This window comes from Triticum aestivum, chromosome 7B (genome assembly GCF_018294505.1).
Source record: "Triticum aestivum cultivar Chinese Spring chromosome 7B, IWGSC CS RefSeq v2.1, whole genome shotgun sequence".
Taxonomy (NCBI): domain Eukaryota; kingdom Viridiplantae; phylum Streptophyta; class Magnoliopsida; order Poales; family Poaceae; genus Triticum; species Triticum aestivum.
The window spans coordinates 677,697,004-677,769,092 of record NC_057813.1 but is presented as its reverse complement, the minus strand read 5'-3'; the positions used below and the strand labels follow the sequence as shown (position 1 = coordinate 677,769,092).

General features: G+C 46.5%; 1 pseudogene; it reads right to left on the bottom strand.

Annotated features, from left to right (window-relative positions):
* Nucleotides 1-55,516: 55,516 nt before the first annotated feature.
* LOC123162827 (uncharacterized) lies at nt 55,517-56,203 on the bottom strand (annotated as a pseudogene).
* Nucleotides 56,204-72,089: the final 15,886 nt, after the last annotated feature.

Sequence of the window (72,089 nt, the reverse complement as noted above, 5' to 3'; positions counted from 1 at the left end):
ATAACACATAATAGGTGACTATAGACTTGCAAGATAGGATCAAGAACATACATATATTCATGAAAACATAATAGGTTTAGATCTGAAATCATGGCACTCGGGCCCTAGTGACAAGCATTAAGCATAGCAAGGCCATAGAAACATCCATTTCAGAACATAGTGGATACTAGGGATCAAACCCTAACAAACACTAGTAGAAAAGCACCTAATAGTCCCGGTTCGTAAGGGCCTTTAGTCCTGGTTCATGAACCGGGACTAATGGGTCGTTACTAATACCTCCACCCATTAGTCCCGGTTCAAACACGAACCGGGACCAATGTTCCTCCACGTGGCCCTATGCGCCGAGCCCAGTCAGGGGGGCTTTGGTAAATCTCATCCAACCCATCACCGTCCAGCAAGCCTACGATGGAATTACTCACGCACGACTATGAGCATCATGAGGTGATGGAGGATGGTTGATGATGACGACGGCGATGAATCCCCCTCTCCGGAGCCCCAAACGGACTCTAGATCAGCCCTTCCGAGAGAGATTAGGGCTTGGCGGCGGCTCCGTATCGTAAAACGCGATGAAACTTTCTCTCTGATTTTTTTCTCCGCGAAACGGAATATATGGAGTTGGAGTTGAGGTTGTGGAGCGTCAGGGGGCCCACGAGACAGGGGGGCGCGCCCAGGGGGTGGGCGCGCCCCCACCCTTGTGGACAGGGTGTGGCCCCCTGGTCTTGATTCTTTCACCAGTATTTTTTTTATTTTCCAAAACTTATCTCCGTGGATTTTCAGGTCATTCCAAGAACTTTTGTTTTCTACACATAAAACAACATCATGGCAGTTCTGCTGAAAACAGCGTTAGTCCGGGTTATTTTCATTCAAATCATGCAAGTTAGAGTCCAAAACAAGCGCAAAAGTGTTTGGAAAAGTAGATACGTTGGAGACGTATCACCTTACACAAGGTATGTGTAATACATCTAGATGTGGGTCATATTAGATCAACTATGTTTGCAATCCTAATCCCTGGAATAACCCAATCCGAAAATACCTAAAATCACTAGTAATCTCATGATGCAACAAGATCATGTACATGGACGAAAATAAGATATGCTATACTGCAAATCCAAGAGATAAGTACTACAATAGAATGCCACAAATATTATTATAAAAATATTTCATGGTAAGACAACTTATAACTTTGTACTTCAAATATGGTCGTACAATGATCGCTACTGTACATTTTTAAAGATTATTCTGATTACCTAAAATTAATATACCAAAGACCTTCCACTACTTTAGATATCACCACACGAGTTAATTACTGTAGTTTTCTATACATTTGGATACATCTAATACTGTTAAGACTGATCGATGTACCGAAATTCAGGGCCGTGATCCCCCGAGAAATCTGGATAAAGATCAACGTTCATGCCGCCTTCATGACATCAACAAATGAAGCCGCCTGGGATTTGAATGTTACTGGCCATTTATAGTTCATTTATAAAGGTTACAACAAACTTTTTTCATGATATACTACAACAACCTCGCGCTTGGATGACATGAGTATGGACTTTTATGATTTTCAGGGTCGTTCGATCCTTGAGTATGATTTCCTGAATTTGGAATTTGAATATTTCATACTTCTTCGCTTTGCATCAAAACTTGTAACAACATCGGTGTTTGAGAAATATTTTCTCCCTTCACCTCAAATCAATTATCTCAAACACCACACCAAACAAGATATTGATTAACTAATGGACTAACCTAATTATATGATTTTCATTCAAAATACATTATGGTAACATAAGACAAGAGTGCACCCACACCAAAACAAAACACAAGACAAGAGTGAACAGATTACATGATTAGTAGAAGGAAACAACATGGTGATAAACAACACCACAGTAATCCCAATACATGGCAGCGACACATGAGAACAACAATGAAAATACATTGCAACTTAAATGATATATAGATTCAGATTGCCTCTGGATTATGATGGCACACGACTATGGGATCTCGGTGCATATTGTGCACGGCCGAGGCTAAACACTAGGAGAATCGGGGAAATACCACGGCTTGGTGAAATTATCATCAGTCCCTTCTGTTGGAGCACTAGGAGTGACGGGAACGACGAACAATTTGGGTTTCTTGAGGAGCTTAAGCAGCTTTCCGCATGCGGCACGATCTCCATCCGTCGGATCGGCTGCTGTGGCTGTGGAGCAGGTGCGTGGACGTGCGCCGGCTGTAGGCCGAGACGTGGTCATGCCAGAAGCGGCATGTGCAGGAAATGATATGCTGGCACTAGTGGGGTGTCTCCGGCGGGCGCTTCCAAGGGGAAGTTAAAGTAAACTTCCAGCTTGGGCGGCAGTGGAGGCGGTGCTGTGGGATCCAATGGCCGTTGTTTAACGGTTAATTGAGTATGCAGTACATAATTGCATAGATGTCTCTAATTTTTGCTAGACTTTCTAGAATATTGTTCTTTCACCTTTTGTGCTTTTAGTACATAATAGATACCTCATCTTGTTGGCTGTGAATTTATTGAAATGCTTCATCATTATACTGCCTGTTTCATATGACTTAAGTATGAATAGAAATTTAGGACTTAGTTGGTGGACCAACCATCCTAAGATTGAGACTCTACCTTGGATACATTAAGCATGTCCATGTTATATTAGTCTTAACATGCTTTAGTTTGTTTTTGCACAGGTTGAAGTGGGTACAAAGTAACACATTTTTTTATTTGAGTATTTGCAGGAGCTGCTGCAGGTGGGGCTGGAGGAGGAGGATCAACCTCTAGTAAGCTCCCTCTCTCTGTACTTTCTTGTGATAGACTCTCATGCTTTCTTGCAAGTGTGTAAGTCTATTATTATTATTATTATTATTATTATTATTATTATTATTATTATTATTATTATTATTATTATTATTATTGTTGTTGTTGTTGTTGTTGTTGTTGTTGTTATTATTATTATTATTATTATTATGATGGATAGATTCAGATTGCGTCTTGATTATGATGGCACATGACTATGGGATCTCAGTGCATATTGCGTACGACTGAGGTTAAACAATAGGAGCACCAGGGAAATACCACGGCTTGGTGAAATTGTCAGCAGTTCCTTCTGTTGGAGCACTAGATGTGACGGGAACGATGAATTGTTTGGGTTTCTTGAACACCGGGTGGAGAGAGGAAGCCCCCAGTGGTTCCCTTTTTGAAAGTATTTGGGAAGCGTAGAACCCTTTGTCTCGGGCCGCATTGTATATATTGGGAAAAAGCCTTGGTACAAAAGTTATAGAGAGAGATCGAGAGAGATCGACCAAACAGGTCGTTACAGAGAGATACGGGAGAAGAAGAGATAGAATTGAGGTACAAGTTAAACAGCTTCTCCTATCCCTATACAATTACTCTAACACTCCCCCTCAATCTAAACCTCAAGAAGTTTTGCCAAGGATGAGATTGTGTATGAACTCATCTAATCTTCTCTCAGTAAGAGGTTTAGTAAACCCATCCGCAAGTTGATCCCATGTGGGGATAAACCGAATTTCAAGCAGATTTCGAGCTACTCTCTCTCTGACAAAATGAAAATCAACTTCAATATGTTTCGTCCGTGCATGAAAAACATGATTTGCTGAGAGATAAGTTGCACCAATATTGTCACACCATAGTCTTGCAGCCTGTGGAGCTTTAATTCCAAATTCATAAAGTAATGTTTGTATCCACATCACTTCAGCTGTAGCATTTGCCAAAGATTTATATTCAGCCTCTATACTTGACCTTGAGACAGTAGCTTGCTTTCTTGCGCTCCATGACACAAGATTTGATCCCAGAAACACAACAAAATCACCAATAGATCTCCTATCATCAGCACACCCTGCCCAGTCTGCATCAGATTATGCAGTAACAAGCAAGGAAGAAGACTTGACAATCTGAAGTCCAAGCCCTTGAGTATACTGGAGATACCTTAAAATTCTTTTAACTGCTGTCCAAAGAGTAGTTCTAGGAGCATGCAAATATTGACATACCTTGTTTACTGAATAAGAGATATCAGGACGTGTAAGTGTCAGATACTGTAAAGCACCTACAATGCTCCTGTAATTTGTTCCATCCTCTGAGCCAAGAACTTCTCCACTGTCAACTGTAAGTTTTTCTAAGGTAGAGATTGGTGTGCTCAAAGGTTTGCAATTCTCCAATCCCACCCTCTTTAGAACATCAGCTGTATATTTCTCTTGTGAAAGAAGTATGCCATCTTTAATTTGCTTTACCTCCATGCCAAGAAAATAGTGAAGATCACCTAGATCCTTGAGAGCAAATTCAAGTTTTAAATCCTTAAGAAAACAAGCAATGGCCTATTGACATGAACTAGCAACAATTATATCATCAACATAAACAAGCACAAAAATAATGATATTGCCTTTGCTATAAAAGAACAAGGATGTATCTGCCTTGGATGATGTAAACCCAAGATGTTGTAGCTGCATGCTCAACCTAGAATACCATGCTCTTGGAGCCTGCTTTAGACCATATGCGGCTTTATCCAACTTACATACATAGTGTGGTGTGCTGTGATTTTTATAACCTGGTGGTTGCCGCATGAACACTTCTTCCTCAAGAACACCATGAAGAAACGCGTTCTGAACATCTAGCTGTCTTAAGCTCCAACCTCTGGAAATAGCAATGCACAAAACAAGATGAATAGTAGTTGCTTTAACAACAGGGCTAAAGGTATCATCATAATTAATTCCAAACCTTTGCTTGAAACCCTTTGCAACCAACCTTGACTTGTACCTATCTATACTTCCATCAGATTTTCTTTTAATCTTGTATACCCACTTACAATCAATCACATTAGCACCATGTTGCGGTGGTACTAGATGCCAAGTCTGATTTTTTATAAGTGCATTATATTCATTGTCAATTGCTTCCTTCCAATCCTTGTTAGCGAGAGCATCATGCAGATTAATAGGTTCACCGGTAGTGGCAAGGAAAGCACGCTTAGTTGGATTATACTTTATTGTACCATCACTGTATTGTTTTTCCTTGACAATACCTGATCGAGACCTTGTGTGTCGACGAAGAGGTGAAGAAGGCGCATAAGATCCTGTTGTTGCAACATTGCCCGCAGAAGATCCAGGCTGATGAGGCTCCTGATCCGAGGAAGATTGGGGTTGCTCCACATCCGACGCGCAACCATGATTGACTGGCGAGTCGGAAGCAACCGGCGGGTCCTGCGTTGGCGCGACGCTGTCAGCTATTGGGCCCCCTGGAGACGTGGCAGCCGCGAACTCGCTACCCCCCGCGCCTCACCCGATGGGCGTCGTAGGGCGTGCGAGCGCCGGTTGGCGTGACGCGCCTGGACTGGTGGGGTCTGCCTGGTCTGTGGAGCTGTCGGCCACTAGGGTGCGCAGCAGCAGCGAATCAGTGTGGGATCTTGCACCGCCCAGCGCTGCAGTCTGCCGCGGATCCGTCTGGGATTGCGCGTTGTCAGCCGAATCAGCACTGGAGGCCGTGCCTGTTTTGTATGTGGTGCACATAAAATGATGACTGGAATCTGCACAAAAGGCATTAGAAACACAATTTTCTTCAGATTTTTTCACATGATCAAGATCAGTTAATTCAGCCCCGTGATCAGGAAGTGTAGCATAGTCTACTAGAAGTGCTATTTCTGCACGAAGCAAAGCTCCCGCATTGGGATGAAGTGTGGAAAAAGGAAATAGTGTCTCATCAAAGATAACATCACGAGAGATATAAATGTGTCTAATAGATATTTCAAGACACTTGTATCCTTTATGAAGGTTACTGTACCCAATAAAGACACATTGTGTGGAGCCAAACTCAAGCTTGTGACGATTGTATGGACGTAAATTGGGATAAGAAGCACACTCAATTTTTTTGAGGTAATTGTAATCTGGCTTTTGATGATACAAGCGTTCTAAAGGAGTGGAGTTGATAATAACCTTACTGGGAAGGCCATTGATCAGATATGTAGCTGTGATAAAAGCCTCGTTCCAATACTTTAGGGGCATGGATGCATGAGCTAAAAGAGAGAGACCAACTTCAATGATATGACAGTGTTTGCGCTCACCAGAGCCATTCTGCTGATGAGCATGAGGGCAAGACACATAGTGGGTAATCCCAATGCTACGAAAAAAGGAGTTAAGTTTCTCATACTCCCCTCCCCAGTCACTTTGGACTGATAAATTTTTTCTGTCGAAGTGTCTCTCAAACAAGTTTCTGAAATTCTTGGAAGATGGAAAAGACTTCAGATTTATACTTAAGCAAATAAATCCATGTAAACTTGCTGTAATCATCAATGAAACTAACATAGTATTTTCTCTGCCAAAAGAATCTCTAGCATGAGACACACTAGTGGACTTAGGATAAGGAAGCTGATGGCTCTTGGCACATTGACAGGCTTCACAAACAGACTCACTATTTGAACTATGTGACAAAGGAAGATTGTCTTTATTGCCTACTTGCCTAACTATGACTGATGAGGGATGTCCTAATCTTTGATGCCACCGTGCCAAAGAGGGCATGATGACGGAGTAGACGTGACGATGCTTGAGGCTAAGTGCTCCCGATGAGATGGGATAGATTCCTCCAATGCATCTAACGTGGTAGAGAAGTGCCCTCGTTGCCCGATCCTCGATGAAAAAAATAACGAGGGTGAGTTTCAAAGAAGACATTGTTATCGTGGCTAAATGAGACATAGAGGCAAGATTTTTGTCAGCTTGTGGAACATGGAGAAAATCCCTAAGAACTAGATCATGTTGATGATTAGGGGAATTAAGTGAAGCTTGAGCAATATGACAAATATCCATACCTCTGCCGCTAGCGGTGTGGATCTGGTCGCTGCTGTGATAAGTCTCGCGAAGGGCAAGTTGCTCTAGCTCATTGGTGACATGGTCCGTAGCACCAGAGTCGACGTACCAGACGCCATCTCCTCCTTGCTCGCGTATAGCGGCTGCAACCAAACGAGCACCCGGGACAAAATTTTCATCAAACCGATGATAGCAATCAATGACCTCATGACCGGCCTTCTTGCAGAATTGACAATGAGGGCGGCCACGTGATGAAGAGTTGCGGCGGCCATTGTTGGAGTTGAAGACGCCACCCCCGTTGTTGGTGCCGTAGCCGCCACCCTCGTTGTTGTTGCCGTAGCCACCACCAGAGCGGGCACCATCGCTCGAAGAAGCGGCACGTCCGTGGCCACCACCACGGTTGGCGCCTTGGTGCCCACGGCCATGGCTGCGACCCCGTGAAGGGGAGTATGCAGAAGATTGCCGTAGATCGCCGCCATGGAGGAGGGTGAGGCGTGCACCAAAGCTGAGCAGCTGGCTATGCAGCTCCGGAACCATGAGGGGTTCCACCCATGCAGCAAGAGCAGAGATGACTGAATTGTAATCCATGTCGAGGCCAGCAATGATCTTGGAGACGATCTCCGGATTGGAGAGCGCTGCAGCGGTGCATGCAACTTCATCGGTGAGGCTCTTGATTTTGCCAAGGTACTCTGCCATGGCCATGTTACCTTTTTAATTTTAGGTTGGAGAGCTCGATGCGGGTGTTGATTGCCTGTGCTTGGCTCTGAGCAGCGAACATGTTGTTGATGGAGCGCCACACCTCGGCCGGCTTCTGGAGCGTGGCGACCTATGAAAGGATCTCGCGGGAAAAGGAACCCATCAAGTACCCTTGAAGTTGTTGCTGCTATGCATACCAGAGAGTTCGTGCAAAGTTGATGAATTGCTCTTCTTTGCTGTCCTTGGTGATGGTGAGAGTGGTCGGCGGTGGCGGGCTCTTCTCGTCGAGGTAGTGCTCCATCTGAGCACCCTTGATCTGTGGCAGCACGATGACCTTCCATAGCAGTGAGTTCCCCCTTGTCAGCTTCTCCCGTGGTGGCGATCCATGGAAGGTATGGGTGGCTGTAGATGAGGAGGCAAAGGTGGAGGAGGAGGTGGTGGTGATCGCGCCCATGGTGCTGGGCGACATGGCGGCGGAGGTGGTAGACATGATCTCTGTCGCAAAGGTAGCTAGATGCGATCTCTTTGAATCTAATGAGGAGGAGGCTCTATTACCATGTGAAAGTATTTGGGAATCGTAGAACCCTTTGTCTCGGGCGGCATTGTATATATTGGGCAAAAGCCTTGGTACACAAGTTACAGAGAGAAATCAGAGAGATAGACCAAACAGGTCGTTACAGAGAGATACGGGAGAATAAGAGATAGAATTGAGGCACCGGTGGGGTGTCTCCAGCGGGCGCTTCAAAGGGGAAGGAAAAGTAAACTACCAGTTTGGGCGGCAGTGGAGGCGGTGCTGTGGGGTCCGGTGGCAATGTAACAACCTTAAAGAGTGGTGCGTGTGCGTCGTGACTGCGGCTACGGTGCCTCGTTGCAGCAATCACCTCCATTACCAGTTTGGCCAGCGGAGGGTAGGGGAAGTTGAGCTTTGCCTTTGTGCCCTTCATCTCCCTAGCCGCGAGGTCGTAGGCGCACGCGGCGATCTCAGGGGACTGGTACGTCCCCAGCCACAACAATGTCTTTGTCACCGGGTGCTTCATAACTGCGGCGAACTTGCCATCCCCCTTCTTTCTCACCCGAGTTAACCTGCTGTTCTCACCCGCTGCTGCGGCTGCCATGGCCTATACCACAGTCGAACGGAGGTGGATGCGCTTTGAGGTGGATGCCTGATGTGTGCAAGAAGATGGGGTTTAACAGCGGGTCTTGCGCAGCCCAGCCTCCGGCATCAAGCCGTGCGTCGCGTACATACATTTCAGCCTCACTGGAATCACGCCGCCCCACCATGAACAGAGAGTGGTTATTAACACTGACAAAAAAGATATATCATGGCGTGCACGTATAGAACCGCCTTACAACTTGCATTGTTCCTTTTCACTTTTGTTTGGTTGTGTTTCTCCTAGCTTATACTGTTATACACGCACTGCTTTCCAGCTCCGCCGTTTCTATTATCAGGAGACTAGTTTCTTGCTGATTAACACGATCACCACCCAAAAGCAAAGGTTATTAACACGACAAAAGATATATGCCATGGCGTGTACGTGAAGGGATCAAGTACACTACTAGTCTAGTACAGCTTGCATTGCTGATTTTAGTGATTTCGCGCGCGTCCTTGGCCGAAAAGCGCCGGATACGGGCACGTTACACGTCAGCCTAGCTTATCATCTGATGCACCATGTGGGATGAGACCTAGATTACGTGTGATTAGCTGGTGTGAACCACACTTTTCTGCTGCTTATACATATATTTGTGTGAAGTTTGTCTTTTCCTAAACGAAGGTTGTCTTTTCTTCTAATGCATTTCTTTCCGACGTGGTTAAGCATCATTGTTAAGTTAATACGACGAAACATGGAACAGTGGCGTTTAGCGGGAGCCAAAGCTATAGAGACCCCATTCGGTGATTTAGATGCGAGATAAATATTTTTACCCCTTTTGTTTTTCTCTTTTTCCTTTAGTCCCGTGTTGCTCTTATCTTAGTCTTTGATCTTTTGTTCAACTCTTATAACCTGTCTGCTCTCTGCTAAATCTATTGAAGCCAGCCAAGCTGGACCTTTAAAAAAATCATTGTTAAGTTAGGATTTAACGGTTAAAGGAATTTTCAAAATAAATTGAATTATTTTTTCTGATAAAAACACATCTCAAGTCAGATTTTTAGATTAATATTCTGTATTTCTATTTTTATCATCCCCATAAACTTATCTCCAAAATATATGTCTTGTAGCATTGTAGACCTTTTCAGGAAAAATATCTTTAGGGTATCTTCAATGCTATCCCCTAAAACAGAAATGGTATCCATCCACGACATTAATAAAGGAGCCGGCCATCCATCCCTATCCATCAAACGTCCGGACACATTCTAAACGATATTTGAACAAACCAGCCCATCACTTAAACCAGACCAATTTCAAGACATTTTTAACATATTTCATTTCACAGAAGTGTACATGACATTTTTAACATAAAATGTTAACCTAGTCCAAATCTTCGCCAATTGTGGAAGCGTCCATTTTCCATGTCCTGTCTTCCTCAGGTCCGACATCTTTGCCAGGCCTGAGCTGCACGAAGTTAAGCTGCGGGTCACCGGCGAGGAAGATTAAGACATGGGACACGGATATGCCCACATGGAACGCGTACGCCTCCGTCTCCTATGTCCTACTCTTCCTTGTCGAATTCCGCCGCTTTGACATAGCTATCCCCTGAAACAGAAATGGTATACATCCACGACAGTAATAAAGGAGCCGGACATCCAACCCTATCCATCAAAAGTCCGGACACATTTTAAACGATATTTGAACAAACCAGGCGATCAGTTAAACCAGACCAATTTCAAGACGTTTTCAACATATTTCATTTAACAAAAGTGTACATGACATTTTTTTAACATAAAATGTTATCCTAGTCCAAATCTTCGCCAGTTATGGAGGCGTCCGTGTTCCATGTCCTGTCTTCCTTAGGTCCAACATCTTTGCCAGGCCTGAGCTCCATGAAGTTAAGCTGCGGGTCACCGGCGAGGAAGAGTAAGACATGGGACACAGATATGCCCACATGGAAAGCGGACGCCTCCGTCTGCCATGTCCTACTCTTCCTTGTCGAATTTCGCCGCTTCGACATAGCTAGCCGATGTGAGGTTCATGATAGACGTGGACGAGCTAGACTCGTGGTCGTTGTGGCCCGATGTGAATTGCGGGTGATGCGGAGCTGCCGATGTTCCCGTTCATGATCGCGTAAGCTACCATGCCAGCATCCACCATGATTGCGTTGCGGCAAACGCAAGCGCTGTGCGTGGTCTCGTATAACGCTCCCTTCTCGTCGACAAAGTTAAGCTAATCCGAGGCCATGGCCGCCATGGTCGTGAACTCATTGTAGATTTGCTCCTCAACCGGCCAGTGATGCGCGAGGAAGGCGAGGTAGTAGCCTTGCTTCTCCAGTGCTGGCCAAAACCCCGACACTGGCAGTGCCGCCTGCTTCTCCGTCATGACGACATTGAAGTGCCTCAGCATGCATGCACCAGCGTGGGCGGTGGCGCCGGATCGTCGTCTCTCACCTTCGGCAAGCCAACTTCTGTCCGTCGTGCATGACAGTGCTGCTAGTTGGCCGCAAGGCTGACAAACTCGTGCTTCTGCTCTGCCAAGAGGTTCTCCCACTTTGCTCTAGAGCTCGCCGTGGTAGATGTGGTGCATGGAGGAGGAACGAAAATGGACGTGGTGTGGTGCGGATCATGATGTGCGCGACCACATATAAATACCAGACACTGACTAAACCAAACATCGAGTTATTTCAGTGCAGGCACCAAAGTGGGTTCCTCATCTATCCCTCCTTTTTAATGTCGGTAGGCAGACAGACGGGGAGCCGGCTTCAATGCGGTAGAGAGTTGTCTCGTCACCCCATCCGGTCACTGATACACCCCAAACGCATCTACTTTTCCAACCACTTTTGCTCTTGTTTTGGACTATAATTTGCATGATTTGAATGAAACTAACCTGGACTGATGAGGTTTATAGCAGAATTGCCGTGGTGTTATTTTTGCATGGAAATAAAAGTTCTCGGATTGGGCTCAAACTTTACAGAGAATATTTTCAGAATATATAAAAAATATTGACGAAGAGAAATACTAGAGGGAGGCCACCAGGGCACCACAAGCCCAGGGGGTGTGCCCACCCCATAGGGCGCGCCTGGCAGGCTTGTGGGCCCCTGGCAGCTCCAGCAACCCTAACTCCAACTCCATAATTAAGTACCTATTCGTCCGAAAAATAGAGACATGGAATAATCGCATTTTACGATACGGAGCCGCTACCGCCATCTCCTGTTCTTCATCAAGAGGGATGATCTGGATGATGTCTTAGCCGTATCAACCTGCTTGGTAGGTCTCCTGCCGAGAAAAGACAAAGTGGCTTGAGCAAAAGTAAACAAAGTGTAAAGATGAGAAGTATAAGTTATCAATGTTAAATTACTGAAGTTACTATAGAATCACTCCAAAAATCACCATACAGTGATGATGAAACTAAAAAGAAAAAGGAAAGACAATGAGAGCTCACCTGTGTGAATATTGCTTCTACTGAGTGAGGGGTGGAATACTTCCACTGGTGCCCTTATCGGTGAACCGAATCCCAAGCTCTTGTACGACAATGATCTTGATATGGTAATCCATTTCAGCTTCCGATAGTATGGCAAAGTAAACTGGTGCAACTGATGGTGGCAGAGAAGATACCTTGAATTTCTTGCGTCTTGTGTAAGTCTTATCCAAAGCCTTCACAAGAGAAGCACCATATCCCTTGAAGGAAGATTCTGTGCCCACCTAAACCTGCTTGTCTGCCATATCTGGCTGGCTAAGCATGCATTCCCTTCCATCAACTGATTCCGTGCAAGAAGGTTCACTAAGCATAATTTGCGACTCGCCAACATGTTCATTCCTCACACTTATTGGCGTGCCTTCATCATTTGCTGCTCCGCTGGACAACACATCTGCATTTAGTGTAGCACTGTCCTGGACGTCTAAATAGGCTGCCCTACTGCCTGAAGAATCATAGGGTCCTTCTTGAGCACAAAAAACAATTCGATAATCTCCATCATCATCGGAATAGCCATCGGTATCGTCACCATAGTCGTGGCTCTTATCGTTGGTATATGACTCATGAACAAGTTGTTTGCCAGGAAGCGAGCTGAAAGAAGCCATGTTTCTATCTGTAGGGGACTTCAACTTCATCAAAGAAGCTAGTACCTCCTGAATCGCTGCATCTCCTTTGCGTTTCCTTTTCATTGTGCCCTATCACGTACAAGAGGAGGAATACAGTTAAAAATGTCCCACAATTTTTTTAAAATATAGAAATACCAGAGGGCATAGTAAACTTCATAATGAAAGTATAGAAACATCACATGAAAAATCGTACCACCCCTTTCAAAGGTACATGATGAAAAATACCCAGAAACAACTTTGTGAAATTTGCTACAACAACATGGTAATTCAAATACAATGCACATCGTAATTTATACACAACAGTCCTGTAAAAAAACAATTTGACAGTCATAGTCATGAACAAAATTTACTTATGGAATATCAATGAAAATGTGCTAAATTATCAATGAGAAAAAAAGGAAGGGTAAATAATAGTACAACACACATCGGTTGGTAGACTTGCTAATACTGGACAAGAGTTTATATACATCAAACAAGGCAATACTACAAAATAGTGATGGTAATTATGCAAAGTACAGACCATAGCCATGAAACAAAAGTGCAGAAACACATCGTGAATACATAGCAACAAAAGTACTGCAGTGATGTGCGTTGACTAAAAAAATCAAATTAATTGTTGACATGAACAATTATTAAGAGACTAGTAATTTTTCTACAGCAGGCATGCACATTTCCAAAGGAGAAATATGATAACTACTATATATCCGACGAGTTGAGAAAACAGATCCCAGAGCTTACAGACCTTGGTACATTCGAATAGCAATCACAGTAAAATAAAATAAAACTAGTATGGTGAAACTGAGCACCATCTAGAGTTAATGGAAAACTGAACTGACAAATGGTCTACAATTGTCAGGCTACAAACCTGATTAATAAGATGCAGTAGGACTGATAACTATAATACATGAAATATGGGGATAACTAGCAGTGGATAAATTACTGCACATAATGTGAGCAAAATATGTGTCGAAATTAAACTAAGCCATAGTAACAACTCAAGGGCATGCCTGATAACTGAGGTGAAAAAAGAGTGATAACTACAAAGTGCATCCATCAGCCAATTTCAATCCAGCGCCATAAAAGTTTGTGCTGAGACGATACAAATTTCAATTCCAATGTGATACAGGGGCGAAAATCATGGTGATCAAATACAAACATGCAGCAAATCTAGCAAATAAAACACCCAAAACACTCAATAAACTTCAATCCCAATAAACTAGTATCAACAAACCAACTACGAATTGATGATATAGTAGCGACAGAAGTCTCGATATCCGCCGATTTCAAATCCATCCAAAAATTTCTGGAAATCGTTTGTTGATTTCGGCGAGTAGGGGAAAAAATTTAGCGCCATTGGGAAGAAAATCAGAGAGCGGGGGGAGGGAGGATTACAGGCCCACCGAACACTCGCCGCCGTCCGCCGCGAAAGCAGGCACCTGTGCTGGATTCAAAACCGTCGCCTTCTTCCTTCACAAAAATAAACATACTTAAGTCTGTGGTTCGCTTGATACAAATCTAGAAATATAATATAAGCAAAAAGGCTGAAGTGGCCAATTGCCCAATTTAGATGCAGCAAGTGACTAAAAAGAAAGCAGTACAGTCTAAGCCTTAAGATTGACAACGACAACGACAGCGACGCAAGAGCAAAAAACAACCACAGAAGCTTACACATATCACGAGGCTTGCACACAGTTTCTCTCCAGAAATGACACCACCGCTATACAGATCAGCACATGAAGGGAAGCAAAGCGGAAACCAAAATCCATCAGCCACAGGATGAAACTAGTACTATGTGCGCTCCACGACCGGTACCACGAAAATCCTAATAAAAGTTCAAGAGGCGACGGACAGTCAAAGCGGCCGGCGAAATAATTTTGGCGCCCCAGATCAGATCCCCGGCAACATACGTCAGGGTGGAGCCGCCTGCCGTACCTTCGTGAACTCACGGACCCAGGCACGCACGGCCATGCCTCAGATCTGCCCCGGGCCAGAGCACAGCGGACCAAACGACCCGCGGGCTGCCGCTAAGCAAACGAATCTATATCTCCGTTCTCCGACCACATTTCCGTTAAATAAAAGGTGATTATCAAGGAGCCGGGGGAGGATTTAGCAAACCTTGGGGTCAGGGTCGAATCGCGGTGAGGAGTGGACCATGCCGGTTGGTCTCTCCGCCTGCAGTGAGCAAACGCACACTTGGTCGGTCGGCTGGCGTTAGACGGTGAAGCAGTCACAGGTTTGCCCGGCTGCACAGGTAGATGGAGAGGTGAGTCGAGGGCCAACTGTGGAGGCGGAGGGATGGGGAGAGCCAAAGAGAACAACGACGAGACGGAAAGGAACGCGAGGTGTCGTTGCAGGCTGGCTGTGAGTGGAGGAACTCTTCGTGGGGGCTGGCACTATATATATGCTCGGGCCGGACCTATCTTTGAAATTCTGCGCCCATGATGATAGATCCGACAGTGAAGAAGGGCCGGGTTGATAGGAAACGAGCCTAGGGTTGAAATGCGAATGATAGGCAGGTGGTTGAAATTTGAAGACCGGAAGGGCGGGGCGGGAGAAATTGTTCCAATTTTTTTTGTTTAAGTTGTATTTTGTCCAAAAGTTTCTTTTTTGAGCTGTATTTGGTCCAAAAGTGAAGGTTTCAATTCACCAAAAAATTCAAAATAACTATTATATTTAGCTGGGTTCCAGCTGCACGTTGCCATGAAATGTGAGGTCGTCTATGTCACCCTTTTCTGAAATAGCGATTCCGAAACAGACATTAAGTGAAAGACCTTTAGATGCGAGTCATACTAGAATGGACTACATTAGCAATCATTCCCTGGAATAACCCAATTGGACGATACCTACCATCACTAGTAATTTCATGATGCAACAAGCTCATGTACATGGAAGAAAATAAGGATATACTATATGACATCCATACTACAAATCCAAGAGATAAGTACTACAACACAAAGCCCCAAATATTATTATAAAAATATTTCATGTTAAGAAAACTAATAACTTTTTACATTAAATATGGTCGTGCAATGATTGCTGCTCTACATTTTTTCAGATTATTCTTATTGAATTAAATTAATATACAGATATCATCAGCCATGAGTTACTATAGTTTTCTATACATTTGGATACTTCTAATACTGTTAAGAGCGATCGATATACCAGAATTCAAGGCCGCGATCACCCGAGATATCTTGATAGAGATCAATGTTCATGCCCCCCTCGAGACAAAAACTACTGAAGCCGTCAAGGATTTGATTGCCAGTGGCCATTTTAGTTCAGTTCTAAACGTTAAAACAAACTTTGTTCATGATATACTACAACAACTGTGCACTTGGATGACATCAGAGTATGGACTTTGATGATTTTTCAGCATCCTTCTATCCTTGATCCCGATTTCCTGAATTTGGAATCTGCATATTTTATACTTCTTTTCTTTGCACTAAAAATTGTAAAAACACCGATGATTAAGCAATATTTTCTCTATTCACCTCAAAACAATTATCTCAAACGCCACACCAAACAACATATTGATTAACTAATGGGGTAAACTGATTACATGATTTCTACTCAAAATGCATTATGGTAACATAAGAAAAGAGTGCACCCCACACCGAAACAGAACACACGACACGAGTGAAAAGATTACGTGACTAGTAAAAACAATCAACATGATGATAAACAACACCATAGTAAAACCATTACATGGCAGTGACACACAAGAATAACAATGAAAATACATTTGCAAATAAAACTTATATGATAGATAGATTCAGATTGCCTCTGGATTATGATGGCGCACGACTATGGGGTCTCGGCGCATATTACGCACAGCCGAGGCTAAACAGCAGGAGAATCAGAGAAATACCACGGCTTGGCGAAATTGTCATCTGTCCCTTCTATTGGAGCACTAGGAGTGATGGGAACGACGAATAGCTTGGGTTTCTTGAACACCAGGTGGCAAGACAGAGCACCTAGGGGTTCCCTTGAGGAGCTTAAGCAGCTTTCGGCCTGCGCCACGATCTGCATCCGTCGGATCGGCTGTTGTGGATGTGGAGCAGGTGTGTGCGCCGGCTGCAGGCTGAGATGTGCTCATGCCGGAAGCGGCATGTGCAGGAACAGGAATGCAGGCACCTGTGGGGTGTCTTCGGCCTTGCGCTTCAAAGGGGAAGGGAAAGTAAACTACCAGCTTGGGCAACGGTGGAGGCGGTGATGTGGGGTCTGGTGGCAACGTAACGGCCTGAAAGAGAAGTGCGTCGTGATCGTGGCTGCGGTGCCTCAGTGCAGATATCACCTCGCGTACGTACGTTTCAGCCTCACTGGAACCTCGCCGCCTCACCATGAACGGAGTGTGGTTCACTAGTAGAAAAAGGACCTAATATGAGACACATTAGTGCCGGTTTGATTTTGAGCCGGCACTAATGTGTCCAATAGTGCCGGTTCCAACGGCTAGCCGGCCATTCTCATTAGTACCGGTTCGTGGCGAACCTTTAGTACCGGTTCGTGGCACGAACCGGTACTAAAGAGAGTGGTGGCAGGGTGTTGTCAGTCTGGGGCCCCTCTAGCACCTTTAGTACCGGTTCGTGGCACGAAGAGTACTAAATGTCGACCTACATAAACCCTTCTTCCACCCGAGCCACTCTGTTCTTCCCCTTTCCCCTCACTTCCTCTGTTCTTCCCCTCTCTTCCTCGAGCTCCTCACAAATTTTGCCCAAAATTTGTCAAGATTTGAAGGCCCCCATCCATTCAAATGATCACAAAGGTTAGCAACTTTGTCCTTTCAACTCTCATTGCTAGATTAGCTCTTGCAATGCTTTGTATAGTGATTAATTTGGGAGGAATTATATTTGCTAGTATTTGATTTATATGCAATTTGAGGTCAAAAATAGCACTTAGTTTGCATATGTAGGTGTGGTTTACTTAGTGCCTTCTAAATCTCCGTCGTAACCACCGTCGATCGCCCGCACCGTCCCGTCGCCGGCACCACCTTGTGGTGAGGCTCTTGTTCATGAATGTTTTACATTACCGAATTGATGTTTGTGTGATTTGGATATATAGTTACTCGTATAATTATCTTATCCGTACGTTGTTTGTTATACATAGTGCCATGGTTTTGATATCCGTCCCCGTCGGCCCTCGTCCTTGTTATGATTCGGATGTGGTATATTCTCATTTAAAACTAGTTGTTGCATTTCGTGTTTATGACAAATTATGCCCATCAAGTTGACATAGATATTTTTATCTAGGAGGTATGTGAACCGGAAATTCCAACCGACCCTATTGTCGAGAGGTTAAATTTAGTTGAAAGAGAAAACGAGTATTTGAAAGAAAAATTGAAAAGAATTGAGGGGGAGAAGATGGAATTGGAGTTGCATGTTGCCGATGTCGTCGATGATCACAAGATCAAGATGGAGAAAATGAGGTTGAAGATTAGAAAGATTAGAAAATATGCCATTGATAGTGTGGCTTGGTATCATTATGCTGTTGGATCAATTGTTACCTTAGTTGCGATCTTCATCGCATTTGTTGTTGCATTTAAATTCTTTAGCTAGAGAGTTATTTGTATGTTGCATTTAATTAAGTGTTGTATATGAACTTTATGTATGAACTTGTATTAATTTGGTCTATTCGGTGTTGTGTAATGAAGATGAGCCGACAATGGATGTATGATGACAGATGCTCTCCCGAGTTCATTAATGGCGTGCATACTTTTCTGCTTGCTGCTGAGGCAAACAAGCGGGCGGATGGTTTTATGCCTTGTCCATGTGCTGGCTGTAAGAATGGTCACAGTTACTCTACGTCAAGAACCATTCACGTCCACCTATTTGAGTCCGGTTTCATGCCCCACTATAATGTTTGGACCAAGCATGGAGAAATAGGGGTTATGATGGAAGACAATGAAGAAGAAGAGGGCGACGACGGCTATCCTGGCCATGGGTTCCCTGAATATGATGACACAACAATGGGGGAAGAAGCTGAGCCGGCAATGCATAAAGAAGCTAAAGAAGAGGCATCAGATGAGCCCGCTGATGATCTAGGTCGGGCCATTGCCGATGCAAAGAGAAACTGTGCAAGTGATCTGGAGAGGACGAAGTTGCAGCGCATGTTAGAGGATCACAAGAAATTGTTGTACCCGAATTGCGAAGCTGACAAAAAAAAGTTGGGCACCACACTTGAATTGCTGCAATGGAAGGCAGAGAATGGTGTATCTGACAAGGGATTTGGAAAGTTGCTGGTAATGATAAAGAATATGCTTCCAAAGGACAACGAATTTCCCGAGAGTACGTATGAAGGAAAGAAGGTTGTCTGCCCTCTAGGGTTAGAGGTGCAAAAGATACATGCATGCCCTAATGACTGCATCCTCTACCGCGGTGAGTACGAGGATTTGAATGCTTGCCCGGTATGCGGTGCATTGCGTTATAAGATCAGTCGCGATGACCCTGGTGATGTCGAGGGTGAGCACCCCAGGAAGAAGATTCCTGCCAAGGTGATGTGGTATGCTCCTATAATACCACGGTTGAAACGTTTGTTCCAAAACAAAGGGCATGCGAAGGCGATGCGGTGGCACGCAGAAGACCGTAAGAAAGACGGAAAGTTGAGAGTACCTGCTGATGGTTCGTAGTGGAGAAAAATCGAGAGAAAGTACTGGGAGGAGTTTGCAGGTGACCCAAGGAACGTATGGTTTGGTCTAAGCGTAGACGGCATTAATCCTTTTGGGGAGCAGAGCAGCAACCATAGCACGTGGCCTATGACTCTATGTTTGTATAACCTTCCTCCTTGGTTGTGCATGAAGCGGAAGTTCATTATGATTCCAGTGCTCATTCAAGGGTCTAAGCAACCCGGCAATGACATTGATGTGTACCTAAGGCCATTAGTTGAAGAACTCTTACAACTGTGGAATGAAACAGGTGTACGTGCGTGGGATGAGCACATGGGGGAAGAAATTGACCTAAAGGCGTTGCTGTTCGTGACCATCAATGATTGGCCTGCTCTCAGTAACCTTTCAGGACAGGCAAACAAGGGATACCGCGGATGCACCCACTGTTTGGATGATACCGACAGTATATATTTTAATAGTTGCAAGAAGAATGTGTACCTGGGACATCGTCGATTTCTTCCGAGCAGGCATCCCGTAAGAAAGAAAGGCAAGCATTTCAAAGGTGAGGCGGATCACCGGACGAAGCCTCGCCACCGTACTGGTGCTGATGTACATGATATGGTCAAGGATTTGAAGGTAATCTTTGGAAAGGGTCCTGGTGGACAACCTGTTCCGAAGGACGCTGACGGACGCGCACCCATGTGGAAGAAGAAATCTATATTTTGGGACCTGCCATATTGGAAATACCTAGAGGTCCGCTCCGCAATCGACGTGATGCACGTGACGAAGAATCTTTGCGTGACCCTGCTTGGCTTTTTGGGCGTGTATGGGAAGATAAAGGATACACCAGAGGCACGTGAGGACCAGCAACGTATGCACGGAAAAGACGACATACATCAGGGTCGGGCCAGCTATGCTCTTACCAAAGAAGAGAAGGAAATCTTCTTCGAATGCCTGCTTAGCATGAAGGTACCGTCTGGCTTCTCGTCGAATATAAAGGGAATAATAAATATGGCAGAGAAAAAGTTCCAGAACCTAAAGTCTCATGACTGCCACGTGATTATGACGCAACTCCTTCCGGTTGCATTGAGGGGGCTTCTACCGGAAAACGTTTGATTAGCCATTGTGAAGCTATGTGCATTCCTCAATGCAATCTCTCAGAAGGTAATCGATCCATAAATCATACCAAGGTTACAGAATGATTTGGTGCAATGTCTTGTCAGTTTCGAGTTGGTGTTCCCACCATCCTTCTTCAACATCATGACGCACGTCCTAATTCACCTTTGCGAAGAGATTAACATTTTGGGTCCTGTATTTCTACACAATATGTTCCCCTTTGAAAGGTTCATGGGAGTCTTGAAGAAATATGTTCATAACCGTGCTAGGCCAGAAGGAAGCATCGCCATGAAAATGAGGAGGTCATTGAGTTTTGTATTGACTTTATTCCTGACCTTAAGCCGATTGGTGTTCCTGAAGCACGGCAGAAGGGCAGACTGGAAGGAAAAGGCACGCTAGGAGGACATCAAATAATATGTATGGACGGGCATTCTCTCACTGAAGCACACTACACAGTTCTACAGAATTCCGCCTTGGTGGCTCCGTATATGGGGGAACACAAGAATTTTCTACAGTACAAACACTCGGAGAAATCTGACGACTGGATTACACGCGAACAAACGAGGACTTTCGTCGGTTGGTTGCAGAAACGTGCCCTGAATGATGGAGATATTCAAAATGACATGTACTCGCTGTCCCAGTTACCATCTTCGAATATAATGACTTTCAAAGGGTACCGGATAAATGGGAATACATTTTACACGATCGCCCAAGATAAGAAGAGCACCAACCAAAATAGTGGTGTCCGCTTTGATGCAACAACCAACACGGGAAAGGAAACATATTATGGTTACATAGAGGACATATGGGAACTTAACTATGGATCAGGTGATTTGAAGGTCCCTTTGTTTCGGTGCAAATGGGTCAATATGACACGAGGCGGGGTAACGGAAGACCCGCAGTACGGAATGACAACAGTGGATCTCCACAATCTTGCGTATTGAGACGAACCATTCGTCCTAGCCAATGATGTGGTGCAGGTTTTTTATGTGAAAGACATGTCTACCAGGCCGAGAAAAAGAAAAGATAAGGAAGTGAATGGATCATACGACGAGCCAAAGCGCCACATACTTCTTTCAGGAAAAAGAAACATCGTGGGAGTGGATGACAAGACAAACATGTCAGAAGATTATGAAAAGTTTGATGAAATTGCTCCATTCACAGTGAATAATATTGACCCGAGCATCCAATTAAATTATGAAGATTTTCCATGGCTATAGCGCAAAGGGACACACGAGAAGAAAAAGTTTCACACCCAAAGATCTAGGATGTGATCGGCTTCACTATCATCACTTTCTTCTATGTTTCACACCCAGGAGGGAATGTCAGTAATAGTTAGGGTAGTTAATTATGTGTTTTGTCATTTGAAATGCGAAGAAATTTTATGTGCAAACAAATTCTTTTCATGCATTTACTGATTTTTTTCCAGCTAAATGACCCTGAAATTGAAAAGCATTTAAAATGAACTTAGAAAAGGTTGATAGTTGGCATGGTATCATAATTTCATACAAATAGCATGTGCAAAAAAGTAGAGAGGATTACGACAAAAACTGGATACACTTCGTGTACAAAATGGACAATCTTTTTCAAAGTATCAGGGTTTCCGACAAAAACTGAAATGTTACAAAAGCATTTCATTTTTTAAATAACCTAAGCATTACCAAATTGAATATAATGATCAAACACACTAATATTAAACATAAAAAAAAGAATCACTGAAAAAACTTTTTTCAAAGTTAAGTTATTCACAAACTAGTGATTCACACAAATTTCAAATAATTCAAAATTTAAACTATTCAAAATTGAAAACTACCGGCACTAACAGAAAGTTTGTAATTTTGCACCTAAAGCAAAAATATTCACAAAGAAACTCTAAATACAGCAAAAAAACAACTCAAAAATAAATAAAACAAAAATAAATAAAGCAAAAAAAATTAAGAAAATAAAAAAGCCCTCCTACTGGGCCAAAGCGGCCTGCATACGACTAGGAACACAACGTTTAGTTGGGCCAGGATGCAGGCCCGCAAAGGCCCAGTAGGCCCACAGGGCAGAAGAGGACAGGTAGGTCGAGTAGGCCTGCTTAGAAGAGGAGCTCGAGAGAGCTACCGCACTGGGGCTTATAAACCTGTGCGGTAGCCCCTCGGGTAGCGAGGTGGGACTAAACTTGCGCACCGCCTGGAGCCAGCGTACCCCTTCTGTTTCTTCCCTCTGTTTCCTCCCTCCGTTGCGTCGCCCTGCCCCGATCGACGCTGTCCCCGTCGACGTCGCCGCCCCCGCCCCTCGTCGCCAACCCCGGCTGTCACCGCCCCTCGTCGCCGCCCTCGTCGACGTTGCCGCCCCGGCCGTCCCCGTCCCCGTCGTCCCCGTCGTCCCCGGCCGTCGCCGCGCCCCGCCCCGCTCCGTCGTCGCCGCCCCGTCCCGTCGCCCCGGCCGCCCCGCCCCGTCGTCGTCGCCGACCCGTCCCGTCGCCCCGTCGTTGCCCCCCCATCTCGTCGCCCCGTCGTCGCCACCCCGTCGTCGCCTCGCCGGTGAGCTCGCCCCGGCCGCCATGTCCACACACACACACACTATACACACACACACACACACTACACACACACACATTATTAGTTTGTTTGTTAATTTTTTTCCTATTTTTTAGTTATAGAAATGTTAGGAAATTATTCTGTTTTTTAGTTATATAAATATTAGAAATGTTAGTTATATAGAAATATTATAAATGTTTTCTGTTTTTTAGTTATAGAAATATCTATAGAAATGTTAGCAATTTTTCTGTTTTTTAATTATATAAATATTCGAATTGTTATAGAAATGTTTTTTATATAATCAGGAAATTTTAGAATTAGTTTTAGTTAGATGAATTAGATTAATGTCAAATTGTTAGAATTTGCATATATATAGAATTTTAGTTATCACAATCTAATCATTTAAAAAATGTTACTTTTTGCGGGCATATAGTATTTGTTCTCGACGATATGCCCGGCCCGCATCCTCGCCGTCGACCCGTTCGCGACGACGTAATGCTTCAGAGGACCCATGTCCGGGACTGGGCTCCGCCGGGCTGGCACTGGGAGGTGCTACCTGGAGGGGCGCGCCGCTTGGTGAGGAACCCGACCTCGGGTCCCGTCGTCGACCCTGATCTTCTTTGGTGGCGTTCGTGTGGGCCACATTCGGTGCAGAGGCAGCCGGCCCCGCCGGAGGTGGTGCGTCGCTGTGTCAGGGAGGAAGATGAGCACATCCATCGCTACATGGCTGCTTTGGACGACGTCAGGTTCTCCACTACTTGGCGGGTTCTTTGGGCATATGACCGGAGATATGATCCTGTGATGGTTCCTTCTCTTTGGGTGTGCACCGCCCGCGCCCTAGGAACCGCGAGTGGCGCCCTAGATTCTTCTGTAGTACTCGATCTTTATTAGGTACCTAGCCAGTGATGTATTCGATATATAATATTCGAGATGATGTATTCGATATATAATATTCGAGATGATGTATTTGAGATTATATATATTAAGACGATGATGTATTCGAGATTATATATTCGAGACGATGTATTCGAGATTCAGTTTTTCCTTATTGATTAATTGCATCCATGCATTGTAATTTGAATACTAAATTGTTTTATATTTCTTCTGTATTAATTAGTAAAGTAAAAGCTATGGCGGACAATACCGGCAGAGAGAGAAGAGGAATTGTTCGACATCATACGCAGCCCTCATAGGCTAGATGATCTGAATGATGACGGCTCCCAATATCTGAACAATACCGGAGAGGGTGATGAAAAGATATTCGATCTCGATGACCGAGCTGATGAAGTCATGAACTATGATTATGATGACACAGACAATGTTAGTGATGACACAGACAATGCTGATATTCAAATAAAAAAGACTTCCGGCGAGGTATATATTTATATAAGCATGCATTCTGGTGATCATCACATGTTTTTTTGTTGAAGATATATTAACGAATCGATCTTTCTTCTTTCAGCCCTCCGGATCAAGAAAATATGCTTCTACAGACAGCAAGACAAAGCGAGGCCCGGGCAGATTGTTGAAGGATGGTGTAAAGTACCACATCGAATCCACCAAACTTAGTGGCGAACCCCTCACGCCTAAGAACGTTGCGGACAAGTGGACTCGTCAGTGCGGAGTTCTTGTGAAGGACAAACTCCCGATCTCCATTCAAGAATGGAAAGAGCCAAAGACTAAACGTCCAGGTGTTACTTGGGTCGATGCCAGAGCCAAAGAAGACCTGGTGAAATCTCTGATGGAACATTTCACCCTACCAGATCATTTCACTAAAGCAGATGTGGAGAAAGTCAAGGCCGCTGCTCTTAAGAAGATGGCAATTGCATTCAACACCCACAAGAAAACTGTATGGGCCAACTACCTCGCTAATGAAAGGAAGACTCCATATTTCAAGGGAACACTGGAGAAGCAAAGAGAACACTGGGACGATTTCGTGACCTTCAAGGATTCAGAATTATCTAAGGAACGGTCGATGAAAAACAAGGCAAATGCCGCAAGAAAGACGCAGTTCCATAGGCTGGGTCCAGGTGGCTACGCGGTGGGATTGCCTAAGTGGGATAAGTCTGAGCAAGAGATGGAGGGTGCAGGGGTCACTCCGATTACTAGGAGCTGGCCCCCCAGGTGCAGAACTTGGTTCTATGCGCATGGGGGGCGTTGGAAGAAGGCAAGTCTAAAAGGAGCCGAACAAAAGATACTTGATGCAATAGAAGAAGCTCGAGCAGGGGTGTTCACGCCCAACAGAGAGAACGACGAGCTTACGCGCGCCCTGGGAAATCCTGAACACCTGGGAAGAACACGAGGCATGGGTGTTATTCCCTGGTATGAGGGCTTTTCGGACTGGAATGACGACTACAGGTCCCGTGCAAGAAAGAAGATGGAGAAGGAGAAGAAGAGGAAGCTGGAGGAGGAGCAGAGGAAGCAGGACGCAAAACGTCTTCAAGGCCTAGAAGCAAGGCACGCGGACCTGGCACTCAAATTCCAGCAGCAGCAGCAGATCGACTCACTTAGCCAGGAAAGGGGGTCTCAGCAGCGACAACAGCAAGCAGATGATCGTCCATCATTGGATAGCACCGTCCCATCCATGCCGAGAAGCAGCGTTGGTTTTGCCCCGGGTGACACACTGCTGGATACATACCCTGTGGATGACATCATAGAGAACACTAACTGTGAGCTACACTCCAAAATGAAGAACATATCCATGAAGGTGGCGGATGGCGTTGCTTTTCCAGTGACCCCCGAAGCAACCTACCATTGCATCCCGATTGCAGAGGGCTATGCTTGTGTCATGGTTGATGAAGTGGTGGACCCATATTCGGGGCTAATGCTTGACATTCCTGGAGGTGAAGATGAGCGCACACTAGGACAGGACATACATCGTATCATCCTATGGAGAAAGGATTGCATCATCTTTCGAAGTCCACCGACACCGCGTCGTCTGCCGACTCCTCGAAGTCCACAATCGAGTCAACAGACTCCCGCTCCTCCAAGTCCACGAACGCATGAGACGACTCCTCCTCGAAGTCCGCCACCTCCTCCAAGTCCCCGAACGCGTGAGCTGACTCCTCCGGTTTCAAGTCCGGTACAACTTCATGCCACTTCTCCGGTTTCAAGTCCGGCACCGTGTCAGGCCACACCTCCTGCTTCAAGTCCGGCACATCGTCAGGCCACTTCTCCTGGTCCAACTCCATGTCAGCTGTCTCCGCCGTCTCAGCAATCGCAGAAGAGACATGTCGCAGCTTTGGTGCGTAGCGGTATGAGTCGAGGTAGTTCAGGAAGTACAGGCCGAGACAAGCGATATAAATATGGTCCAAGCCTTGCTCCTCTTCCTCAGAGGCCTTATGACATGACCGAGGAGCAAAACGCAGCCATAGTGCAGGCCCAAGTGGACGCCCATTTTGGACCAAAACCGGCACCGCCGTCAAAGGAGAAAGTGCCTGAGAAAACGATTGACCACTTCATTCATATGGCTACAGCACCAGCTCCCAAGCCTGTTGACTCAGACTATGAGCGTCAAATCAGGAAGCTACATCGAGCACGACTATGGAAGGAAGCGAGCTCGAGCTCGAGCCAATAAGCAGCTGGCAAAAATGCGGGAAAACCGTTCCCCAGCTGGGAGAACAGGCGGCGCTAGAGATGCCCCCGCTTGTTGTGCCAACAACACATGAGAGGAGTACGCGTGCCAAATATTATTGTGGGAAAACCGTTAGCGTTCCCCAGCAGGGCGATGTGGTAATAATGGAGGAGCATATAATGCAGGCTGAAATGCTCAAGAACTCTGTTGGACAACTCCTTGAAATCGAGCCCATGTCTCCGCTTAAAGAATCGGAAATAAAATGGAAATATGCCTGGGGCCAACCTTTGGTCCATCCAGACAAGGTCAAGGACCTCTCAACGAGAATGTATGAATTGCATCAATGGTACATGAACATGACCAAGATTTCCAATCGAGTGTCCCTCATGATAAATGTCAAGAAGGATCATTATTACCATGAGAAAGCTCTGTCCGTTGAGTATTCAGAACTATATCAGTTATTCAATCAAGACGCACTCGACAAGTCTATCGTCAGTTGCTATTGTCTGTAAGTGATTTCTTTTTATAATTTAAGTCTCAAGATAATTATGTAGTGATAATTTTGATCAATCATTACATGTAATTATCCTCACTATATTCTTTTCTGTGGTATTATATGCAGGATGAAGATGTATGAAATGAAAAAATCTGGACGCTATGGCATTGGGTTCATTGACCCAAATACCATTAATGAGGACATATGGAAGTATCCATTTTATCAAGCAGGTGTAGAGGAAAGCATGGTAGAGTTCTTGAAGCGCCTAAATAGCAATGAAGATATACTACTTCCTTACAACTTCCCGTGAGTCACACTGTCTTGTACTACAAATTCTGTTTTTGCTTACTACTAGCTAGGTAGATGTTAATAATTAAGTGTATACGGTTTACGGTAGTTGATTAATTTTATGCACATGCCCGCTTATTTAAGACATGCAAATGTGTGTGCATGCAGTTGGCACTGGGTCTTGATAGACATTAAAGTTGAGGAAGGAAAAGTTGAATTACTGGACTTGCTAACTAAAGAAGAAAGTGACTTCACCATCGTGAAGGGGATAGTCAACAGGTAATTTCAATCATTATTAACTATATATATCTCGGCCTATTATTAGTTCGTCATTTTTTGATATGAACTATTTAATAACCCCTTTATTAATTTTCTTTGCTGGCGGGCAGGGCATGGGCAAAGTTCATCGCGGTGACTCTAGGCGAATGGAAACAAAAGTTGTTTTGGCATCGACCAAAGGTAAGTAATTAAGTAGTACTAGCTAGCTACCATCTCTTTAATTCTTGTTTCAATATCATTAATTAATTATCATGCTTGATTAATCATTATCTGATTCAATTCCATTCTCGTAAAGGCCCTGAAGCAGGCGTCGGGGAATAATCTGTGTGCATTCTACGTTTGCGAGAACATTCGCATGATGACGTCCGAAAGGAGCAGATCTGATAGACAGGACTGGGTACGTTTGTCAGAACACTATTCACACCATTATCGATATCTAGTCACACAACTAACACACATGCATATTGATCTCCTTCCTAACAGTTCAGAGAGGTGCAGGATAAGCTCCTACCGTCGGACCGCATACTAGCATTTCAAGAGGAAATGGCCGGATTTTTGCTCGACCAGGTCATAAATCCCGAAGGAGAATACTATTACCCGCTACCGCCCCCATGAACCACTTGTCTTCGTGCTCCGGAGGCACCAAGACAACATATGTAGGAGAAATTGTATATGTATACATGTGTATGTGTGAATAATGGTGTTGGTATATATATATATATATATATATATATATATATATATATATATATATATATATATATATATATATATATATATATATCACTGTTCAAAAAATCTTCCGATTCAGCGATTAATCTTCCGATTTATCACTAATTGGGGGGTGACCGATAAGATTATGCCTTATCTTCACTGTTTATCTTTTGGACCGATTTATCACTCTGACAAGCGATTTATCAGGAATCTACCGATTAATCAGAACTATTCATAGCACTATGTTTGCAAAAACTATGTTTACTTATGTTTTGTGGACCTTGTTATGCAATATGTAATGTTGTCCTATTTTCTTTGTCATTATACAATGATTCAAAGGCTAGGAATCATGGTTGTTTTGATGTTGAATATAGCGTATTTTAGTGTCAGGAACCTGATATTTGAAAAAATATATCCGATTAATAGTCGACCGATAAAATCGATTAATCGGCCCATTTCCGATTAATCTCTAATCCCTAGCTTACCGAGACGATAATGATAAGCGATATCCTCAACATTGATATATATATATATATATATATATATATATATATATATATATATATATATATATATATATATATATATATATATATATATATGTATGTATGTATATGCGGTTCTATACGTACGAGAAAATCTATTTATATATATGCATAACGTGTACAATTTGTAGTATCGTGAAATACCAGCAAACAAAAAAAATGTAATAGAAAATAAGAAAAAAAAAACACCCAAACATTTAGTACCGATTAGTGTTACCAACCGATATTAAAGCCCCTACGCGCACCTGGGCCTGGCTCGTGCCACGTGTTCGCACTTTAGCGCCGGTTCGTGACGAACCGGTACTAAAGGGGGGGGACCTTTAGTCCCCGCTCTTTGCCGGTTGTAGAACCGGCACTAAAGGCCGTTACAAACCGGCACTAAAGGCCGGTTCTGCACTAATGGTTATTAACACTGACAAAAAAAATATATCATGGCGTGCACGTATAGAACCGCCTTGCAGCTTGCATTGTTTCTTTTCACTTTTGTTTGGTTGTATTTCTCCTAGCTTATACTATTATACACGCACTACTTTCTCGCTGATTAACACGACAAAAGATATATGCGATGGCCTGTACGGAAAGGGGTCAAGCACATTAGTACAGCTTTCATTGCTGATTTTACTATGACGCGTCCTCGGTCGAAAAGCGCCGCATACGTGCACCAAATTGGAGAGCCAAGCTATCATCTGATGCACCAGATTGGACAGAGACCTAGATTACGTGCGCTTAGCTGATGTGAACCACACTTTTCTGCTGCTTATACATGTATTGTGTGAAGTTTGTCTTTTCTTAAACGGACGTTGTCTTTTCTTCTAATGATTTCTTTCCAACGTGGTTAAGCATCAATGTTAAGTTAGAAATTTAAGTGTCTACGGAATTTTCAAAATAAATTAAATTATATTTTCTGTTAAAAACACATCTCAAGTCAGATTGTTAGATTCACCCTAAAAAAAGTCAGATTGTTAGATTAATATTAGATATTTCTATTTTTAACATTTCCATAAATATATCTTCAGAAAGTCTTGTAGCATTGTAGAGTTTTTCTAGAAAAAAGGCTTTCGGGTATCGTCAACGCTATCCCCTAAAACGGACCTAGTATCCAACCACGATGGTGATACACGAGCCAGCCATCTAACCCTATCCATCAAACATCTAGTCACATTTTAAATAGTATTTGAACAAACCGGCCGATCATTTAAACCGGATCAATTTCATGACATTTTCAACATATTTCATTTAACAGAAGTGTACATGACATTTTTTAATATAAAATGTTAACTTAGTCGAAATCTTCGCCAGCCATGGAGGCGTCCATGTTCCATGTCCTGTCTTCCCCATGTCCGGCATCTTGGCCGGTCCTGAGCTCCGGGAAGTGAAGCTACTAGTAGCCGGTGAGGAAGAATAAAACATGGGCCACGGACATGCCCGCAAGGACATGGGCGTGTCCGTCTCCCATGTGCTACTCCTCTTTGTCGAATTCCACCGCTTGGACATTGCCGGTCGATGTAAGGTGCACCATAGATGTGGACGGGCCGGACTCGCGGTCGTTGTGGCTCGATGGGAACCGTGGGTGATGCGGAGCTGCCGCTGTTTCCGTTCGCAATTGCGTTGCAGTCGGCTTGAGCACTGCATGTGGTTTCGTAAAGGTATCAAGTACACTAAGACTGCTTGCATTGCTGATTTTACTGCTTTCGTCGCTTTGCCGTTTCTGTTCTCGCGCGGATGCATGCGTCTCCTCGGCCACGCACGCGCTCGTACTTAAAAGGCGCCGGATACAGGCACGTTACACGCCAGTCTAGCTTATCGTCTGATGCCCCAGATGGGATGATCAGACCTAGATTACGTGTGCTTAGCTGATGGAAATCACACTTTTCTGCTGCTTATACATATATAGTGTGAAGTTTGTCTTTTCTTAAACGAATGTTGTCTTTTCTTCCATTGCATTTCTTTCCAACCTGGTTAAGCATCATTGCTAAGTTAGGAATTTAACGGTTTAAGTAATTTTCAAAATAAATTAAATTATTTTTTCTGATAAAAAATCTCAAGTCAGATTGTCAGATTAATATTCAGTATTTCTAATTTTTATCATTTCCGTAAGGGTATCTCCAAAAAGTCTTATAGCATTCTAGAGTTTTTCAAGAAAAAAGGCTTTAGGGTATCTTCAACGCTATCCCCTAAAACGGACATAGTATCTGTGCACGGACAGTGATAGTGGAGTTGGCCATTCAACCCTATCCATCAAACATCCGTACACCGTACACACTTTAAACGGTATTTGAACAAACCAGATGATCATTTAAACCGGTCTAAATTCATGACATTTTTTGCATATTTCATTTTAGAAAGTGTACATGACATTTTTTAACATAAAATGTCAATCTAGTCTAAATCTTCGCCAGCCGTGGAGGCGTCCTTGTTCCATGTCCTGTCTTCCCCATGTCGGGCATCTTTGCCGGGCCTGAGCTCCCCGAAGTGAAGCTGTGGCTCGCCGGCGATGAAGAGTAAGAAATGCGACACAGGCATGCTCACATGGGATACGGATTCCTTCGCCTCCCATATCCTACTCTTCTTTGTCGAATTCCGTTGCTTGGATGTCACTGGTCAATGTGAGATCCAAGATGGACGTGGAAAGGTCCAGACTCGTTGTCGTTGTGGCCCGATGGGAACCGCGGGTGACGCGGAGCTGTCGATGTAACCGTTCCCGTTCGCGGTCGCCTAAGCCGCCGTGCCCGCCTCCATGGTGACCGCGTTGCAGCCGGCACGCGCGCTGCACGTGGTCTCTTAGAGCGCTACCTGCTGTTCGACGAAGTTCTGATCCTCCGAGGCCATGGCCGCCGTGGCCTCCTCGCTTGCGAAGTCACCATAGATTTTGGCCCTCAGCCAGCCGGTGATGCGGGAGGTTGGAGAGGTTTTGCTCCTCCGGCGCCAGCCAAAAAATCAACACTGGTGAGGTTGGTGAGATTGTGGCAAACATTCATGTCTTGGTGAGGTGGGTGAGTGCATGTTGTAAGACTTAAAGGTAGTGCATGTGATGCATGGCTAAAAAATAGTGAATGCTGACATTGCACACTTTTTGAGGTGGGCTGCATGTTGAGAGAATTGCTTGTAGTGAGAATTAACTTTTTAAGAATATTTTTCTTTTAGTGCGAATGAACTGTTTAGGAATATAGGATTTAGGAAGCCAAAAAAATTTGAATTTTTCTCAAAGGTAATAGATTATTAGAGGGCACGATTATTACCAAGTGTTCCTCGCATATGCGAGGGCACGATCTTTAATTATTGTGCTCAAACTTTGAAATGGTTGACTTTTTTTATGATTTCTTGGATGTACTCATTATGGCTAGTAAACAATACAATTTTTGTGTTAAATAAAATATCACAATTGTAGAAACTAATTTAATCATGCCTTTTTTAGGATCAATTTTTCATAATTTTATTTGTATGAGCCATAATGGTAAACACTTCCTAAAAGATGAACACATAACATTGTCCAATAGAATACAATTTTAAAAGGCTTAATCACATTGTACTCATTTAAGCAGCACCACTAAAGGAATACAGTTTGTTTGCCACATCAAGAATCCGTAACATGCAATAGTACTTGTCAAAAAGAACGAGAACACTTCATAGACAATACATATTTAATTATATCGAAAATAAAATAAAATATAACAACTAATATGGGTATAAATACTATTTTCTTACTACTTCGTCAAGTTAAAGAGGAAAACACAACATCTTCCACAATATTCCGGTAAATAATGATGCAGAATTGAAGCATTATTTCACTGTATACATCAAACATAAAAAACTGCGATGAGGCTGCACAAACATTATGAACTATAAATGGAGGATGGTCCAAAAATGATATTAGTTATCGATTTTTTAAATCACAAAGATTCCGGTCGATCCTTTCGAATCAATTAACTCATTATTCCTATAAAGGATGCTGGAGTGCGCGCCTTCCTGGTCTTTTCGAGGGCGAGGAGAGGCTCCTGTCCGTCAAAGTACCTCCGAGTAGAGACCCAAAGCACCCGGTATTCCCCAGATTGTTGGTGCCGATAAAAGCCTGCGATGTGGTGCATAAATCCATGCTGGCTTGGAGGCGTCACTAGAGGAGCACACTCATGGGTGACCAGGTTGCAGATGAAGAAGTTTACCGGAGGAGACGAAGAAGTTCGCACACTGAAGGATCCATGGGAGACAATGATGAGCCCATCAAGGGAAGCCAGGAGTCTACCGCTGTATGTCCGGACCACGGGGCAGAGCTGTTGCTGGCCTGCACTGGCGTCAAAGGAAAGCAAGAGGCGGGACACCGTCTGCGGCTCCACGACATGACCGAGGACCCTGAGCAAGGGCTGACGGCGGTGGTGATCAAGCATGAACTTGTCGGCCGAGGTTGCACTGCGCCACCCCTTGCGGACGCAGCGACAGTGCATGATGTCTCTGGCCGGCAAACGGACGAGGATATCGTCGACGACAATCGACTCGGGAAGGTCATCGAGGACGGTCTCGACTCCATGGCCGGGCATGGTTACTGGTTGCGGGTGCTCCATCAGATCCGGTGCGAACAACTAGAAACAAGGGAGGAAACGTAATAAGAATGGTGCACAATCGACGAGTTTGTGGGGCTCGCAGGGGCGAGAGGATTACCTGGGGCAGACAGACAAGTCAGTCGATGCCTTGATGATGAGCTACGCGGCGGCTGTACCACGTCTTTGGACACGAAGGCACGAACGATTATTTTCAAGAAAGAAGGAGGACATGAAAGATCCGGGGGCACACGATAGATGGAGAAAAAATATCATCATAAAGCGGTGGGCAGCGTGCTCCGAGAGAGACTCACCTCCACGGACGAGTTGGGCGACGAATCAGCTGGTTACCGCGTCTGGGAAGAGGGCACTCTGATGATTTGTTCCTGTGAGGGTGAGGATGGGAAATGGGGGCGGCGAGGCGTATGGGTTTCGGGTCTTGCCGTCGCTGGTGTGGTTTACGTACGGGTGTGGTATCACGTTGATATTTATTATAATAGCAAAAGGGCAATAGCAAAAGGGCCTGTGCGTTGCAACATGAGAAAATAATACCACACGCTCTTAATTTATAAAAAAATGATCTATAATCTGACTATTTGTAGCTACGGCCTAAACAAAAATGGTATTTGCCAACAAAAGCGCAAGTTCAAGATTTCACATGTCCTCTATTTAAACATGGCTTGCATGTAGATTTAATACGTACAAAGAAACGGACAAGTGATCTTTAATTTCATCGTTAATACTGATTTTGCCGAGATGTTCATCCACAATCCAGATCAGTATCGATATGAAAGAAAGGCGGATAATGCACTGTTGATTAAGATTGCACCCTAGATAGTAATTTTTTTAAAATGGTTAACATGAAAATAACATCATATTCAGATTCTATATATTTTTCTAATGAAATTTCATATATAATATATTAAAATTGGAGTTACGATTTAGAAGATATGAGTATTTTAAAATACATTTGATATGTACTACGGGTTTAATGTTAGAAACATCAGGGTTTTTTCTATAAAATAGTATCATGGACTAAGAATACTTATTTCTTTTATTAATAGGTATATATATACATTAATAATGATATTAATGATATTTAATACATGAGCTGGCTAAAGATTTGTAGGCTAGGATACTTTGACCTTTACAATCTCCCGCACAATTACAGAACAATCAACATATATCGCGTAAATAATGATGGAGAATTGACAGAACAATCAACATATATCGCGTAAATAATGATGGAGAATTGACACATTATTACATTGTATACATCAAACATAAAAAAAACTGTGATGAGCCTGCAAAAACGTTATGAACTATAATTGGAGGATAGTCCATAAATGATCGTTGTCAATTTTTTAAATCACAAAGATTCCGGTAAATCCTATTGAATCAATCAACCCATTATTCCTATAAAGAAGGCTAGAGTGTGTGCCTTCCTGGACTTTTCGATGGTGAGGAAAGGCTCCTGTCCCTCCATTGCCAGTTGGCTTGGGCCAGGAGCCTCGTGGGGCGGCTCCGGGCCATCTGATCTGCCCGGACGGCTCGCAACCGGGCGACTCTGCCAGAAGCTCGATGACGGGTGGCCCGAGGGCGCGTGATCCCTATAGTCAGCGCGTGTCCATGACATGTGGAACTAGGACGCATGATCTCTACAGTCGGGCGAAGAAAGCCTCCTAGTCGTCCGTTACTCGGTAGATTGTGATAGAAGGCTCTCAGGGATGAGGCGAGCTGTTCGATCTGATCGCACGGCACGCACCCCGGCGACCCAGCTGGAAGGTCGACGACGGGTGGACCGAGGGCACGCGATCACTATAGTAAGCGTATGTCCATGACGGGTGGACCGAGGGCGCGTGATCGCTGTAGTCGGCACATGTACATGATGGGGGTGGACCGAGACCGTCATCCAGTAGACTTTGGCGCAAACGGCTTCGACACGGGCGCCCCACCTGGACAATCCAAGACAAGTCAAGTGGAGCAGGAGCGCATGCCCGAGGCCACAGTCATGCGGCGTCTCGCGTCGCTCCCGCGCCCGCGCGGGGTGGTCTTGCCGGACCCTCTTGTCGGCCTGTTCGCCCTTGCTTGATGGTTTAGACTAGCCACAATGGTGAGTAACATACACTAGTAACATATACATTTCCCTAGACTATGTTACTACCTTCATAGTGGTAAGTAACATAAGTGTGGTAACATGCAAAGCTTCATTTATTAGGTTACAGACTCATATTGCATTGGGACATGTGATGTTACAGTAACTAGCTAAGTTATTATAACTACCTCTCTCCTCATTAACTCATTGCCACATAAGCAAATTTGCTGAGTTAGACTCGATGTTACAGCTGAAGTTACTCCCACTGTGACTAGTCTTAGTCGCTACAGCTGAGACGTGATGTGTGCTCTCCTGTGCCAGCTCATGTGAGGCCCAAGCCCTCCATGTCTATCAAGGTGTCCTGACTAGATGGTCCATGATGGGTGGGCGACGGGCTCTGTCAGGGCCATGATGTGTGGTGGTATGTGTTGCGCCCAGACGCAAGAGGATAACCGCACGCGCATTTCGTTGTCTTCGCCTCCACCGGCTAGTTTTGTCGCTACGTTGGGGCATGTGATGCGCCGTTTGCGCCAGCTTGCTGGTTGCTGGAGTAACTTCGATAGTAATATTGAGTCAAACTCAGCAAATTTGCTTATGTGGCAATGAGTTAATGAGGAGAGATGTAGTACTAGTAACTTACACTACTAGGAAAAGGGCTATAGATGGAATGACCATTAATGACGCACCAGACATGTGGTGCGCCACTACTATATAGCAGTGGCGCATTATGTGCTGGTGCGCCATTAGTGTGAAAGACACTAATGGCGCACCAGACACATGGTGCGCCACTAGTAACGAATTTTTATTTTTTTTATTTTTCCAAACATACTAATGGCGCACCAGTGTACAGTGCACCATTACTACTTCTAACTAGTAATGGCGCACCAGCCGCACAGTGCGCCACTACTGTTTTTTTTTTGCAAAACTACTAATGGCGCACCGTTGCATAGTGGGTCATTACTAGTTTGAACTAGTAATGGCGCACTATGCCATGGTGTGCCATTAGTGTGTGTATATATATATATATATATATATATATATATTATTTTTTTGCAAAACTACTAATGGCGCACCACTAGCAGGTGTGTCATTAGTAACCAGGGTTACTAATGGCGTATTTGCAGGCGGTGCGCCATTAGTAACCCGAGACCAACAAGATATTTTGGACAGCCACACCTAGCCACTCACTTTCCCCACTTTATTGTCTCCACCTCCTCCTCCAAGCTTGTCTCAGCTGCCTCCTCCTCCTCACCTCATTTGCACCATAGATTCATCCAAATTAAGTGGTTAAATTACCTTTTGTTGATAGGTAAGTAACGGGGGAAGCTATCTTTATGTTGTTCTCCCTCCAACAACGTGCACATGCACTTTTTGTGGCCTAGCTAGATTTTTGTATGTTTGTGGTGTTACATATGTTTGTGGTGTTGCATATATGTTTGTGTTTGCAGGTATCGGTATTTGAAATGCGATGGTTGCCAATATTTTGCTGGAATGTTGATTCATTTCCGTTTCGGCGAGAATTTTGGCACTATACATTCTTTTTGGTCCTATTTTTAGGGAAAGTCATGCCAAATTTTTTCTTGGTTCTAAAATATCGTTTTGCTCTACCCCACAGGCGACCATGGTCCGCACGATGACCAAAGGCATCGTGAATAGATTTTTGAGCTCCGCGAAGGACGAGATGCTTCAAAAGAACGAGATGGAGATAAGATGTCCGTGTCGAAGATGCAAGCTGAAGAGCCTTATCACGGACCCGGATTCCGGGCAGGTGCGGGACCACCTGCTCTTGCGTGGTTTCTTGGATGACTATAGGTGGCAAGGTGATGAAGATGACTATGAATTCGTCCATGGGGGCCGGGCAAGAAATGAGGAAGGGCAGCAAGACAACCACGGCGGCTCGGGCGGGTGAGAAGACGAAGAATCTCTAGGACATGATCACAACGGTTATGTTGTACACAGTCATCATGTAGAAGATGCAGGACATGATGATGAGGAAGATGCCGGAGCAGACGAAGGGCATGATCATGAAGATGAAGATGCCGGCGGAGCAGACGACGATGGACCATCGATGGGCTGGGTGCAGGACCCACATATTCAAGAGTTGCTTCTCAAGCAGACGGATAACGCAAGAGCTGCCGCCCGAGAGAAACCCAAGCTGGATCAACTGGAGATAGACGCGGTTACTCCATTGTATGAAGGATGGATGCCCGAGGATACCCGCCTGAAAGTAACGCTCATGGCTCTAGAGATGAAGGTAAAACAAAAAATGACCGACGCATGCTTCGACGAGACATGGCATTCTGGCGCGAACGTCTTCCCAAGGGGAACAAGTGCCCGACCAGTTTTGAGGAGGCAAAGAAAATCGTGTGTCCTCCGGATTTACCGCACATGAAATACCATGTGTGCATGAACAATTGCATCATTTATCGGGACGAGCATGCGGAGTCTACCATATGTCCGGTGTGCGGCGTCACTCGATACAAGAAGAGGAAGAAAGCTCCTCGAAAAGTGGTGTGGTACTTTTCGATCACTACTCGTCTGCAGCGGTATTTCACGGACCCTAAGGTAGGAAAGCTCCTGCGTTGGCACGCGGATAGGGAGGAGAAGAAGCCAGAAGATGATGCAAATGATCCGGTGATAAATAAAAAAGACAAGATGCTGAGTCACCCTAGGGATGGAAGCCAGTGGTAAGCGTTGAACTTCGAACACCCAGAATTTGGGAAGGATCCAAAGAACAACATGCTGGGCGCGAGCACCGATGGAGTCAATCCATTTGGCAGCCAGAGAAGCACACATAGCACCTGGCCTGTGTTTGTTTGGATGTACAACCTTCCCCCCTGGTTGTGCATGAAGAGGAAGTACATTCACATGAGTATGCTAATTGAAGGGCCGAAACAACCAGGGGACGACATCAATCTGTATCTGGGGCTGCTGAAAGAGGAGCTAGACAAGCTGTGGAAAACGCCAGCCAATACGTTGGACGCCGCATAGAAAGAATATTTCCCCTATTAGAGCCGCACTGCTCACGACGGTGCATGACTATCTCGGTTACGGATATGTCGCGGGGCAGGTGGTCCACGGATTTTCTGGATGCGTTAGGTGCATGGATGACACAACGTATCACCAGCTAGATAGAGATTCCGTGTCTTTGAAAACCGTGTTCATGGGACATCGAAGGTGGCTTCGCGATGATGACCCGTGTAGGGAACGCAAGTATCTGTTCGATGGTGAAACCGAACCCCGAAGACGCCCGTGTACGAGGCGCGGCGAGGAAATAGACGAGCTGTTGAAAAATTGGAAAGATTGCCCACTGCCGGGAAAGAAGCAAAAGGTGCCAGAGCCGGGAAATAAGTGAAAGGCGCCAGAGCCGCTGCTGAAGGTATGGAAAACGAGGTCTGTTTTTTGGAACTTGCTGTACTGGAAGATCCATCGTGTGCCTCACAGCCTTGATGTCATGCATATCACAAAGAATGTGTGCGAGAGTCTGCTTGGTACCCTGCTCAACATGCCAGAGAGGACCAAAGATGGGCCGAAAGCAAGGGCAGACTTGAAATCAATGGGCATCAGGGAGGAGCTTCACGCTAATGATGATGATGGTGAGGCGAAGAAGGACACGAAAAGTCGTCGCAAAGGCAAAAAAGCTAAGAAGACCGGAAATGACTACCCTCCCGTGTGTTCACTCTAAGTTAGGAGGAGATCGATCAGTTTTTCACCTGCCTGGTAGGAGTAAAACTTCCTTACGGTTATGCGGGGAAGATAAGCAGATACCTAGACACAGCGAAGCAAAAGTTCAGCGGGATGAAGTCTCACAACTGTCACGTGCTGATGATGCAGATACTTCCAGTTGCAATCCGTGGGATCATGTACGCGCACGTCCGTGAAACACTATTTGGCCTATGCAACTTTTTCGACGTCATCTCTCGGAAGTCGGTTGGCGTGAGGCAACTCAGAAGGCTACAGGAAGAGATCGTGGTGATACTATGCGAGCTTAAGATGTACTTCCCGCCCGCATTCTTCGATGTTATGGTGCATCTGCTGGTCCTTATCGTGGAGGATATCATCCAACTCGGGCCGACGTTCCTGCATAGCATGATGCCGTTCGAAAGGATGAATGGTGTCATCAAAGGATACGTTCGCAACATGTCATGCCCAGAGGGAAGCATAGCCAGGGGCTTTCTGACCGAAGAGTGCATCTCCTACTGCATGAATTATCTAGGCATCGAGAACCCCGTTGGTCTGCCCGTCAACAGGCATCTGGGCAGGCTCGCTGGATGGGGTCACCGTGAGGGTCGCCGTGAAATGCATGTCGACTTCGAGGGTCGACTCGCCGACTTTGAAAGAGCAAACCTAGTCGCGCTACAACACATAGACATGGTCGATCCTTGGGTGGTAGAGCACAAAACCTTTATTGAGAAGACGTACAATGACCGAGGCCAACAGAGGACGGACGGAGATATAATCAAAGAGCACAACTCATGTTACAGGCATTGGTTCAAGCAGAAGCTTCTGTCGTACCCTTTACATGAGGATTCTTCCGCGGAAGAACAACTCATATTCGCCTTGTCACAGGGCACAGAGCACAACCTGATGACGTACGAGGCATACGATATCAATAGCTACACATTCTACACCGAGGGAAAGGACATGAAGAGCGATGGTTATCAGAACTCCGGGGTAATGATGGAATCCTACACCGGTAACGACAAGGACAGATACTACGGAAGGATCGAGGAGATTTGGAAGCTGAGCTACGCTGGAGAGAAGGTCCCGATGTTCCGTGTCAGATGGGCCAAGATCGTCATAAAAGAAGACCGGTATTCACCACCATGGTTATACCCAAAGCCAAATCCAAGACCGCGGGCGCAAACGTCACCGCGAAAAATGAGCCATGGGTACTGGCTTCCCAAGTGGACCAATGATTCTTCATTACCGACCCGCCAAAGCCCAGTCGTGTTGTCGTGAGGACAGGCAAAAGGAAGATCATCGGAATGGATGAAGTCGCCAATGAGCAAGACTTTGACAAGTGCGGCGACCCGAAGATGGAACATGACGACGACGATGAAGTATCAGCATGCAACACAAGAAGAAGTAGGACCACCCTACCTAAAGGACGTCCGTTCAAGAGAAGAACTCCATTGACGAAAAATAAGGGCAAGAAGATTGTGAACAGATAGCTAGCTAAGATCGTTTGTATTTAAATTGTAGCCTTCATTTCTCGATTGTATTTCATGGGCACTTTATTTTTGAACTCATGAATATTTTTTAAATTTCATGGACACTCGATCTCGATCCCCCTCCATCTCGATCGCTATCCCACCTCGCCAGATCCGGTCCCCCCTAGCCACCGAGCACCCCCCGCACCCTCTCCCCCGCTCCACCGGCTGGTGCCGCCGACCCGCCGGCCCCGCACCCTTCCCCGCCCCACCGCTGCCGACGACCCACCGCACCCTCCCCTGCTCCATCACCGTCGACGACCCACCGCACCCTCCCCCGCTCCACCGGCCGCCGCCGCCGACCCCTCGCACCCTCCCCCGCTCCACCGCCGCCGACGACCCACCGCAGCCTCCCCCCGCTCCATCGCCGCCGAGCACCCCCCCGCACCCTCTCCCCCACTCCACCGGCTGCCGCCGCCGATCGGTCCCCCTCACCATTCCTCGCTCCACCGCCGCCGCCGACCCACCGCACCCTCCCCCGCACCCTCCCCGGCCCACTCCACCGTCACAAATGAATGCAACTAAAACTGCAAAAAAAAATTGATTATATTTTCAAATAACAAATTTGATGATATTTTCAAATAATAAATTTGATGATATTTTTTCATATTCATAAATATTTCCAAATAACAAATTTGATGATATTTTTAAAAAAATTATTACTATTTTTATAAAAAAATATTACTGTTTCATATTCGTATTCATTTTCTTAAAAATTATTAGATGCAACAAAAAATAATAATAATAAAATTACTTATGGCGCACCTCTGGGTGGTGCGCCATTGCTATATATATAAAAAAAGATTACTAATGGCGCATCTCTGGATGGTGCGCCATTGCTATATAAAAAAAAGATTACTAATGGCGCACTGGCTGGGGGTGCACCATTGCTATCTAAAAAAACATACTAATGGCGCACCGCTGCGGGGAGCGCCATTAGTAAGCTTCCCCCCACACTAAATCCCCAATCTCTCACATTTCTCTCTAATCTCTCCCCTGCCTCATCGATCTCACCCACTGCCCCCCTCCCCCATGCTCGCCGTCCCCGAGCTGAGCGCCGCCTCCCTCGCCGTCTCTGAGCCGAGCACCGCCTCACTCGCCGCCTCCCTCGCTGTCCCCGAGCCGAGCGCCCTCGACGTCCTCCCGCTCAAGCGCCCCCTCCGCCGCGGTCCCGCCTGCGCCCTCGACGTGCTCGCCATCCAACACCGCGCGGCCTGCCCAGGAGGACCGCCGTCGTCTTCCTCTTCGACTACGACGACCCGGACAAGCTCGGACGCCCTCGAGCCATCCCTTCGACGCCCGCCGATTTCCTTCTCCTCGGCCACCATCGCCATTGCTGGACGCCGAATTCACGCCGCCTCGACTAGCTCCGGCTACCCCGAGTCGCCCTCGACCTCCCCAGTGAGCACCCGAGCCGCTTCCCCCTCTTCCCCCTCTTGATTTCCTTCTGATGTGTTCTAGGGTTGGGGGTTGGAGAAATTTTGACAAGGAAAGGGGGTTGGAGAATTAAGTAGCTAGGGTTTGACGAGCAGCTGTCGCTGTCGACCAAAACCAAGATGAGATTTTAGCAGACCTGTGGCAGATAATTAACCTTCCTAGCTAGACTTCAAATCTTCAGGCTTACTCACTGTTCAATTTGTTGCTGTGAGTTTGAATTTGCTGTTCTCAGTACAATAGTTTCATTTCCCCCCTCCCCCTCCCTCCTTTTTTAGGAATTGTCCGCATGAAATGTTTCTTTGTTTCATTTTCAGATGCGTTTGGTTTAGGAGTTTGCTAGGACGGTTAATTGTAGACGCTTAAGTAATGCGTGTTTGATCTGACTATGGTGGCAATTAAGAAAAAAGGCAAAATCTAGATGTGAAATCTTGGACCAGGTGGCTTGCAATGGAGAGAAAAAAAAGTTTGGAGGCATCAAGAGTGCCAGATGCCCCCATCTCCCCCACCCCACATGTGGTGCTAATCTTAGTTTTATCCAGCGACTTTAGGGTGTCAGATTGTCAGATTATGCTATGAGGATATTAGTCTAAGCCCAGTCTTGGATGCATTGTTTTATCCTGCGGTGGTTAAACCGGTTCTGAAAACTATCTAGTTTGACCTGTACTTGTCCAGCTATCATAATCTATTCTTTGACCATGGCAGTAGCTGGCATTTTTTTATGATAATTTCAGTATATATCTTACTGTCCTTTGTTGATCTCGTTGTATTTTCAATTCACAGGTAACTCTCCGACGAAGTCTCCTCCAGGTAATATATGTCTCATGCTTTCTAAAGAGTACTAGTATACTGACTAAACTAGCCACTTGCTATGCTTAGCTGCTCTGTTGTCTGAATCGTGACACTTTGCCAGCTGAAACTTGCCTGGTTAAAGAATGATTTCTGCTACTGTGGCGGCAAATTGATGCGGGCCACGTTAGTTAGTTTAGTTATAGAAAGAAACAACTCGTGTTGGTCGGTTATCGAATAATTGTGGCTGCTTGCAATTATATATGGGAAAACATATATTATAGAACCAAATCACTCTATTTGCATTTAGTCATCTGAGCATAGACCGAGATGCTTCTCACTTGTTACCGTAAGTTTTCTGGAGTGATAAATGCATGCAAAAGAAGTTTTGTTAATTGTTACTGTTGCTGTATGAATTCCAACCAGGTTAATTTGCTGTCAATTGATCTGTAATACTCAACCAGGTTTATGCAAAATGAAGATCAACCATGTTTATGTAATAGATCAAATTGCAACAGATTATTTGAAGTAGATTACTCAATATTGTTGCATTTGTTGATAGGTTATAAATATTGACCATAAATAAGAATGAATTTTGACCATTTGTTGCTGCTAGCACATGTTGAAGTGTACCTGATGATGCTTCTGTAGAAAATTCAATCTTCCTCCTCAGGCATGTGTTGTGTGACCTGACAAAATATAAATGTGTTGTGAGCCATGTGTTGGTAATTCAGTAAAGTCAAACAAGCACTGGATTTAGGCATGTTGCTTGCTGAAATTGTAGCAGCAACAACAACTATGGCTGAATGATGAACAGGTTATAATGGTAAGATTAGTTCAGCAACAACAACTATTTTCAGTTTGTCTTATAGGTCATCTAAAAAAATGTTTTATTGGATCATTCTTGTTGACAACTCCTTGTGGTCAAATTCCAAATTATTGTAAGGAGTTAACTAGAATTTGACAAGCAATACTTATAAAACCCTTGAAACTGAATTACAACCATAGAGGTACAAAAATATGTAGGTGTCGTTTGTGTTTTTATTTGTTCACACTGTCGCTGTATTGCTCAACTAGATAATTAGTGTTTATGAAGAAGAAGAATAAATCTGCTGCTGCTGCTGTTATGCCTGTATTCACTGCTGCTGCTGTTGTACTTTTGATGATGTTGTACTTGTGATGATGCTACTTGTGATCTTCTGAAATGACCCATTGGCGACTTCATTGTTGTTGCTGTACTTGTGATGATGTTGTACTGGGATAATGATTTTGCAGGTACCCCGAGAGGCCCTTGAGTTTGCCGGAATGTCGATTAACTTCCGTTCCGGCAAATTCGGGTACTCCATATGTCCTATTTTCAGTAAAGGTCATGCTGAAATTTTCCGTGAATTTTAGCATGACTTTGCTAAAAATAGGACATATGGGGTACTTGCGATTAATGCATGGGCCGGGGTATCTTAGTACTTAATTAAGTAGGATCAACTGCCCCTTTATTCTTGCTGTATTAAACCATAGGTGGCAATAGAGCCAAGTGACTAGGCCCAACTTAGAATTCTCCTTAGCATCGATAAACCCTAAATGATAAAACCAACATAGGTGGCAATAGAGCCAAGTGATTAGTGCCAAGTGATTAGGCCCAACCTAGGGTGCCTCGGCATCGATAAACCCTAAATGATGAAAACTTAACTTAGCATTTAGGGTGACTTGGCGTCGACAAACCCTAAATGATGAAACCTTGGCTTTTAGGGTGCCTCGGTGTCGATGAGAACCTAAATGATGTACGCTTAGGCTTTTAGGGTGCCTCGGGGTTGACAAACCCTAAATGATAAAATCTTAGCTTTTAGGATGCCTCGGTGTCGACAAACCCTAAATGATGAGACCATGATCTTGTTCCTTGACAATAACCAACTTTTTGACCAAACTTTTTTCCTATTGAGAGCGAAACATGGCCCACAACAATGAGGCCGGCGGTTCGGGCGGCAAGCAATTCTGGGAGCTGTCCCAGGAGATGGAGGAAGAACCTCACCGCTATGAGGACGCCGCAAAAGACACCGATCCTGACTACACAACGCCTAGTGGCGTCGGGGATGACACCACTGATGGTGCCGCCGAGGATGCCACCACTGATGATGGCGGCGCACACACGGATGGCAGCCAACCGAAGAGGCAACGGAAGGACATCAAGGAGGAATTTACTGAAGTGAATTCCGATGGGCATCCAACGGCGCCCAAAGAATTAGTCAAGGGGTACTCGGTTCAGCGCGAGTGCATTCTCCGGAGCATCGTCTCGATCAACACCGAGAACCTAAGGCATAAGGACCGAGGGATATTGCGCAGCCTCCTCTTCACGAAGCTGCACGAACGATACAAGTTCCCCGCTGACTTTGCAAACACATGCCTCTCAAGGAATAAAGTGAACAGTCTCCGCCCTCATGAAGATGAGCACGACCCTATCTACTTGGAGAAGCACGGTGAAGGCAATGATTGAAAAAGGTGATAGTTATGAGAAGATCAAGGCGAAATATCCTTTGATCAGCGAAGATGACTACAAGGAGTTAAAGATCAAGTGCGAGAGCAGCGCAACCTCTGAATCAAGTCAGTGGGGGAAAGAAATGTGGGATTTGAACTTAGGGGTCCACCAACTCGGTCCCGGCGGTTACAGAGTGGCGGAGCCTATATGGGAGAAGGAGGAAGCATAGCATGCCGAGCAAGGCCTACCGCCCCGCTTTGAGAAATACCATGACAAGCAGACCAGGAACTATGTCAGGGCCCGGTACAAGGAGGACCCGGTAACAAAGGAGCTTACCACGGATCCGAGGACCAGGGCGCTTGAGCTTGTTCTGGTAAGGAATACACCCCCGCGTAATTAGCTCCATATGGTTGCATTCTAATTAATCCCCAATATTTCTAAATGGTTCACGTTTCTTCCGCAGGACACTGAAAGCAGTAGCGCGGGGTCGTCTCAGAGCTCCTCTTTCGACACCCCTTTAAATAGGGCGTTGAACGTAATGAAAAACAAGGATAAGCTCAATAAGCCGTCGTCAGCTGGTCGTGTGGCCGGCAAAGGCTTGTCCACAAAATGGTCATCATACTATACCGTTGGTGGGCGAAAGGAGAAAAAGACCAGCTCGGAAAGCCAGTCGCGCGAGGTTGAAGCACTCAAGGCACAAGTGGCGCGGATTCCAGAGATTATCCAAGAGCAAGTGCAACAACAACTGGGAACGATGCTCACCGCCATGGTGCCTATGTTGATTCAGGGGCTGACGACGTGGATTGCGGGCGGCCAACAGGGGCCTCCCCCGGTTCCTAGCTTCACGGCCAGCAACTCGCACAACGCACAGGCGGCGCCATTGGTGTCTCAGGCGGCGCCATTGGTGTCTCCGGCGGAGGCGGTATTCGTGTCTCCGGCGCCGGCACGGGCATTGGAGCTTAACGCACCCGGGTGTACGCAGGCCGGCACCTCGCCAGCAAGCGGCCCCTCCGTCAGTTGCACACCCGCCGTTGGCAATGCCTCGACATTAGCCGACGGCATCACGGTAACTAAGCCTCTTGGCCGATGACTTCATCTCCTTGCCTTTGACTGGGCATCCCTGACGCCCTACATGTTTTTGCAGTGCGCCGCCGACGTTCCTTGCACTCTCCTGCACTTCGTGGGCGGCGAGTTGGTCGATGTCACCAAGGGAAAATCCTTCAACCGGGCAACCCCGTGTTCCACGGTAATCCGATGCCAACCATAGTGTATAGGGTTGAACTGGTTTGGGTGCTGCCAGGCTACGACGAGCTGTTACCTCCGATTCGACCCGCTGGGGCCGACGAAGAAGATGAGATGACCCTCAGCGCCTGCGTAAACTGGCCCCTGCTTTGGCCGAAGAGCCAGATTCATTTGGGGGCGGGGGACACCACCCCACAGACAAGACCGCCAGTCGTGCCGGCGCCAAGACATGGCAAGAACACCGCAACGCTACAGGACATGCTGGACATCCCTATGGCATAGGATGTGGACATTCATATGGCAAAGGATCCGGACGATGACGACAACGACGATGATACATTTACCAACGTCGATAAGTACTTTGCCGAACATGAGTACGGTGACGAGTTCTGTGGGCCTCCTTCTCAAGAACCCAACCAAGACGACCGTGATCTAGTTGGTACGTCGAAGAAATCCAATTGCAACAGGCGTCGTCTGGCGTTCAGTTCTTAGGAGACGCCTCCAGCTCCCGCCTTCACCGAGCATCAGATAGTTGAGGTGCGAAATATTATCAGCCCCAACATGCTCAAGAAGGCGGTCTGTGAGCAGAACTCGGTGCCATTACAGCAGATCAAGAAGAAGGGACGGAAATGAAAGACTAACAAGGGCGCCGGTGCGAGCCAGCCGGCACCGAGTACGATCTGTGCTCAGGACGGGCCACCTAAACCTAAGGATATCTCGAGGAGGGTGCATGTGGCGGGTAGGGCGATGCTACAGACAAATATGCTCAATGCTGCAACTGGTGCTATGCGGAGTCTGCATGACAGTGTTCTTTCTTTGGAGAAGATGCGTCTCTCCCAGAATGATGTGGCATACCCAGTTTTCGTGGCCAAGGTGCCAGAGGGCAAGGGCTTTGTGGATGGCGCCATCGGGGGTACGATGGTCCTGCGGTTTGATGACATCTTTGCTATGTTTAATCTTCATCCGCTGCAGTACACCTTCGTTCGGCTGTTTTCGCTGAGTATGGAGATGCGGATCATTCGAGACAAGACCCGGACATCGTGATAGTCGACCCCTTCTACATGCGTGCCAAGATCTTGGGCAGCGCTAGGGACCGGCAAGTCGCGAGTTCACACCTCGAAGGCGTCATTCTAGCAAACCCAGATAAGGATAACTTCCTTGTGCCTTACTTTCCTGAGTAAGTCATCCCTACCGCCCCGTAACATATGATTTCTTAGATTTCGATCGTTCTTTTTTTTCTAACATTCCGTGTTCTGTGCAGTGGCACACATTGCACACTCATCCTCTTAAGCCCAAAATATTCCACGTCCACGTATTTCGACCCAGACCGTGACTCCAAGATAGACTACACAAATATCAAGAAAGTTCTTGATGGTGCTCTCCCCGGCTACGCCACATCTAGAGGCACCTTTAAGAGGCTAGTTCATAGGTACGGCAGACACGTGTTCACCCACAATACGATGTTCCCCTGCGTCAAGCAGCTGCCTGGCGGTCAGAAGGATGCCTACTACGCCCTCCATCACATGAGGGCGATCGTACGGGACCATAATCACCTTCTGCTACCAAATAATATCAAAGATTGGGACGCAAGCTTGGCGGCAATCCAGGACGCGGACCTCTGACAAGAATTCTTTCGCATCCAGTCGGAGTTTGCAGAAATCATCCATCAAGATGTCCTTTGTACCTCAGGGCAGTTCTACCTCAGAGATCAACCGTCCAACAGGGAGATAGACACAACGCTTGAAATGCAGGCTGACAACGCCTGCGACTTCATGACCATCACGAAAGACGGCGGCTTCATCCACGCTCCGGTCCCATGAGTCGAGTTAAAAGTAGTGATGCTATTTGTAGTTCGGAAACATCGATTAGCTCATGTTGTAATATTAGACTTTAATGAACTTGTATGTCTCTTTGGTTTGGACAGTCGTTCAACTTAGATGTAATCGATACTATTTATTAGTAGGACCAAAAATCGTGCTATAAATGTCTTGCTTTTCTCTTCCGATCCTTTTGTTGCATACTTATGTATTGCTTATGTATTGTCTGTTGTTTGGCTTGTGCATAGAGATGCCGTCGTATGTCGTGTACAAGGGTAAGATTCCCGGAGTCTATGACGACTGGGAGGAGTGTCGGAGACAGGTTCACCGTTTCAGCGGTAAGAGTTACAAAGGGTACACCACTAGGGCGGAGGCGGAATCTAGATACGCCCGCTATCTAGCGGGAGAGAGGAGGGAGCGTTGGAGGAACCAGATGAAGACCAGTTTCATCGCGATGATGCTTATCGTGATGACCGCAGCTCTATTCTATGTGATGGTAGTTTCGATGATCGATATCGACTTGTAATGTGAAGACAAACTCGCTACTCGCGGTCTGCGAGACTTGTAATGTTCTATCTTTGTTCGGTCTTTTGAATTCGGAGACTAATATGATGAATTGTATTCGGAGACTAACCTTCTATTGTATTCGATGAATCTGCTGTTGCTGTGTGGTGTTGTCTATATTCTGTCAAATAATATATTTTGTAACCTGTGTAAAAATCAGAAAAAAACAAAAAAACCTAATATTAATACTAATGGCGCATGACTCCACAGTGCGCCATTAATATGCCAAAGGATACTAATGGCGCATCACCACACAGTGCGCCATTAGTATGCCAAAGGATACTAATGGCGCATCACACCACAGTGCGCCATTAATATGCCAAAGCACATGGGTAAATATGGCCCCCTGGGAGGCATACTAATGGCGCATGTTGCTTTATACTAATGGCGCACGGCATGGTGCGCCATTAGTATACCAGATACTAATGGCATACCAGTGGTGCGCCATTAGTATATAATACTAGTGGCGTGGTACTAGTGGCGCACTAGTAGTGCGCCATTAGTAGGCAAAACTGGTGCGCCACTAGTAGGCCTTTTCCTAGTAGTGTTAGCTAGTTACTGTAACATCACATGTCCCAATGCAATATGAGTCTATAACCTAATAAATGAAGCTTTGCATGTTACCACACTCATGTTACTACCCACTATTGAGGTAGTAATATAGTATAGGGATATGTGTATGTTAGTAGTGTATGTTACTCTCCATTGTGGCTAGTCTTACGCCTACTACTTGGACGGTTGGGTTTGACCAGCTAGGCCAAGTCGGTCACACCATCCGGTCTCGCGCGGGTGCCTGGCTGGTTAGACCTCGCGCCGGTGTCTTTGTGGCTGGTTTGCTTAGGCCAACCAGGTGCTTGGTTGCGTCTGCAGTATCGGCTCTCGAGTCGGTGCCAGCTGTCAGCATCGTTCGCTCCATGTCGGGTTATTTTGGTCTTCACCATTGGCCACCCCAGGTAGGATCAATGGGCCTTCGGGGTCTTTTCCTTAGGCCAGTTACATTTGGCTTCCTCCACTCATATATCCTTTTATTTCTCTCACCGCGTCAGATATGTCTTAAATGTATCTATATTTTTTTATTGTTTCATGCTATTATATTATTATTTTTATATATTTTATAGCATTTTTAGTTATTTTTATGGACTAAGCTAATAATCTAGTGCCCATTGTAAGTTCATGTTTTCTGCATGTTTTATCAATATCTTGGAATCTCAAAAAGAAGTGCCACTTTAACATGATTTTTTCAGGCAACAAAGGACCCGTCAAGCTTCGGGAAGGAACGAGAGAGCCATAGGGGGCCCACACAGCCAGGTGGCATGCCACCAGGGCATGCAGGGCCCACCTGTACCACCTTACATTGATTCAACCGCCATAAAATCCTATAAATATCAAATCGTCTTATTTTTAGAAGAATTTTTTCGCCGCCACAAGTTCCCTTTTAGCGAATATCTAATCTGGAGGCCGGTTGCTAGAGGCTTCTTCCTCAACTTGGCTGCCTCGTTAGGACCTTAGGGTCCATAGTAGTATCTAGATGATTCTCCGTCTTTTGGATCTTCAATACCATGTCCCGGTAAGCTACCTGACATGATCGGATCAATTTGATATAATCGATCGGTGGTGTGTTTGTTGGGATTTTATAAATTGCCACTTTAAACATGGTCATAAAACTATTGCTACTCTATAATGTTTCTCACTGTTCTTGTTAAATAAAAATAGTATCTTCAAGACCGTACGGTACTGTAGATATAACCTTACAGGAGATACTATAAGTTTTTTCAATCATTTTCATATTTCTGGTGATGTTAATAATGACCGATATACCAGAATTCAAGGATGCGACCACCCCGAGAAATATGTATATAGATCAACTTTCATACCGCCGTAGAGACTGAGACTAGTGAAGGCATCATTGATGGGATAATTAGATTTATGCCCCTAGTTGTGTCCCACTCGTCTGTTTTACCCCTAATTTTCAAAAGTCACCAGTTCTGTCCAAGTCACTTCGCTCCTCATATGCTTTTGCCTTTTGAACGTTTGACCGTCAGTTTAAAAAATTCATAACTAATTCATACTCAATCAGAAAAATGCAAATAAGATACCAAAATGTTCGGACAAACATTACCTGTATGCCAGTGTCATTTGCATTCATGAAAAAAGTGTTGGAAAGTGCCCCTATGAGTTTTAGCTCTTATGATACCACCATGAATAGTAAAATCAAAATAAATTCAAAAATTTCAAAAAAGAATTGGTGGCAAAGAATGACAAATGTTTTAAGTTTTGCCAAGTTTCATCAGGGAATGACATTCATGGATATCGTGGCACAAAGAACAATCGGCACTCCAAAATAGATTATTTGTTCCATGACTTCCACGAATGTTGTTCCCTGATAAAATTTGGCAAACATTAAAAACATTTTTCATTCTTCGCCACCAAATATTTACGTGCCGGATACAGGCACATTACACGTCAGTCTAGCTTATTATCTGATGCCCCAGATGGGATGAGACCTAGATTACGTGTGTTAACTGATGGGATGAGACCTAATTTATATGTAAAGTTTGTCTTTCTTAACGAACGTTGTCTTTTCTTCCGATGCATTTCTTTCCAACGTGGTTAAGCATCATTGCTAAGTTAGGAATTTAAAGGTTTAAGGAATTTTCAAAATAAATTAAATTATTTTTTCTGATAAAAAAACATCAAGTCAGATTGTCAAATTAATATTCCGTATTTCTATTTTTCTCATTTCCGTAAACATATCTCCAAAAAGTCTCATAGCATTCTAGAGTTTTTCCAGAAAAAAGGCATTAGGGTATCTTCGACGCTATCCTCTAAAACGGAGATAGTATCTGTCCACGGATAGTGATACAGGACCCGACCATGCAACCCTATCCATCAAATGTCCGGACACATTTTAAACGGTATTTGAGCAAACCGGAGGATCATTTAAACTGGACTAAATTCGTGACATTTTTTTGCATATTTCATTTTAAAAAGTGTACATGACATTTTTTAACATGAAATGTTAATCTAGTCTAAATCTTCGCCAACCGTGGAGGTGTCCTTGTTCCATGTCCTATCTTCCCCATGTCCGGCATCTTTGCCGGGCCTAAGCTCCGCGAAGTGAAGTTGTGGCTCGCCGGCGATGAAGAGTAAGACATGGGACACGGGCATGCCCACATGGGATATGGACGCCTTCATCTCCCATGTCCTATTCTTCCTCGCTGAATTCTCTTGCTTGGACGTCACTGATCGTGTGAGGTCCAAGATGGACATGGACGTGCCGGACTCATGGTCGTTTTGGCACGATGGTACTCTTTGTGACGCGGAACTACCGATGTTCCTGTTCCTGTTAACGATCGCCTAAGAGGCCGTGGCCGCCTCCACCATTACCACGTTCCAGCCGGCGCGAGCGTTGCACGTGGTCTCATAGAGCCCTCCCTGCTGGTCGACGAAGTTCGAGTCCTCCGAGGCCATGGCCACCGTGGCCTCCTCACTTGCGAAGTCGCCATAAATTTGCCCTCAGCCAGCCGGTGATGTGGGAGGTTGGAGAGGTTGTAGCCTTGCGCCCCCCGCGCCAGACAAAACACTAACACTGGTGATGGCGGCTGCTCCTCCGTCATGACGTTGTTGAAGTGTCGTTTCGCGATGGACCTGCGCGGACGGGGGTGCCGGCTCGTCGTCGTCTCTCACCTCCGGGTAGCCGGCCTCTATTCGTCGCACATGACAATGCTGCTAGTCGGCCGCAAGGCTGGCCAACTCGTGCTTCTTCTCCGACCAGATGGTCTCCCACTTCGCTCTAAAGCTTGCCATGGTAGAGGGGGTGCACGTAGGAGGAACAAAAATGGACGTGGTGTGGTGCGGATCAAGTTGTGTGCGGCCACGTGTAAATAACATGCATAGACCAAACCAAACATCAAGTAGTTTCAGTGCGGGCACCAGAGTGTGTTTCTTGGCTATCTCGTCTGTTAATTGTTGACTCACGCACAGATGAGAGCCGACTTCAATGCGGTAGATAGTCATCTCGTCGCCCCATCTTGTTACGTCTCTCCGGCATTGAATCGGTGGGGAGACCGGGACATGACGGGGGTGGCGCTCGGCCAGCACTCCCATTCAATGCCGGCTCTTGTGACCGGTCCCGTCCCCTCTAGGCCGGCATGAATGCAGCATGGAGAGTGGAGGTACAGTTGCGCCGGAGATGGCGCATGCTCGAGAGACTATTTTGATGGGACTGGGGGCTTGCAGCGCCAAGACACCTCGATACCCTTAGTATTTCCAAATAGAGGACACACCAGCCAATACTTGTAAGCACGTATTGCATTCTTCAGTTCATATTTTCACTCTTTAATCCACACCATAATGATCAATATATACTATCAGTTTGAGTTAATATTCCGTACCACATCAATAAGATGGCATGCTAATGACATGAGTTTGTCTAAGATGCATGACTTCGATAAGCACATGACTAATTGTCATGTGGCAAACATGCATGTCTTGGTAAGGTTGGTGAGTGCGCGTTGTAAGACCTAAAGGTAGTGGATGTGATGCATGGCTAAAAAAATAGTGAATGCCGACATTTAACACTTTCTGAGGTGGAGGGCTGCATGTTGAGAGAATTGCTTGTAGTGGGGATTAACCTTTTAAAAATATTTTGCTTTTAGTGGGAATGAACTTGTTAGGAATATAGGATTTAAGAATATTTTTCTTTTAGTGCCCGGCTAATCGCCCGTACCACACACGAACTGCACGGGTAGATGGAGAGGTGAGCCGAGGGCCAACTGCGGAGGCGGAGGGATGGGGAGAGCCAAACAGTACAAAGCCGAGACGGAAAAGAACGTGAGGTGTGGTTGGATGCTCTTTGTGAGTGGAATTCTTCGTCGGGGGTGGGCGCTATATATATCCTCGGGCCGGACCTATCTTTGGAATTCTGTGCCCGTGATGACAGATCGGACAGTGAAGAAGGGCCGGGGTTGGTAGGAAAGGGGCCTAGGGTTGAAAATGCGAGTGATAGGCAGGCATGTGATTGAAATTTGAAGACAAGAGTGCATCCACACTGACACAAAACACATGACAAGAGTGAAAAGATTACATGATTGGGAAAAACAAACAACATGATGATAAACAACACCACATGGTAGTGACACACGAGAACAATAATGAAAATACATTTTTAATTATAACTTATATGATAGATACATTAAGATTGCCTCTGGATTATGATGGCACACGACTATGGGGCCTCGATGCATATTACGCACAGCCGCGACCTTTTTCCCCGAGGCGGCGGTGCCGCGCCGCCCCCGGGGAGTCCCTGTCCACACTGTCCTTAGCCCTCCTCCGCCATCGCTTGCCACTACCGTCGCCGTCGCTGAGGACTCCGCGGGGCGAAGCCCCTGTGGTGAGGCGGCGGCGGTGGTGCAGTCCACGGCCGGCGGTAACGCGTGGGTGCAACGGTGTCCATCTCCCTCCTCCTCCAACGGCAGTGCGCAGCGGGTTGCGGTGGCAAGGAGATCTCCAGCGGCCGTTGGCGGATGAGATTTTTGCTGCGATGAGATCTGGTATGGGACCGAGGGGTTTAGATAGAGATCCACTGCGGCTGCGCCTCGTCTCGACAACGGCAAGAGGAGATCCCCCCTGGGTAATCTTCGCGGCACGAGGATGTCCGGGTCTCTTGGCCCGGGCATGGTGGTGGTGACTGGCTTCTCCACCGAAGGCGGTTGGCCAGACTGGTAGTGACGGATCTTGGATCCCACTATTAGCACCGACGGCGAGTTGGGGAGACATAGTCGCCGGTGAAAACCGAGCCGGCTCCGGTCATGGCGGGCGATGGCGGCGTCTACGTCGTTACCTTGATGAAGGCATCGTCAAGCAACTATAGTCAACCTGCTTGTGCCGCTCCAGGAAAAATCCTAAGATCTTCATATCGGACGATGGCGGCGCTGCGGTGTTGTGTTCCCTATTGGGGGCATCGTTTGTGGAGCGGTGCCGGATGGAAGAGGCGTGAGGTGGTGTGGCGTGCCTTCTCTCGTGTCGACGACGGCGGGTCTCAGCAGCATGGAGCAGCGGGGTCTCGCCGGTGGGCGTGTGATGATGGATGAGCGCAGGATGGTGGCGTTGTCTGGCGCCGTGATGGCGTCCATGGCAGCTAGACCGGGCAAGGTAGATGCAGCAGTACAACACTGAAGATGGATTGGTGGCAGGTAGCTGCGGTGGCCTCATACCCGGCAGGCGTCCTGGTTGAGGAGTGCGTCGGACTGGTGGGTGCCCCATACCCGGTAGGAGTCCTGGTTGAGACCTCGGGTCTTAGATGTTAGGTTTGGCTCCGAGGTCTATTTGGTATTAGGCCCAGACTATCAACATTCCTTCATCAACTGGATAGGAGTAGCGGCAGATGTTGCCTAGATGGTGGCTTTAGTCTTACTGTTGTATGACTTTGCAAGGTCTTGTGTGAATAATTAATAAATTGGCTGCATCGTCGAGATGCAGAGGCCGGGGGTCCTCCTCCTTTTCTAAAAAAATAACGCACAACCAAGGCTAAATAGCAGAAGAATCAGGAAAATACCACGGCTAGGTGAAATTGTCATCAGTCCCTTCTATTGGAGCACTAGGAGTGACAGAAACGACCAACAACTTAGGTTTCTTGAACACCAGGTGGCAAGACGGAGCACCTAGGGGTTCCCTTGAGGCGCTTAAGCAGCTTTCAGCCTGTGCCACGATCTGCATCCGTCGGATCGGCTGTTGTGGATGTGGAGCAGGTGCATGCGCCGGCTGCAGGCTGAGACATGCTCATGCCGGAAGCGGCTTGTGCAGGAACGGGTATGCAGGCACCTGTGGGGTGTCACCGGCGGGCGCTTCAAAGGGGAACGGAAGGTAAACTACCAGCTTGGGCGGCGGTGGAGGCAGTGATGTGGGGTCTGGTGGCAATGTAACGACCTGAAAGAGCAGTGCATCGTGACTGTGGCTGCGGTGCCTCGGTGCAGATATCACCTCCTTGACCAGTCTGGCCGGCGGAGGGTAGGGGGAGTTGAGCTCTGCCTTTGCGCCCTTCAGCTCCCTAACCGCGAGGTCGTACGTGCACGCGGCAACCTCGGGGGACTGGTACGTCCGCAGCCACAACAACGTCTTCGTCACGGGGTGCTTGATGGCTGCGGCGAACTTACCATGCCCCTTCTTTCTCACCCCAGTTAACCTGCTGTTCTCACCTGCCGCTGCGGCTGCCATGGCCTCTACCACTGTCGAACGGAGGTGGATGCGCTTTGAGGTGGATGCCAAATGTTGTAACGGCATATTTATCCCTCGGGTGTTTTGGTGATTGATGACAATGCATTTGCGGACTAATCGTGTGCCTTGAGTTTCTCAGGTTCTTCATCTCTAGGCACGAGACGATTCGGTGCCCCTCGGAGACTATTGAAGTCGGCGTTGTTCTACGTTTCTCTTTGGTGGATTTGAGTCGTAGGAGAGCCGTACTATTAAGAGGGGGTCCGCGTCGGAAAGGTTTGGGTGGAATCAACACGTACACTTGTTCCTCTTTCCCTGCATTTTGGAGCTTCCCTTTGTTATCTTGGTTGTGCGGAAATCTGACGACTACTGCTGTACTTGCGGTAGTACCGCAAGTACACGCGGTCGTACCGCTGTGTATCACGGTAGTACCGCTCATCTGGAGCGGTAGTACCGCGGCTCCTAGGCCTTGTGCCGCTCCGGTGCGGTAGTAGGGGCGGATGTAATTTTTTACATCCGCGCCCTCCACGGTAGTACCGCTCGTCCAGCGCGGTAGTACCGCAGGGGCCCACGGTAGTACCGCTCCCTAGGAGTCGTAGTACCGTGGCCCTCCTACCTAGTAGGCGCGGACGAATTTTTTACATCCGCGCCCGCACGATAGTACCGCGCCTCGCGAGCGGTAGTACCGCGTCAGATTTTTGTACCACCTCAGTTTCAGCGGAAGTAGGCACGGATGTAATTTATTTCATCCGCGCCCTTCCCAGGCCATGACTTTCCTGCCTAGCAGTAGTACCGCAAGTGGGTGCGGTAGTACCACGCAAGCGGTAGTACTGCCCCCTTGTCAGGCTAGTTCCGGCCTGTGCTGCTGTCGCGGTAGTACTGTGGTCAGCCACGGTAGTACCGCACAGTGTCGCGGTATTACCGCGCCCCTGGAGCGGTAGTACCATGTGTCGCGGGCTGAACATGTGGATAACGGTTGGATTCTTTCCACGACTATATAAGGGGTGTCTTCTACCTCTAGTTGACTACCTCTTCCACCTCTAAGCTCCATTGTTGCTCCAAGCTCCATTTTCACTCGATCTCTCTCCCTAGCCAATCAAACTTGTTGATTTGCTCGGGATTGGGTGACAAGTGCCCGATCTACACTTCCACACAGGATATTTGATTCCCCCCACTTATCCCTAGCGGATCTTGTTACTCTTGGGTGTTGAGCACCCTAGATGGTTGAGGTCACCTCGAAGCCATACTCCATTGTGGTGAAGCTTCGCGGTATTGTTGGGAGCCTCCAAGTGTTGTGGAGATTGCCCCAATCTTGTTTGTAAAGGTCCGGTTACCGCCTTCAAGGGCTCCAATAGTGGAATCATGGCATCTCGCATTGTGTGAGGGTGTCAGGAGATTACGATGGCCCTAGTGGCTTCTTGGGGAGCATTGTGCCTCCACACCGCTCTAACGGAGACGTACTTCCCCTTAAAAGGAAGGAACTTTGGTAACACATCCTCGTCTCCACCGGCTCCACTCTTGGTTATCTTGTCCCTTTACTTTTGCAAGCTTACTTGTGCTATATCCATTGCTTGCTTGTGTGATTATTGTCTTTGCATCATATAGGTTGTCCACGTAGTTGCACATCTAGACAACCTATTTCATTGCAAGTTTTAAATTGTTAAAGAAAAGTCTAAAAAGTGTTAGTTGCATATTCACCCCCCCTCTAGTTAACCATATCGATCCTTTCAATTGGTATCAGAGCCTCGTCTCTTTATTAAGGACTTTGCCGTCCGAAGAGTATGGTTGACACCAACGACGGTGCGGAGGAGCACTCCGGTGTGAATCCCGTCTCGCCTTCGGCCGAAGGGGGAACCTCGGTCTCTCGTGAGGAATTCAATGGGGATTTGGACACATTGAAAACCTCCATGACGGCCGAGGTTAAAGGCATGTTTTCTGAATTCCTAGAGGGACTCAAACTATCTAACTCGCCGATGAAAGTGGGTGATCCCATTAACAAGGTGACGGACGCTAACCCCGACAAGGGGGAAGCTAATAGTGAAAAGAGTCCGTCTACTAGTGGTAGAAATGGCACCGGCATCTTTGCCCATGTGGAACCCCCGGAGTATAGAGGACGGATCCCCTCTACTCATTTGAATCATGCCGGTCCTCCTCCTAAATATGTGAAGAATGAAGATTATGATTCTTAGGTTTATCGCTTCAAGCGTCATTTAAAACATGTGAATACTAACCTTTGGAGAATTATTGAAGAAGGTTTCTATCCTCATGATCGAAGCAACTTCACCCCTCGAGAAGAAGTGGGCAATCAATTCAATGAGAGTGCTCTCTTCATCATCCAAGATGCTATCCTTCCCGAAGATCTCCCTCATCTTCGACCTCATGTCATGGCTAAAGAAGCATGGAAGTGTGTCGAGCGTATGTATCGAGGAAGTGCTAGCATTCAACTCTCCGACTATGAAGTGGTGCAAGATGAAGCCGATGAGTTTGCAATGAAAGAGGATGAAGAACCTCGTGAGCTCTTTCGAAGAGTGACCAAACTTGCGGTCGCACTCTGAGATCATGGGAGCAAGGACACGGATGACAACTGGATGAAGCGCAAGTTCCTCAAGGCCATGATGCCCTACAACAAGGCCATGTCCTCCGTCATCCGCCAAAGACCAGACTTCCACTCCATGACCTCTAGTGAAGTGTTGGATGAGTTTGTTGCAATGAAGATCTTGGATAAGACCGCCGACAATGCGGTGCTCCGTTCCCAAAGGGCAAAGAAGCCCAATCTTGCCTTGAAGGCCAAGGTTATTGTGGAAGAAGAAGAAGAAGAGGAAGATGAGGAGAGCAACCCCGAGGACACGAAGTATGATTATCATGAGCACATGGCTCTTGCCTCAAGACAGTTTTGGAGTAAGAAGACTACAAGACCCAACTTCAACAAGAACAACTCAAGTGGCCTCAAGGGGAAGCAACGAGCTAGAACTTGTTTCAACTGTGGCAATGTCAGCCATTTCATTGCGGATTGTCCATACGAGAAGCGGGAAGACAATGGTGGCAAGTTCATTCGAAAAGACAAAGCCAAATCCTTCCCCAACAAGAACAACTTCACCAAAAGACTCCTTCTCACGGGTTGGTGGTTCAAGAAGAATACCGTGAGGATGACGATGATGATGAAGATGGTGAAACAATGGCCATGGCATCCGTTGCCATTGTCTCAACTCCTCGTGTGTCTCTCTTCGATGCACCTAACGATAACATCACCGCCAAGTGCCTCATGGCTAAGGCCACCAACAAGGTAACCCCCAACATCAAAACCACCATTATTCCTAACCCTCCTTCAACGGATGACTTTGATAATGGTAAGGGGTCTAATGAGGAGATCAATGAATTTGAGTCCTTCATGAGTAAGCTCAAGGGCAAATCCAAGAAGCATTTCGTTGCTCTCTTGGAACAACTTGGTGAAGCCAATGACATGATCGAGGCTCATGAAGAAACCATCACTAAGATGGAAAGTCATAGTCGTGACTATGCCGATGAGATATCGGATCTCTCTAATGCTCTTGAGGAAGAGCGTGGGCATCGTTTGGCTCTTGAGGAGTCACACAACAATGGTCATGCTAAACTAAAGAAATATCTTGATCATGCTCTTGTTGTGTCTCATGTTCTAGCTTCCGAGAAGGCTAAACTTGGGGTTGATCATGTTAGACTCACAGAGGAGTTTGATGTACTTGACAAGGCCCACAAGGTCTTGAAAGGTGCTCATGCCACCCTCAAGGAGTCTCATGCTCAACTCCAAGTTAAGCTAACCAAGGAAAAGGCCACATTTCCTCACATGGTCTTAATTGATAATGCAAATGCTACTAACCCATGTTGTGAGCATGTGCATCTTGTGGAGGAAAATGCCAAGTTGAAGGAACAACTCGAGAAAGGTCTTGTGTCATGCATACAAGGCGAGAAGAACCTAAATAACCTTTTGAGCAATCAAAAGGAAGTTGTGGGCAAGGAGGGAGTTGGGTTCGCACCCAAGTCCAAGAATAAGAAGAAGAACAAGGAGAAGAAGAGCAAGACCAATCGACCTCCTCCGCTCACGCAAAACTTTGTGAAGGAGGGAGAAGGTGCTCCTAAGGAGAAGAAGAACAATGGGAAGAGTGGTGAAGCCAAAGAGCGCAACGCCATCTCTCCCAACAAAACCGGGGACTTTAACCCCTCTTATGTGTTGTGCCGTGCTAGTGATGGACATGTTTATGCTAAATTTGTTGGTTCTCCTTATGAGTACATTGAATGGTCTATTTGGGTTCCTAAGACCCTTGTTACTAACATCAAAGGACCCATTACTCAATGGGTACCTAAAACCAAGCATTAATCTCTCGTAGGTGTTTGCTTCCGGTGGGGGATCATGGTTGCTCGATAGTGGAGCAATAAATCATATGACCGGGAGCAAGGACTTGGTGGTGGACGTGCACAATATCCCATCTATGCCCACCAATGTCGAATGGGGTGATGCCTCACATTCTAAGGTATTGGGTCTTGGCAAGGTTGTCATTTCTCATGATCTAACGATCGAGAAAGTCATGCTTGTTGATTCCCTTGCGTTCAATTTACTTTCCGTTCGTCAACTCGCACTCTTGGGTTTTGCCACCTTCTTTGATATTGATACCGTGGCCCTCTTGTGGAGCAAGACTCGGGCATGTCCATAACGGTCTCTATGTGGTTAACTTCTCGGAGCAACCCACTAAGACCGCGACATGCCTAATGGCTAAAGTTGATGTGGGATGGCTTTGGCATCGCCGTTTAGCCCACGTCAGTATGATATCTTTGCAAAGTCTTCTCAAGGGGGACCATGTCCATGGACTAACGAATGTTAGTTTTGCCAAATATCGTGTTTGCAGTGCTTGTATCGAAGGAAAGCTTCATGAGACGGCTCACCCTCCCACGACTATCATCTACTCGAAGAGACCCTTGGAGCTCCTCCACATGGACCTCTTTGGGCCCCCATCCTTTGATAGTCTTGGGGGTAGAAAGTATTGCTTGGTGATAGTGGATGATTATTCAAGATACACTTGGGTATACTTCTTCAAGAGGAAGAGTGAGACTCAACAAACCGTCATTTACTTTGCAAATGAAGCTCAACGTCAACACAATGCAAAGATCTTGACAATAAGAAGTGACAACGGCACCGAGTTCAAGAGCTACACCTTGGATGAGTTTCTTAGTGATGAAGGGATCAAGCATCAATATTCTGCACCATATACCCCTCAACAAAATGGTGTTGCGGAGAGGAAGAATTGGACGTTGATGGATGCGGCAAGGACCATGATGGCGGAGTTCAAGTCTCTATACAACTTCTGGGCCGAAGCCATCAACACAGCTTGTCATGCATCCAATCGGCTCTATCTCCGCAAAGTCTTGAACAAGACTCCGTATGAGATACTCACCGGTAACAAGCCCAATCTCAAGTACTTCCGGGTGTTCATGTGTAAGTGTTTCATTCTCAAGAAAGGTGTTCGTTTGTCTAAATTCGAAGCTAGAGCTCATGAGGGCATATTTGTTGGTTATGCTACAAACTCTCATGCTTACCATGTTCTCAACAAGTCCAACGGACTCATTGAGGAGACGTGTAACGTAGAGTTTGATGAAAATAACGGCTCCCAAGTGGAGCAAAGTGGTACTTGTGATGTAGGTGATGAAATTCCTCCCCAAGCCATAAGAAGAATGGGTATTGGTCATATCCTACCCATTGAGGAACCCCTTGTGGCCGAAGGAGAAGGACAATGCTCCACTCAAGTGGAGCCATCACCTCCCCAAGACCCACACGCTTCTGAAGAACAAAGTGAAGGCCCTCACCCTCTTGAACAAGACCAAGGGCAGGATCAACCTCAAGATGGTGGTGAACCTCTAAATGATGCCCAAGGTCAAGTTCTCCCCCTCGAGCAAGTTCAAGATCATGAGCAAGCTCAAGACGGCGCTCAAGATGATCAAGTTAACCTTCCTCCTTCCACACCCGAGACGGAATTAGAGCGCCATGCCGCGAAGATTGCTTCCAAACTCACCACACAAGGCCATCTCATGGAAAACGTGGTTGGAAGCCGAAGAAAGGGGGTAAGCACTCGTAGACAATTAGCTAACTATTGTGAACATCATGCGTTTGTCTCTTGTGTTGAACCCCAAAAGGTCTATGAGGCGCTCGAAGACTCGGATTGGCTCAATCCCATGCATGAAGAACTCAACAACTTCGAATACAACAAGGTGTGGAGATTGGTGCCAAGACCTTCGGGGAACCACAACGTCATTGGAACAAAGTGGATCTTCAAGAACAAGCAAGATGCTCATGGGAACATCATTCGCAACAAGCCAATATTGGTAGCACAAGGCTACTCACAAGTCGAGGGTATCGACTACGGTGAAACCTTTGCTCCCGTTGCTCGTCTTGAATCCATTCGTTTGTTGATTGATTATGCTTCCCATCACAACTTTAAGTTGCAACAAATGGATGTGAAAAGTGCTTTTCTTAATGGTCCCATTAATGAGTTGGTTTATGTCAAGCAACCCCCTGGGTTCGAGGACCCCTACTTCCCGGATCATGTGTATCAACTCGATAAGGCACTCTATGGCCTTAAACAAGCCCCACGTGCGTGGTATGACCACCTTACCGAGTTGTTACAAGATCATGGATTTGAAGTAGGACAAATCGATCCCACTCTTTTTACTAAGAAGGTCAAAGGGGAGTTGTTTGTATGCCAACTATATGTTGATGATATTATCTTTGGTTCTCCTAACAAAGCTTTCAATGAGGAATTTTCCGCTCTCATGACCTCCAAGTTCAAGATGTCTTCGATGGGAGAGTTGAAGTTCTTCATTGGCTTTGACATCAAACAAAGAAGAGAAGGAACCTTCATCAATCAAGCCAAATACACTCAAGACATGCTTAAAAGATTCAAGCTAAGTGATGTCAAGCCGGCTTCTACACCAATGCCTACCAAGTGCCAACTTGACATCGATCCCAATGGTAAAGCGGTGGATCAAAAGGTATATCGCTCCATGATTAGCTCCTTGCTTTACCTTTGTGCATCTATACCGGATATCATGTTGAGTGTGGGGATGTGTGCACAGTTTCAAGCCGCACCAAAGGAAAGTAACTATGTGGCGGTCAAGAGAATCTTTCGATATTTGGCTCATACCCCAAACTTTGGCTTATGGTACCCAAGATGAGAAAATTTCAAGCTTGAAGGTTTCACGGATTCCGATTGGGCGGGGGACAAAGTAGATAGGAAGTCCACTTTCGGAGGGTGCCAATTTCTTGGTTCCTCTTTGGTAAGTTAGTCTTCCAAGAAGCAAAGTTATGTGTCTCTCTCGTCCACCGAAGCGGAGTATGTGGCGGCCGGTAGTTGTTGTGCTCAACTCCTATGGATGAGGCAAACTTTAAAGGAGTACGGTGTCATTTGTGACAAAGTGCCTCTTTGGTGTGATAATGAAAGTGCCATCAAGATTTCTCTTAACCCGGTACAACACTTCAAGACGAAGCACATTGAGATTCGGTATCACTTCATCCGGGATCACATTAGGCGAGGGGAGATCGAGCTCAAGTATGTCAACACTCATGATAACCTTGCAGATATTTTCACGAAGCCCTTGGATGAAGCAAGATTTCGCGAGTTAAGGCATGAGCTAAATATCATTGATTTGAGTAATGTGACTTGAACCCGTACGCCCCCCACCACACTCAACGTGTTGTCTAGTTTAGGTGTAGGCATGGACATAGGGGGAGTGTTGTTCTCTCAACGAACTCTCCCTCCCCCCATTATGCATAAATCGATCACCTCTTTCACATTAGCCATTTTTAATGGTACTTGTCCTTCAAAGACGAGTTTCAGTCATGGGCCCAAGGATAATTCTTCGCGGTGCCATACCATCCAACTCAAACATAGGTGGCTTCGGCCACCGCCCTCTCTCCTCGAGAGGCTCTATCGCTTGGTGGTTTCTTGTTGTCCCTTTGCCTCTGGTTTGTGTGTGTTCTTGTGGTTTCTTGTGTGTGAAAAGTTTCCGTGCAAAGGCTTTTTATTCTCGTGTTGAAACTTGCGGTGACTTGAGCTCACGGTACTACCGCGGCCAGCTACGGTTCTACCGCAGCCAGCCATGGTACTACCGTCACCATGCGGCAGTAATTTTTTACTGCCGCCTGGTTGAGCGGTACTACCGCCTCGGTGCGGTACTTCCCCCTGAGCGGTACTACCGCGATGATACACGGTACTACCGCGCCCGTTCGAGCGCGTGGGGATAAGGATGGGCGGGGGGAGTTTTAACTCCCCATACCCATTCGCTGTCCTCTCTCTCCATGTCGCCTCCTTCTCTCCCTCGCTCAAGAACGGAGCCGGTCTTCGTCGCCGGATCTCCTCCACTGGCTGCCCTCCCGTGACTCCGACCGGTGGGATCGTTCCCCACCACATGCTCTTGCTATGGACCAAGGTTTTTCCCTAACTCCCTCTCCGTGTTGATTGTGTTTAGTGTTTCGAGGTTTTTGGGGAGGCTTGTGTGTTCTTGAGATTCTTAGGCTTAATCTCTGCAAGAGTAGGATGAAGGAGTGTGGTATTGCATAGGATTTACACTTGTATTGTTGTCTTGCGCTAGATCGGATCACCGTAGCACCGCCATTGTTTCGCGGTTCTTTTCAGATGCAAACCGCCGGTTGGATCTGACGCGATGCGGTACTACCGCTCGTCTGGCGCGGTACTACCGCTTGCACGGTACTACCGCCCTTCGGGAGCGGTACTACCGCGCTCTGTGCGGTACTAAAATTTTACTTCCGCTCCACCCACGATACTACCGTGACCTCGCACGGTACTACCGCGTTTGGAGCAGTACTAATATTTTAGTACCGCAAGCAGTGGCAGTTCTACCGTGGCTCACATCTATCGCATGCCAACTTTCTCGTATGCCTTCTATGTGTTTCTTGTGCTTTTTCGTGGCCTTTGCATTGATCTTTTCGCGCCTTTGGTGTTTTGCGTGTGTGTCTCAGGTGGTGGCTCTTGCCAGTCCAACCCCAGTCGTGATACTGGCTCCAAACGTCTGCGCAACCCAGGTGAAGTACCAGAGGGCTCGTCTGCCTCCAACCACAATGTCAAGCACTCAGCTAGCAAGCACAAGGAGCCCGCTAAGGGCATGGATGAGATAGCCCAAGCTGATTATGTCCGTCTCAGGCAGCTTCACCCTTATGTGCACCCGCGTTCCACTTTCAGAGGCTATGAGCTGTTCTGCAACAAGCAACAGACCAACATCTATCTAGATGTCATCAAGAACAAGCAGAATACCTATGTGGAGGTGAAGTGGATTGATATGCATCACATGAGGAAGGACAAGTTCCGTGACTACTTTGGAGAGGCTCTGGACTTGGTGGAGCAGTTTGGCATTGAGCATGTGTTAACCTTCCACCTCGACTATGACCCTGAGCTTATCTGTCAGTTCTTTGCCTCAGTCTACTTTCACTCCGATGAGGAATGGAGGATGACCTGGATGACCAATGGCCGTAAGCTGTCTGCTACCTGGAAGGAGTTCATGGATCTTCTCCAGGTTCCTGATGATGGACTCAACTCTCCAGTGGGTGTTCGCCCCCATGCCAATGCTGAGTGTGCCAGCAAGGACAGGCTTGCCCCATTCATGGTTGAGAAGGCGCTGGCCAATGGAAAGACAACTTTGGTGCTCAACCCTTTCCTGGATATCATGTATCGCATCTTCCGCAACTCCCTGTTCCCTCGCATCGGTGACAAAGACAAGGTTCATGCCTATATGGTGGACATGATGCTCATCTGCGAGGAGGCTCATTCGTCTCAGTCTCAGCCACTTGATGTCTCACACATCATGTGGTGTGAGCTCCGGTTTGCAGTGTTCAACCGCAAGGTGCCTATCTATGGGCCCTATCTATTTCTGCTGATTTCGAAGACTTGGGAGAAGATGTTCCCTGATGAGGAGTTTCTTGCTCCAGACTGGGTTCGCCATGAGCCCATCTGCCTGCGTATCAAATCCAACTGGGCCAACACCACTACTCGTGCCGAGGCAACTGCTGCTAGGGCTGCTGTTGATGAGGAGGATGCTGGCACCAAGGATGTTGCTGAGGGCCGTGCTGCTAGGCCTTCCCAGAGTGCCGCTATGCCATCATGGGCAAAGAAGCTGAAGGACAAGATGAAGACTCTTTTCTGCATGCAAGCCAAGGGGCAATACAGGACTCACGTGGCGTCCAAGGAGAGTCGTCGCCGGGACAACAAGATCTTGCAGCTCTATGGTGAGGCAGTGTCTGGCGGGTCTGAGGAGCACATCACTCCAGAGGCCGAGTGGATGGAGAAGCAGGGCTACAGGTGGACTGAGTCTGAGGAGGATGTCGAGGAGACCATCCCTGCTGCCGAGGAGACCGACGGAGAGGCTTGGGACGAGTTCTCTGCTTGAGCCACCTCTTGTGTGTAGGTGTCCTCTCTGCCTTTTTGGCGTGTCGATGCCAAAGAGGGAGAGAGTGTAGGGATTTGCGAGTGTGTCGTGTGTTTGCTGCTTTCTCGTTTGTGTCGTGCGTTTGCTGCTTTCTCGTTTGAACCACGGTAGCTTTACCTCGTATAGTGTAAGACTTATGCACTCTATCTATCCTAGCGAGCTTGTGTTATATTGTGCTATATTTATGCTATGCTATGCTTATTATCATGCCTTGGTCTCTAAAATATAGGGGGAGTGTTGATCCTAGTTTGTGTGCTATGCAGTCCAAAGCATTCATCTAGAGTGCACACATCTAGGGGGAGCCCGTCTATATTTTAGAGAGGTGGGGTTTGCCCCTGCTCTAAATTATCTTATCTATATGCAAATCCCGTGTTGTCATCAATCCACCAAAAAGGGGGAGATTGTAAGGGCATATTTATCCCTCTGGTGTTTTGGTGATTGATGACAATGCATTTGCGGACTAATCGTGTGCCTTGAGTTTCTCAGGTTCTTCATCTCTAGGCACGAGACGATTCGGTGCCCCTCGGAGACTATTGAAGTCGGCGTTGTTCTACGTTTCTCTTTGGTGGATTTGAGTCGTAGGAGAGCCGTACTATTAAGAGGGGGTCCGCGTCGGAAAGGTTTGGGTGAAATCAACACGTACACTTGTTCCTGCTTTCCCTGCATTTTGGAGCTTCCCTTTGTTATCTTGGTTGTGCGGAAATCTGACGACTACTGCTGTACTTCCGGTAGTACCGCAAGTACACGCGGTAGTACCGCTGTGTGTCATGGTAGTACCGCTCATCTGGAGCGGTAGTACCGCGGCTCCCAGGCCTTGTGCCCCTCCGGTGCGTTAGTAGGGGCGGATGTAATTTTTTACATCCGCGCCCTCCACGGTAGTACCGCTCGTCCAGCGCGGTAGTACCGCGGGGGCCCACGGTAGTACCGCTCCCTAGGAATCGTAGTACCGTGGCCGTCCTACCTAGTACCGCAGTGTCGCGGTAGTAGGCGCGGATGTAATTTTTTACATCCGCGCCCGCACGGTAGTACCGTGCCTCGCGAGTGGTGGTACCGCGTCGGATTTTTGTACCACCACAGTTTCAGCGGAAGTAGGCACGGATGTAATTTATTTCATCCGCGCCCTTCCCAGGCCATGACTTTCCTGCCTAGCGGTAGTACCGCAAGTGGGTGCGGTAGTACCGCGCAAGCGGTAGTATTGCCCCCTTGTCAGGCTAGTTCCGGCCTATGCTACTGTCGCGGTAGTACTGTGGTCAGCCACGGTAGTACCGCACAGCGTCGCAGTAGTACCGCGCCCCTGGAGCGGTAGTACCATGTGTCGCGGGCTGAACATGTGGATAACGGTTGGATTCTTTCCACGACTATATAAGGGGTGTCTTCTACCTCTAGTTGACTACCTCTTCCACCTCTAAGCTCCATTGTTGCTCCAAGCTCCATTTTCACTCGATCTCTCTCCCTAGCCAATCAAACTTGTTGATTTGCTCGGGATTGGGTGACAAGTGCCCGATCTACACTTCCACCACAGGATATTTGATTCCCCCCACTTATCCCTAGCAGATCTTGTTACTCTTGGGTGTTGAGCACCCTAGACGGTTGAGGTCACCTCGAAGCCATACTCCATTGTGGTGAAGCTTTGCGGTATTGTTGGGAGCCTCCAAGTGTTGTGGAGATTGCCCCAATCTTGTTTGTAAAGGTCCGGTTGCCGCCTTCAAGGGCTCCAATAGTGGAATCATGGCATCTCGCATTGTGTGAGGGTGTCAGGAGATTACGAGGGCCCTAGTGGCTTCTTGGGGAGCATTGTGCCTCCACACCGCTCTAACGGAGACGTACTTCCCCTTAAAAGGAAGGAACTTCGGTAACACATCCTCGTCTCCACCGGCTACACTCTTGGCTATCTTGTCCCTTTACTTTTGCAAGCTTACTTGTGCTATATCCATTGCTTGCTTGTGTGCTTATTGTCTTTGCATCATATAGGTTGTCCAGGTAGTTGCACATCTAGACAACCTATTTCATTGCAAGTTTTAAATTGTTAAAGAAAAGTCTAAAAAGTGTTAGTTGCCTATTCACCCCCCCCCCCCTCTAGTCAACCATATCGATCCTTTCAGATGTGTGCAAGACGATGGGGGGTTTACCAACGGGTCTTGCGCAGCCCAGCCTCCGACATCAAGGCGTGCGTCGCATATGTACGTCTCAGCCCCACTGGAACCACGCCGCCTCACCATGAACGGAGTGTGGTTCTTAACACCGAGAAAAATATAAGTATATATAATGGCGTGCACGTATAGAACCGCCTTGCAACTTACATTGTTCCTTTTCACTTTTGTTTGGTTGTATTTCTCCTAGCTTATACTATTACACACGCACCGCTTTCTCGCTGATTAACACGACAAAAGATATATGCGATGGCCTGTACATAAAGGGGTCAAGCACACTAGTACAACTTTCATTGCTGATTGTACTACTTTCGATGGCGCGTCGTCGGTCGAAAATCGCCACATACGGGTAGTTACACGTCAGCCTATCTTATCATCTGATGCACCAGATGGGACAGAGACCTAGATTACGTGCGCGTAGCTTTTAGCCGCACTTTTCTGCTGCTTATACATGTATTGTGTGAAGTTTGTTTTTTCTTAAACGGACGTTGTCTTTTCTTCTAATGCATTTCTTTCCAACGTGGTTAAGCGTCAATGCTAAGTTAGAAATTTAACGGTTTACGGAATTTTCAAAATAAAATAAATTATTTTTTCTGTTAAAAACACATCTCAAGTCAGATTGTTAGATTAATATTAGGTGTTACTATTTTTAACATTTCGATAAACATATCTTCAAAAATTCTTGTAGCATTGTAGAGTTTTTGTAGAAAAAAGGCTTTCGGGTATCGTCAGTGCTATCCCCTAAAACGGACCTAGTGTCCAACCATGATAGTGATACAGGAGCCGGCCATCCAACCCTATCCATCAAACATCTGGTCACATTTTAAATGGTATTTGAACAAACCGGTCAATCATTTAAACTGGACCAGTTTCGTGACATTTTTAACATATTTCATTTAACAAAAGTGTACGTGACATTTTTAATATAAAATGTTAACTTAGCCGAAATCTTCGCCAGCCGTTGAGGCGTCCATGTTTCATGTACTGTCTTCCCCATGTCCGGCATCTTTGCCGGTTCTTTCCTCCGGGGAGTGAAGCTGGTAGTCGCCGACCATAAAGAGTAAGACATGGTCCACGGACATGCCCGCAAGGACACGGGCGCGTCCGTCTCCCATGTGCTACTTTTCTTTGTCGAATTCCATCGCTTGGACGCCGCCGGTCGATGTAAGGTCCATGATAGATGTGGACGGGCCGGACTCGTGGTCGTTGTGGCTCGATGGGAACCGTGGGTGATGCGGGGCTGCCGCTGTTTCCACTCGCAATTGCGTTGCAGTCGGCGCGAGCACTGCATATGGTTTCATGAAGGTATCAAGTACACTAGTACAACATGTATTGCTAATTTTACTGCTTTCATGGCTTTGCCGTTTCTGTTCTCGCGCGGATGCATGCGTCTCCTCGGCCGAGCGCGTGCTCTCGTACCTAAAAGGCGCCGGATACGCGCACGTTACACGTCAGTCTAGCTTATCGTCTGATGCCCCGGATGAGGATGAGGTGATCAGACCTAGATTACGTGTGCTTAGCTGATGGCCGGAACCACATTTTCTGCTGCTTATACATATATTGTATGAAGTTTGTCTTTTCTTAAACGAATGTTATCTTTTCTTCCATTGCATTTCTTTCCAACGTGGCTAAGCATCATTGCTAAGTTAGGAATTTAACGGTTTAAGTAATTTTCAAAATAAATTAAATTATTTTTTCTGATAAAAAATCTCAAGTCAGATTGTCAGATTAATATTCAGTATTTCTGTTTTTCTCATTTCCGTAAATGTATCTCCAAAGTCTTATAGCATTCTAGAGTTTTTCAAGAAAAAAGGCTCTGGGGTATCTTCAACGCTATCCCCTAAAACGGACATTAGTATCTGTCCACGGTACAGGAGTCGGCCATTCAACCCTATCCATCAAACGTCCGGACACACTTTAAACGGTATTTGAACAAACTGGAATGTCCTTTAAACCGGTCTAAATTCATGACATTTTTTGCATATTTCATTTTAAAAAGTGTACATGACATTTTTTAACATAAAATGTTAATCTAGTCTAAATCTTCGCCAGCCGTGGAGGCGTCCTTGTTCCATGTCCCGTCTTCCCCATGTCCGGCATCTTTGCCGGGCCTGAGCTCCACGAAGTAAAGTTGTGATACGGGCCTGAGTAAGAAATGAGACACGGGCATGCCCACATGGGATACGGACCCCTTCTTCTCCTTGTCAAATTCCGTTGTTTGAATGTCGTCGGTCAATGTGAGGTCCAAGATGGACGTGGAACGGGCCGGACTCGTTGTCCTTGGGGCCCGACGGGAACCACGGGTGACATGGAGCTGCCGATGAAACCGTTCCCGTTCGCGATCGCCTAAGCCGTCGTGCCCGCCTCCACCGTGACCGCGTTGTAGCCGGCACGAGCGCTGCACGTGCTCTCGTAGAGCGCTACCTGCTGTTTGAGGAAGTTCGGCTCCTCCGAGGCCATGGCCGCCGTGGCCTCCTCGCTTGCGAAGTCGCCATAGATTTTGGCCCTCAACCAGCCGGTAATGCAGGAGGTTGGAAAGGTTGTAGCCTTGCTCCTCCGGCGCCAGCCAAAACATTGGGGGTGCCGGCTGCTCCTCCATCATGACGATGTTGAAGTGTGGTTTCGCCATGGAGTTGTGTGAGCGGGGGCGCCAGCTCATCGTCACTTCGTCGTCTCTCACCTCCGGCGAACCAGCCTCTATTCGTGACACATGACGGTGCTACTAGACAGCCGCAAGCCTGGCCAACTCGTGCTTTTTCTCCGCCGAGAGGGTCTCCCACTTCGCTCTAGAGCTTGTCATGGCGAAGGTGGTGCACAGAGGAGATACGAAAATGGACGTGGTGTGGTGCGGATCATGTTGTGCGCGGCCACTTATAAATAAAGGGCATGGACCAAGCCAAACATCAAGTTGTTTCAGTGCAGACACTGGAGCTGGTTTCTTGGCTATCACGTCTGCTTAATGTCGACACACATATAGATGAGCAGCCGACTTTAATGCGGTAGATAGTTGTCTCGTCACCCCATCCGGTCACGTCTCTCCGGCATTGAATAGGCGCCGAGACCATGACGTGACGAGGGTGGCGCACTCGGCCAGAACTCCCATTCAATGATGGCTCTACTGACCGTTCGTGCCCCCTCTAGGCTGGCCTGAATACAACGTGGAGAGTGGAGATGCAGTTGCGCCGGAGATGGTGCGTGCTCGAGAGAATATTTTGATTGGACCGGGGTGCCGAACTAGTACGTTGTGGGGGTTCGTAAGCCTGCTCACCTCCCCCTGC